General features: G+C 39.7%; 1 protein-coding gene across 3 annotated transcripts; it reads left to right on the top strand.

Moving 5' to 3' along the window:
* Positions 1-23,522: 23,522 nt before the first annotated feature.
* Positions 23,523-57,646, top strand: LOC131255592 (uncharacterized). Of its 3 annotated transcripts, none has more exons than XM_058256338.1 (7): positions 23,523-23,611; positions 25,690-25,838; positions 25,948-26,081; positions 28,212-28,416; positions 38,639-39,238; positions 45,390-45,572; positions 57,143-57,646. In XM_058256338.1, exons 1-7 carry the CDS (start codon positions 23,563-23,565, stop codon positions 57,317-57,319), a joined length of 1,497 nt encoding a protein of 498 aa, XP_058112321.1. In that variant the 5' UTR covers positions 23,523-23,562; the 3' UTR covers positions 57,320-57,646. The 3 variants fall into 3 exon arrangements, with proteins under 3 accessions (XP_058112321.1, XP_058112323.1, XP_058112322.1); XM_058256340.1 differs by lacking the exon at positions 57,143-57,646 and adding an exon at positions 55,910-56,357; XM_058256339.1 differs by lacking the exon at positions 23,523-23,611 and adding an exon at positions 24,186-24,272.
* Positions 57,647-72,089: the final 14,443 nt, after the last annotated feature.

Raw genomic sequence — 72,089 nt, 5'->3', positions numbered from 1 at the left:
TTTGGACCACCTGAGATTTGGATCTGCATCATTTTTGGGACACTGTCCTGAAATGATATTTCAAAAACGGATGGACGGTATGGCTGTAAGTAACATAAATCACGTTCGGCTCCGTACTCAAGGATCCTCCCAACATGGTTGGGCTCCATAAAGGAAGCACGTGCATGTTTTTTTATTCAATGATGTTCGACGCTTGTAAGTTAGAGTCCTGGCCGTGACGAGACGTATTATATCGATGCAGGTGTTCAAGAGGCCGTTTATCGTCCTTCTAGTTACTGTACGTGCGGCGACGTGAAAATTAAGCTGATTTTCTTGTGAAATGGGCCATGTCTAAGCATTGATGTGGATCGTTGAATAAACTCCTTGTATTTTTAGAAGAATGTGGCGGAACTGATGAGAAGACACAACCTTAGATCTGAGTCGAAGTACACAATCTGATGAACGACCCAGATCTATGCCACGAGGGTGCGTGCGCCCGATGCCACGAGTGAGTGGCCGTTGGGCCGCTTTGTTAGTTTTTTGTGTTTTCAGTCGTAGCCGAACGCGCGTTAGCTAGATCCTTGTGTCTTCCCTACCGTACACGTGGCAGTACATCGAATAATAACCACCCAAATAGTAGATCCATGTAAATGCTCATTGATCTTATAAATCAATCGGACTTTGAGTTCAGAACAGTCTCCAGCGGGCCCCACCATTTGTGTGGTACAGATTTGAAGTACAAATCAGGTGTACGGTAATGGCGGTCGCCTGTATCCACAGTGCATCCGGCTGCACTATAAGTCGACACACTTGATTGTTGTTGGGCAGTTGGGGTTAGCCCAACAAAGTAGTTAGTTGCACACAGCTACTGTACAAGTGTAAAGATACCTCAATCCAAACCGTCCAAATCCCAGGACCCACTATTGATAGACGGCAAAAGCAAATTTAAGTGAACAATTCTATCATCTGGTTGATATAAACTTATGGTTGAATTTTGACCGTTGGCTATTTGGCCGTCCACTCTATCATCACGAAATGAGCGGATCATAAGTTGAGTGTCATTACAGTGGGCCCCGTGATTTGAACGGCTTGCATTGAGGTACATGTATGAGTTCAGATACCGTGGCTTTATGCAAAGTGCATGTGATGTGCCGTACAAGTATTTTAAACTCAACCGTCGAAATTATGAGCGTATGATCAAGCAAGAATTAGTTGGTGGACATTTAATGAAGGGTTAGAAATGAAAAATATCCAATGGTGCTATTTCAACTAATAGGTGTGTACGAATCAACCGCTAGGATGTTTCAACTAATCTGATTATGTGACTTTTTGGATGAGCTACTGATAGGTTCAGCAGCGAGACTAGCTACTGAAGTGACGTCACCAAATACCGTGGGCCCACATAATTTACGTTTTGTATCCGTACCGTTCATATTTTTAGAGATCATATTAAGACGTGAGATAAGGAACCAGTCAGATATAACGTTAGAGTGGATCCCACCACAGACAAAGTGGTGAGAATGACGTCCACCATTAACGTATTAACAGTTTGGATCTCAGATAAACATCACGGTGGACATTCGGAAGGTTTCAACAGTAGGCATCACTCTTCCCACTGTTTTCCGTGGTGGGTCCACTCGAGCTTTATATCTGACCTATTCTTTGGCTCATGACTCAATATGATCTCTCCAAACGGATGGACGGTATGGATATAAAACATGAGCCGGATCCTCTGTCATCAGGTCAACAGAGAATTCCAATTACCCTAATGGTTTGGCGTCCGAAGCTGTTTTTTATTATTTTTATTTTTTTGGTGAGTGGTGACGTGGACCAATGAGAATTTGGGTATCAGGAATTCTCTGTTGACCTGATAACAGAAGATCCGGACTCAATAAAACATACATCATAGCGAGGCCCACAGAACTTGCTGTCGCCAATTTAGTAGCGTGTCTCACTGCTCGACCTGTCGGTAGCTAATTAGCGTCCGCAGAGCAGAGCGCTTTCTTTTGTTTTTTTTTTTTTTTTCCGGGTTAGCTTGTTAGTAGACACCCATGTCAGTACACACACTCCACGTTAGCCACCTGCATGGGATCGATACCAAGACTTCAAGGGCCTGTTTGGCCGGGTAGATCCCATGATATTAGGAGGGATGGGATCAATTTTAAGATAATGATGGTGGTGTCAGTGGATTGTCTTAAGATCCATGGGATTACTTATATCCCGGGACCTGTTCACTCGATCTGTTTGGCACGCCATGCATATCCTGGGATTTTACCTTCCAATCAATCCAACCAAGGGATAGGATCAATTTTAAGGTAATGATGGTGATGTCAGTGGATTCTCTTAAGATCCATGGGATTGCTCATATCCCGGGACAAGTTTACCGGATCTGTTTGGCTTGTCATGCCTATCCCAGGATCCCATCCCTCCTATACCGTGGGATCTGCCTGGCCAAACAGGCCCCAGAGGGTTGAAACTAGGTATCTCCACTCAGTCTGCCAGTTGCGTCTGCCAGTTGCGCTATGGCTCTGGGTGTTCCGCGGAGCAGAGCTTCTAACCGTATGGGAAGATGGTAATTCGCAACGTTATTTTCATGCGCTATAGGAAAACGCACCACATGTGCAAACTGGGCACACTTGTCTGGGATCAGGGACGTTCATCGCCGCACGTGTACACTGAATGAAAGTTGTAATTGTGGGTCCCATCCAAAAAGTCAGGCTAACATATGCATCATGTGAGCAGCACGTGTACACTGAATGTAAGTTGTAATTGTGGGCAATCGTTTTTAATATTTATGCCGTCTTACATCTGCGCCGATCATGTGATACATGTTTGCACCTGTCCATGTAATACTTGTTGTTTATACCTGTCCACCTGTCCCGATGATGTGCAGACTAATAAAATGCCGCCAATATTATATTCAGAGCATGTATGGTTTTACTCACACTTTAATTATATTTTCTCCACTTTAATCAACTTTAATATATCTAATTAGTGTAGGTATGTGATGTTTGACACAATAATTGTAATAAGCCCGTTGAAATGTATACTTTGTCCGAAAATAGTAAAATTCCAAATCTTGGATGAGCCACGAGCACAAAGTCACATTTGAGTGACTAACTAATAATTTTTAACCATTGATTTACATGGACAATGTTTGGACCACAGAGATCATCATATTAAAATAATTATAGTGATGCAATTGATAATCTAATTATTTTAGGTTATCATCAGTTGGCCATGTGCCTAATAGATTAATAGCTTAGTGACACACATGTTATACATGCAACACTGAGAATGATTTTAGATGTAATCCAAGCTTTCACTTTGGATTTCAAACCCCCTCTTTGAGGGGATTTGAAACCTCCTGGATTTGAAACTGGATTTGAAACCCCTAATTACTTTATGGTACCAAACATAACAGGGGATTTGAAATCACCTCAAATCCAAATAATAATAATAATAATAAATCAATAGCATCAAATGACCCCCTAAAAGATGCGATTAAAAAAAAAAATCAATAGCGTCAAACGACCCCCTAAAAGATGCGATGAAGAATTCAAGTCTAACTGACATACAATTCCATGATATTCAAGAATAAAATGTAGACCGGCAAAGAAACCCACCATGGTTGTCACCCTTCTCATTCTATATATGTAATGCCATGAATTTCGAGGGTCGAGTAATACCCGACTCCTAAATTTCTGGGTGCCACTTATGCTCTACGGAAGTGGGATTTTATAATTCGTTTCACCTGGCATTTGAGTAGTTCATAAAATTAAAATAGACTATGCGATGCACCTTAGAATAAACATGAATTTAATGTAAGTAAATCTACTACCAGTAAACATGCTCAGCCAGAGTATGAGACTACCGCTGAGCAAAATATACAGTCCAAAATTTACAAATGTGTCCACTCTAAGATTTCATCGACCACCCACGGGTGTCCTACATCGGCCCACTGAGCAACTGGATATACGAGGACCTCTCCTCTGAGTCCATGAATGCCTCGCTCAACGTGTCGGACTCTAGAGTACCTGCATATATGATAGGGTTTGGTTGGTATTTTAAAACACTGTCCCAGAATGGGAGTGAGTGATCAACTCAATGGTTCCATTAACTCTAAGTTACACATGTTATCATATCCACACACACAATTAATGAAAAAACAACTTAAGCATACAATCACTAAATACTTTTGTTAATACATATGCATGCTATTATGATATGATGCTTGCCCTCGCCATCTAACACTCTCTCAAGCGACTCCATCTATATATTCGCATATGACCAACACTTCCTCAATGCGACCTCGACTGCCGAGTTCTCAACCTAACTAATGCAATGCGACAATGATCATGTTAGCCGAATGTTTAGTTATGTCTGTCCGTCCAGCAAGATTGAGAAAACTGAGGCACTCTTATGAAATCAAGGCCTTAATCCGATCGCGAGGCCCAGGGCAGCCGTAGCGGCCTCGTGCTTGCAATCATTAATTCGTCTAGGTTCGTCACTCCCAACTGAACTCATACAGAAGGCGGGTTTATAAACTGGGTTACTCACGGTCACTACGGGGAAGCTCGTCACCCCAGTATAGGCTGACAGCTCGAGCATAGTATCTCATACCACTATGTCGAGCTCACGAGACTTATGGATCATATCATAGCGGTTGTAAGTGAGCGTTCCAGGGTCATGGGGTGTCTCAGGTTCAAACAGTCATGATCATACATGGTGAACACACATAATTGGGTAAACTAGTTGACTAATTCGGCTGACTCAGGTGAACTACGGTGCAACGGTCACTGGGTGCAAGCATCCCGTGTAGTCCAACAACTGTAGGTTGTCCCTCTTCGACCTGCATTAGTTGGATTAGCCCAGGGCAGCTGACCTAATAGGGCTGACCTTGTGAATTTTTTTGATTTGTTGGCCAACCCAATTGACCAATAGAATAAAATTTTATAGCATACCACATCAATTTTATTTAGGAATAGGCAACCAAACCCATCAGTATTTCAGGATATTCTAGCTAATATGGGCAAACAAATAGGCATGCAAGTGCATTATTCAATTATCGTGATATTTACAACAATAAGATAATTATGCGCACGTATCAGGGGAAATTGTGGAGCATATGGGCATAGAATTTTAGTGAATCCAGCCTATTCTAGCATGCAATCAATAATCGGCAGCCATTAACGGAATTTGCACTTCATGGAGGACAATAGGCCTAAGGATTAGTCACTAGTTAGCATGCAATTTACAATTTCATCACACAATCATTATTTACGACATAGGTTTGATAATTGGCAACTTAAAGGTAATGGTCCGCACCTAGAAGTGATTCGTCGATTTTCTAGCACCGCTCATAGGATACCGATCAAGAAATCGATGGATTTAACGCCTTGCGACGAATATGTTAGCTCGTAAGAGCGCATGCGATAGCCCGCAAGGCTCAATTTTTCAAAGGAGCTAGAGGATTACCTTCTTATTGTCGGTGGACTGTCCTCTACGGCGGGGCAAAGTTGTGGGCTCTGACGTGGGCAGCGGCAACAAGGAAAACTCCTAAAATAGATCCCTAAAGATCTCCCACCTTCTCTTCTCCCCTCTCCCTCACTACCTTTCAATTAGAAATTCGGATGGGAGTGAGAGAGTGAAATTTTTTGGCCTTAAATAGTCTGGATTTTATGTTTAAATGGCCCAGGGGCCCTTTTCCTAACATGCATGCCCCTAGTGGGCTGGATTTTGGCCCACATGGCTCCTTCAAGGGCCCGTTGGCTCATTCGCGCCATAGGGCATGTGTCTCATCATAAAATGAACGATCAGTCCAATTTTAGTGGAGATCGGATGCCTTGATCGATCGCAGGGACCTTACTTGCGATCAACGACTATCGGTGTTCGATCGAGACCACAATTATATGGATATGAGCAGGGAAATATCCCTGACTCATGGCTCGAGCTTAGTCGCAATCCGACGGTCGAAAAGCTACAACTTCACGAAAGAGCAGAGGTTCTATTTCACTTAAGTTTCACGCTTTAGTCTAGAGTATTTGTGCATTTCAAGCACTCGGCCTCTAGCCCAAGTTACACAGTTCTGGGTACTGTCTAGGTTCGCCGCCCACAATGGACATGAAGCCCAGTGAGACAGACATTATTCTATAATTTCAAAACTAGTAGCCCACTAACGAGCGATTTAAAGCTTGTTCAGATAATCGGGACATTTCTAGAATGAATTAGGTATCAAGATTTCTTATGCGTAATTATTAGGGTTTAGATTAACTATGTTCATAGTGTGGCTTATTTGTAATTAGTGAAAATGGTGATTTGGTCATGATTACTCTAGACCGTTGGTTCTTAGGCTAAATGAGTAACTAGGTTGATTTGATTTATTAATTAAGATCTGACCTATAGTTGTCTCAGCTTTAGGTAGGTCTTTATTTAGTTATAGTTGGCTCAATTGGTCAGTAATAGTTGGCTAGATTTGGGCCCTAAATAAACAAATCACGAGGCTATATTTGAGGTTTAAGTAATCGGACGGATTCGTTGGCTTTCTACAGTTGATTAATTGAATTTGTACAGTTTTATACTGGTACCACCCTACGTAAGGCTCACCTCGAGCTTCAAGGGTCAATAAGTGACGTAGGCTAGTTTTTATATATATATATATATATATATATATATATATATATATATATATATATATATATATATATATATATATATATATATATATATAATTTTTTTGATAGTGTGGGCCACCTGAGGACATTACAATATAAGGAGCGCCCGATGAAGAACTCAAGATAGTAATCGAGTCATCACACAATCTCTCTTACAACGCAATGTTATCTTGTCTTGGTTTTAGTTTAGTTCATCCACTTTTGTTCAGCCCTGTTGCAGAAAGTCTGGAGTTTAGCATAATTTAAATTGTTATTATATGGCATCATCATTGTAGTACGCCTAGAAGTAATGTAAATATCTACTACCTTCGTCGTTGGATACTTGATTAACCAAGTCCGTATTTGGAAGATCATACCGATGACATATTGCTGCCCATTTGCCTTAATTGTTTGTTTGTACAGATGATCACATGTAGTTTATCTTTTATTTCTCTTTGCTTATATTTATATTTTTGTTGATTGTATTGATCTTCATTATAAATCAATAAAATTAGCTATCTAACCTTTATTTTTAATCTTGTTTTTCTATTATTGCTTTATTAGGAAACCCAATCATTGTTGAAAGAAAAGTTCTTACCTCAAAAGAAAAAAGATCCCATTCAAAAAGACTAACCCCCTCCTTCTAAATTGTTGGATCACTGCACATTAATTGGTGGTTGGACAGTCAATTCAACATTCATGGGTCTAATCCTACAGTTGATTTGGCGCCTAAACTTTCAACCATTGGATCAAACTTGAATTGATAAAATCTCACTCATGCCTCGTGGATATCTTTTGCCCCATATCCTTTGGCGGCACATTACCCACCAAAAGAAAAATAGCTCATAGTTGTACACATGCTCACAGATAAAACACTACAGCGATGGTCACGTAACTCTCATTCTAGTGGCACCTGTAGTCAAAGCAACATGCTTAACAAACTTACAAAGACCCACTAAGATAGAAAGTCTATCTCAATTTAGATGCACTTGGCAAGGCTGTCTCACACAATCCTACCAAAATGGGAAATCTCTTTAAAGAAATTGCTACTTTCATGGTGATTACGAAGGTTCGAGAAGCCGATTCTTCAGAGAGAAATCAAAGAACATGAAGAGGAATATTAGTCTAACTAAGATATAGGATAATCCTATAACATTCGAGAATTTCTGTAGCCAAGCTGATAAGGATATTTGAAAACAATTTAATCCTATAATGTAACGCCCCGAATTTTCGAGAGTCGAGCAAATGCTCAACTCCTGAGATTCTGAGCATCACTTATGCTTTGCGGAAGTCGGTTTCTCAGTTAATTCCACATTAGGCAATTAAGCATGTATAGGATTTTACTAAACAGTATATCATACTCCAGAATAAACACGATTAAATCAAAAAATTAAATTGTAATGCATGTAGTATGATTATCCAAAGTATAGGTCTAGCTGGGTCCAATATACAATTCCAAAATCAACAAAAAATGTGAAAAAGTGGTGTCTAGCTAAGTCGATCACTCGACTCTCCATGTCGAGAAGTGCGCAGCCTATATCGGCCCATCAGAAAGCTAAAAGTAAGAGAACTCCTCCTCCTCATCCATGCCTGCCTGGTCCAATGCATCAGTCTTTGTAATGTCCCGGATTTTCGCTATTTTGAATTTCCAAAAAACCTTGAAAGTTTTCGATATGACTAGCCTACGTTGTCACTTATTGGCCCTTAATGCTCGAAGTGAGCTTATACACGGGTCATACCATTAAAGAACTGCACAAACCCGTTCAATTAACTGTAGGAAGCCAACGAATCTGCCTGATCACTTAAACATCGAGCTTAGCCTTGGGATTTGTTCACATAGGGTCCAAATCTAGTTGACCTATTACTGACTAATTGAAATAACCGTAACTAAATAAAGATTTACCTAAAGTCGAAACAAGTAGGGATCATATCTTAATTAACAAACCAAATCAATCCAGTTACCCCTTTAGCCTAAAAACCAACGGTTTAAGGTTATTCAGACCAAATCATCGTTTTCGCTAATTATAAATAGGCCACACTATGAACATAGTTAATCTAAACCATAATAATTACACACAAGAAATCTGGATACCTAATTCATTCAAAAAATGCCCCAATTTTTCAAACAAGCTTTAGACCGCTCGTTAGTAAGCCACTAGTTCCGAAACTATAGAATAATGTCCATCTCGCTGGGCTTGACGTCCATCGTGGGTGAAGAATGAAGATAATACCTAGAATTGCGCAACTTAGGCCAGAGGCCGAGTGCTTGAAATGCACAAATACTTTAGGCTAAAGCCTGAAACTTGAGTGAAGTAGACTTTCTGCTCTTTCGCGAAGTTGTGGCTTTCCGACCGTTAGATCGTAATTAAACTCGAGATATGAGTTAAGGATATTTCTCTGCTCATATCTGTATAGCCGGGCCCTGATCAATCATCGACGGCCGTCCATCGTAAGTGGGGCCCCCACGGTTGATCGAAGAGTCTAATTGCCGCCCGATTCTGACAAACCATAGATCTTATAGTGGGGCACTTTTCCCCTGACGTGGATGAGCAATGGGCCTCCGAAAAGACCCTATAAGTGGGAACAACCTCCCTTAGGGTTAATATAATGGATAAAGGGCTATTATGGCCATTTGCACCATTTCTAGCACTATATAAGGGCCTTGTTTGGGACCCCCTCCTCTCATACGAATTTCAACAAGAGAATAAAGGAGAAAGGGAGAAGAGAAAGAGGAGAAAGAAAGAAAGAGAGAGAGGGAGCTTGGAAGAGTGAGAGTTTATGCACATTCACTCTCTCATCCCTCTCTATAGCCACATTGCCACTCTCATATCCTTTATCGAGTTCTCTCGGCGGTGATTGGAGGTAAGAAATAGAATCTACTCTCTAATATAGTCTTTTGTGTTAGATTTTTTAGTCCTTACAATGGTTTGTGTGATTGTTTGGGCTTTGGTGGATTTTCTCTATAACCCTAATCCTAGGAGCGCTTTGGGTCAGACAAATCATTGCAAAGGTGCGGACCATTATTTCTAGGTTTTCATTTATCGACCCTTGAGGGTGTCAGTTAATGATGTCTTGTGTTGAATGAGTTATAATAGTTAGCATATTCATGTTTGATTGTATTATATGTTATTGGTTGGATATGGATGTTCACATGTTCGATGAAATGTCCAAGTAGTAGAATGTGTTGTTTTGTCGATGTTCACATGCTTGATTTATTGCCCAAGTAATTGTATTACTTTATGCATGCTCACATGTTTAATTTAATGCTTTAGTAAATGTAATATCCTATGGATGCTCATATGTTTGATGAAATGCCTAAGTGGTTGCGTAGTGAAATTTATGTTATAATTGTGTGATATAAAGTTTAATCCATAGAAACATTTAAGATTGCAAAGATGTTAGTTTAGCCGGTAAATCACTCAAATCAATGGGTGACTCAAGTTAAGGCGTCCACCCTAGGCTTGTTCGATTGACCCGAGTTAAACACGGACGACCGATAGTAGCCGGACTACATGGGCTGCTTGCACCTAATGCCGGTTATGTCGTGGTTCTCCCAGGTCAATTAAATTAGTCCACTAGCCGACTGATCATGTATGTTCACAATGTATGACATGACTAAATGAAATCTAGGATATCCCGTTCCCAATGGATGTGTCTATTCATAACCGTTAGTGCGATACGATCCCACCAAGACTCATTAGCCGGGCATAGTGGTACGGGATACCGTGTCCAAACTGTAAGCCTACGCTGGGGTGACAAGCCTCCCTGTAGTGACCAGTGAGCAACTAAGATCATGAGTCGGGCATGGTGGTATGGGACACCGTGTCCGAGCTGTCGGCCTATGCTGGGGTGACGAGCCTTCCTATAGTGACCAGTGAGCACTGATGGAGATGATAAACCATTATTTGAACGGCCCCTGTCAAATTATCCGGCCGATGGTTGCGTGCTAGAGTACCGTTCGAACAACTCAGGCCTGAATATAATTGGGTGACGAGCCATTTCCTTTGTATTGATTTGGTTTAATGTGATAAGTCCACACCTCTGTAACACCCCAGCCATTGTTCATTCGGGTTGTAGTCCGAGCGTGGGTTGTCATCCGGGTCCATGTGTGGGATCGGTCAGGCTTAAAAAATAGTGCTCAAGTCGGTCGGGGCAGCGCGTTGTGGCCCGTTACAACCTCGAAACTAAGTGATCATACTCGGTTTGGGTGACGACCCATACCGGGTGATCCTCATACATTTAGGTATCATACCATACCTTTGAAATTGTTGGTTTGTAAGATTAATGGGTGACACCTAAATTTGGATCAAGGGACACTGGTAAGGAGTCGCTACGTGCGGCAACGAGCCATGTGATTCGGATAAGGACTTGTGATATAACGTTGGTATCCTAGCTCACGAATATGTTGGATGAATGAAACTTAATAATTACTCAGATAATATATGCATCAATGACATTGCATTAGATAGGATGTTGCGACCTGGCGTTGGTGTCGCGTGATGATGGAGTGTTAGCATTTGCGAAATAGGTGTTGAAGTTGCGTGTGAGAGAGTGTTGTTTGGAAAGGGCATGTATCATGTCATATCTTCATATGCACATTTAACAAGAGTATTTAAGAATTATTTAATTTTTTATTTATCATTAACTGCGCTGATTGTGTTGATAACATATGTAACTTATAACTAATGGAATCATTGAGTTAGCTACTCACTCCCACCTGAGACAGTGTTTTAAAACATCAACCATGCATATCATTGATGTATGTACTAGTGAGACCTTAGACAGATAGACTTATATCGAGTTGTGCCAATACCATTACGTTTTGGAGAATTAGGCGTAAACTGAAAGCTTTACACTTTAACCGTCTTAGGTATGTATATTGTGGCTTGTATAATCTCATTTTGGATGATCATCACCATGAAAATTGTATTTTTTTACTATTAGCCTTATTATTCTGAATATTTTATTATCTCTGCAGCGCTTTGGATCCGCTAAGTGAATTGCGTTACTCTGATTATCCGTGTGCGGAATGAATTTGAATCTGAATGAGGACACATGTGCGTTTTCATTTGGTTAATACCTGAGAATTTGAGACCGGGGTTTATGTACTCGGGTGTCTATTTTCAGGGCATTACAGCCTCGGTGGTCCCTGCATCTATATCAGCATCTGGTTGGTGTTTTAAAACACTGTCCCAGAGTGAGAGTGAGTGATCAACTTAGTAGTTCTATAAAGCATGAGTTACACATATTATCAAGTCTAATAGTATATGAATGATAAAACAATACAAACAGTCACTTCGTTATTGCTTTTATTAGTGCGCGTAATGGGGTTTATGAAATGATGCATGCATTTACAATCTAACACTCCCTCAACACGCGACTCCGACCACTTGGTTCGCAAACGACAACCCTCTCTCAACACGAAACTTCAACTCCTGTTTTTGTCACATTCTATTCTAGTGCAATGCGCATAGCCGAGTGATTATTTAAGCCTATTCATCCAACAATTTGGGAGAGCTAGGGCACCTCCCTTTTAGTCATCGGTCTCAACTAAATCACTAGGCACAAGACTACCATAACGGTCATACGCCTATAATCTTTGATCCGCTTGGGTTCATCACTCCCAGCTGAATACATAGGAAAGACAAGTTATAAAAGTAATGCTCGCGGTCACTACAGGGAGGCTTGTCACCCTAGTGTAGGCCAACAACATAGACATAGTGTCCCATACCACTATGCCCGACTCACAAGTCTTGAGGGATCACGATGCTAATGGTTAATAATAAACATTTGCAAATGGTAAGGGAGGTGTTCCAAATTCAAGCAGTTGTGTTCGTACATGGTGAACATAATAAGGTTAGCTGGTTCTTTGGACAATTTCGGTTGATGCGAGTGAACACTGACGTAACATGTAAGACTCGTATCCTAGTCTATACTATTCCGTCAACTCACACGATCCTTCTCATCGAAGTCCGACAATCCGCGACGTATAATCGATGTTTACGCGTGACCCTAAGTCGTATCCCGTAGATTTGAGTTGGCTTAATCCGAGACTTGTACCATTACGACCGCACCGTCGACGCGGTTTCAACGCCGCGTCTTGCATATCGATCCGAAACCCTGACAGGGAGATGTGGGCCGACGTTTATTTCACAGAAAATAACGTGCGTTTGCAATCCCAAGAGAATCTCTACATCATGTCCCATCAATCAATTACTCAAATCAATCAATCAATCACCTCATGTCAAGTACAAGAACAACTCATACTTTCTTTCTCCACAAGTCAAGCAAACCCCAAAAGTCAACAAGTCTCTCACCTCACCAATCACTCACCTCACATCCATCACCCATCACTCTCTCCCTTACAACCCCTTCTCTCTCTCTCTTTCTCAACACAAAATTCCAAGCAACCAAAAGGAGTACACGTCCATGCATTTCTAAGGAGAGAAAGAGTTGTGTGTGGCCCACTTCCTCTCCCAAAAACCTTCATCCTAGCCATTCATTTTTCACCTTCTACCATCAAAGCGAGACACAAGGAGATCGAATTTCTATCGGACCAAGAAGATCGAACGGTGGTGCTTCTGTAGGCTAGATTCTTCATGTTTTGATAATGGGCCAAGTGAGGCCTACCGATTGATGGTATGGATCTCACTTTGGACCCTAGATGTGGCCGATGGCCCACCTTGATTCTCATGATCATTCCATGATGGGGCCATTCTCCATGGACCCCATAATGATGTTTATTTTCCTTGTATGAAAAGAGGTCATCTAGACCGTCCATTTTGGTGGAGAAGGAATCTCCACCATTAATCTTTGATTTGGTGGGCCCACATGTATTGGGACCAACTTGATGTATGATTGAATGCAAGGGAGGGCCCATAGTGTCGGGGTCCCTCCATCACACGTGTCTATTTCTCTCTCTCTCTCCCTCCCTTTCATATATTTTTTTTTGTTGTGATGATGTGGACATGTGGCCTACCTGGATGAACCCCATCTTGATGTACGTATTACCCACGCCATCCAACCCTTTTTTGGTGGCCCACGTCCATGGGTGGGGCCCACCTTAAATGTATGTGTTGAGCCCAAATCGTCCAGCGTCCAGGGACGCTGGACGTGAAATGGAAAATACAAATATTAGCTTGGTTCCACAAGCTATTTAGGTGGGCCGCTTGTGTAAGCCCCACCTTGATGTATAAATTCAATCCATGCTATCCATCCTTTTCCCTAGACCATTTTAGGTGTTGAGTCGAAAAATGGGGCCAATCCGACTTTCTGGCGGGCCATAGGATAATAAACAGTGGTTTTTACCGTTAAAAACCCACATGATATTTCCACGCCCCAAAATATATTGAATATTGGGCTTGTTTGACTTATCTTAAGCTATGGAAACCAATGGGCGAGGTGGATTCTTCCGATGCGGGCCCCACGCATGAAAAACTATGAAAAAATAAGATTTCAATATATATATATATAGGGAAAAGGTATTATGTGCTCGACCTCACGATAAGCTCCCGTGAGGTCGAGCTGTGTGGGTCCCACCGTGATGCGTGTCAACCATCAACACCGTGCATTTGATGGGTCCCCTCTAAATTATGGGATATCCCAAAAATCAGCCGTATACGGAACTCAAGTGGGCCATACCATCTACAATCATGTGAAGACACCGTTAAAACATATAAAAGCACTTGGTGGGGCCCACCTGAGTTTTGAATGCTGCTGAAACTTAGTCTGAACCCCCATCCAAGTGGGACACACATAATGGATGGGTTGGATTTGCAAACCACATCTCGGTGGGCCCAAAAAATGATTATGAATGTTTTAATGGTGCACGGCCCCTCCCCACTTCTGTATGTGGTGTGGCCCACACAAGTCACAGATTGACTTGATTTTTGAGACCTAGGCCCACGATGGAATGGTGCATTTGACTGATGGGGTAGATGTTCGAAACACATCACGATGGGGCCCACACAGCTCGACCTCATGGGACGGACTCGTGAGGTCGAGCGCATAGTATCTTTTCCCATACACACACACACACACACACACACACACATATATGTGCAGCAGACGCTGCTGCTGCCAGAGGGCGCGCAGGCAGCACCTACGGCGTATAGGCGAACGAACAGCAGGATCCACGGTCCCAGCCGTGGGCCCCACCATGATGTGTGTTTATCATCCACACCGTTCATTTGGTGGGCCCCTTCTTGAAGTGGGCCCTCTCCAAAAATCAGCCCTATCTGGAACTTAGGTGGCCCACATCACATGACATAGTGGGATTGAATGTCTGCCATTGAAACCCATTTAGGGTTTTCACAGAAGTTTTGGATTAATATGAAATTTGTTTTTCCCTTTCATCTAGGTCCGTGTGACCTTATCAACAGTTGGGTGTTAAATAAACATTATGGTGGGCCCCATGAGGGGCCCATTATGGTGTATGTGTTTTACCCACACCGTCCACACCATTGGACGGTGGGACTACTGACGTATGTGTTTTATCTATGCCGTCCAGCCAAAATGGCTGGGCTACTGGATGGCAAGGACCCCACCATGAGGTCCATGCTTTATCCATACAATCCATCCCTATGGGACCCACCATAATGCATGTGTTGCATCCAATCTGTCCAACCATTTTGAAAGCTTATTTTAGGGCTTGAGACTAAAAATAAGGCAGATTTAGGATTAGGTGGACCACACTATAGAAATCAGTGGGTTTGACCGTCCACCATTAAAACCCCTTTCAAGTCATTGTGACCTTATGATCAGATTGGAGGGGAAATGAATGTTATCGTGGGCCTTGGGAATTTTAATGGTGGAAATCATTATCACCACTTATCCTGGGTATGGCCCATTTGATATGCATAGGGCCCAATTGGTGTGGCCCATTTGATATGCATATGGCCCATGTGATGTGGCCCATTTGCCATTGATGCAGCCCATTGTGATGTATTCAAAGGCCCATGGGATATGACCCATCGCAATGTACATAAGGCCCATTGATGCGGCCCATTTGATGTATCTGAGGCCCATGGGTCGAGGCCCAAAGAGATGTATATAGGTCCATTGCAATGTGTGATTTCATCATGGTATATATAATGATATTTATGGTGGGTTGTGCCTTGGGAACAATGTTGGCTTGACGTCCACATTGTAAGAATAATGTTGGTTAAATGTCCGCATTATAACTCTCCATAGGGCCCATTGATAGGCCCGTGCTTGTTGTGTGTAGGCCATCTAGGCCCATCTTCATTGTAAGGACAGTTCATCACTGTATAATATGCTTAGTATAACTCCATGATTCATGCTCATACGTATCATATGTATGCTTGATATGAGGAATGTTTGATCATAGCATAAGCCGTTGGGCTGAGACATTTACGGTACTCCTTATGAGACGGAATGCCCCACATGATCACGTGGTACGTGCGAGATTGTTGCATGATTATACGGTGTGACTCATGCATCTCGCATATGTGTGACTTGATCATTGTACGCCCTAGCGACATCAAGGTCGTGGCTCTACAGGCACATCGTGGATGGCCGTATCGGATACCAAAAATACTTTGTTCTAGCACTATTGGCACTTAGGATGTCCTTGAGTGAAAATTTCAGAACCTTTTTGGTACCACGAGCTGCTTTAACATCTAGAACGAGTGGATACACGAGCACCCGAGTGCCGAATACTAGTAGGCCGTATTTCCTATTGTGTCATAGTCGGTTGGAAGGGGGTGTGGCCTTATCCGCCCGAGTGAGGGGGCTATAAGCTAGGCTGAGTTTGACCAGCTCGCAAATGAGTCTGCTATCGATGAGCCGAGTAGGTATTGACAGACTACTGGTCAGGCTGATAGTGAGGTTTATTTCGCTCGCTGAGTTGTGCGGCGAGGGAGGCGGCAGTCAGTGTGGAGTGTACTAGACCCTGGTAATATCTCATAGAGGAACTGTACTGATATGTGTACTTGATGAGTAGTGACATGCTTGCTTTCCATCTCACATATGACATTTGGCTACATAGGCCTCGCATCGCATGGCCTTGGTATGGCCGATAGCATTCATGTCTTGCATCACATATCTTTGTACGGCTGATAACATTCATGGACTTACCGCATATTTTCGCATTACTTTGATATTGTACACTTAGTGCTTGCCTTGCGCACATACTTACACCACCCTCTAAGCTTTTGTAAGCTTATGCATGACCGTTGCTTGCAGGTGGCCTTGTATCGTAGCAGCGCTGAGGCAGGAGCGCACATCAGATCATTTTGGAGTTTTTGATCACCCTGTATTTCTCTTTCCGCATTGTACTTAAAGTTTTTGATATAGTGGATATATGGTGATGTTGTTTTGTGACTTGGTTATGCTTGTGGTTATGCTCCATTATACAAAAAAAATCATACTGAAAATCCTCCTTGTAGTCCCCGGATCGGAATCTGGCGTATAAGCGCCGGGAGCCTAGAATGGGGCACTACGGAAGCTGTCAGTGCTGGATTCGGCGATCGAAAATTTTGTGAGCCCATTTTTCGAGTTTGGGGCGTGACATAACAGGCATGGGGTGTAAACACCTCGCGTGGCCTAGCCATAGTCGATCATCCATGTTTAACCTGGATCAATCGAACATTTCCGGGGTGGCCAACCTAATTTGGTTAATCCATATCCGAGAATTTGCTGACTAACCAAACTACTTTTGTAGTCTTGCTTCTTAATCTAATCAAGTCAACGAGCATTAATGATAATTGAATTCACATTTATCAAATTTAGTAATCTACTGATTCAGGAATTTCCTCAAACATGTAGGTATCGCTATACTACATTTTGCAACTCATTGGACAAAAATTGATATACACGTAAGTTATCATGCAAATCCTATATTATCAATTATAAATCATTAATTGAAATAGTAATATTGATAGACCGCAACCTAAGCACTTATGGTTAGCACCTTGTGACGTTTCGCCTAATTCAATGCGCTCTTAGGGTTAGAATTTTGAGAAAATCGTTAAAAGACCTAAGCAACATAAAAGCTTGTGAGATTTGGGACAAGCAAGTATTGAGACCCTAGATTATAAGCGGGATTCAACGCTTACCTCCAATCATTGTCGGGAAAGCTCCAACGACGGAGAGGTGGCTGGAGAGAGGATGAGAGGGTGGAGGTGCACCAACACTCACACCTCAAGCTCACTCTCTTCTCCTTTTTCCTCTTTCTCTTCTCCCTTTCCCCCCTTTTCTTTTGCTCTAGGGTATGAAATTCGCATGGGAATGAGGAGGGTGATAAATGGGGCTATTTATAATGCTAGAAGTGTGCACAATAGCTCGGGTTCTCATTTTCCTATTAAACTTGCCATGAGGGAGGTTGATTTCAATTTTCGGGGGCCCATTGGCTCATCCGTGTCAGGCGAAAGGTGTCTCACTATAAGATCTATGGTTTATTAGAATCGGGTGTCAATCAGACACTTCGATCAACCGTGGGGACTCCACTTATAATTGATGGTCGTCAGTGCTCGATCAGGGCCGTGGCTATACGGATATGAGAATGGAAATATCTTTAACTCGTATCTCGAATTTGGTTGCAATCTAACAGCCGAAAATTCATAACTTTGCGAAAACAGTGATAGGTCTATTTCACTTAAGTTTTCAGATTTCAGCTTAGGGGATTCGCGCGTTACAAGCACTTGGACTTTGACCCAAGTTGAGCAGTTTTGGGCACTTTCTTGCTTCGCCACCAGCGATGAGCGTCAAGCCCAGTGAGACAGACATTATTCTAAAGTTTTAGAACTAGTGACCCACTAACGAGCGGTCTAGAGCTCGTTTAGATAATCAAGGCATTTTCGGAATGAATTAAGTATCAAGATTTCTTGTGCGCAATGATTGTGGTTTGGATTAGCGAAGTTCATAATGTGACCTATTCACAACTAGCGGAAATGACGATTCATTCATAATCACCCTAAACCATCGGTCCTTATGCTAGTCGAGTAATTGAGTCAATTTGGTTCATAAATTAATATTTAACCCCTAATCATCCCAACTTTAAGTAGATCTTTATTTAATTATGTATGTCTTGATTAGTCAGTGATATGTCAGTTAGATTTATCTCCTAGATGAAGAAATCACGAGGCTATAATTGAGGTTTAGGTAATCAAGCGTATTTGTTGGCTTTCTATGGTTGATTTATCAAATTTGTGCGGTTATTTACCGGTACCACCCATGTATATGCTCACCTCAAGTATTAAGGTTCAGTTAGTGACCACATCAGCTAACTATAACGAAAAAATTTCAAGGGTTTTTTTTTTTTTTTTGGGAATCCAAAATAGTGAAAATCTGGAACGTTACACATAATATTTAAGGATCCCGAACCAATAAGAAAACCCAACAAGTGTTGCCACCTCTCAAGCTATATAAAGAGCACACGATAAAGAATTAAAAGCCCATGCTAAGCATAATTTTTCTACATAGCACAACGTTGGTTATCTTATTAATTTTAGATTCCTCCACTTTTGTCTAGCCTCGCTACAAAATGTTCGGAGTTTATGATAGTTTAGATTGGTGTTGTCTGGCGATTTCGCTATAGTACACAAAAGAATAGTAGTATAAATATCGACAACCTACCATCATTGGATCCCTAATTAATCGAGTCTTTATATGGAAGATTACATCTTAGTCATATTTTGTTGACCATCTATCTTGTTTGTTTGTCCATATGGGTGATCGCATATATTTATCTTTTTATTTGTTTATTTTATTTTCCATAATAATTGTACTAAGTTTCAATTATAAATTAATAAAATCAACAATTTCGCTTTTAGTTTTTAATTATTCACATTCATTACTACATTATTGAGAAACATATAACCTGCAATTATTGTTGAAAGAAAAAGTTCTTAACTTAAAAAAAAATAAAATAAATCTATTCAAAGGGCCTAACCCTCCCCTTCTAAATCGCCAAATTGCTATGACATTAGTAGCTAGACACTTGAATCAACCTTCACAGGTCCGATTCTACGATGATTTGATGCTTAATTGGGATCGCAAGCATTCAATTGAACTCGGGTTGATTTTAGCACACTCGCACAATCTACACACATTTGACTAAACACGTGCAATTTGTTAACACATGCAACGTTGTGTTTGTTGAATAACAAACAAATAGATAAACATAACTATATCCATTGACAATCTTCCTAATTCAGCTTACCTTACAAATGGCTTAGATAGTCTGATTATGTGATGAGAGGAAGGGTTGTATGGAAAAGTTACTAACAACCGTCTATAAACATATTTGCAGACGCGAATTGCCGTTGTCCCTCCAGTACATACATGGTCTAGGAATGGGCTCTGTAGGGCCACCGTGATGTATGTGTTTTATCCCTAACCTCCATCCATTTGGATAGATCATTTTAAAATACCAGACAAAAATGAAGATGATCCAAAGCTCAAGCAGACCACACAATGGGGATTGAATGACCATAGTTAAAAACTTGTTTAGAGCCACAAAAGGTATGGATCAAGTTGATATTTGTGTTTCCCTTCATGCAGGTCCACAAGACCTTATGAACAGGTTCGATGGCAAATAAATATTACTGTCGGCCCTATGATGGTTTTGATGGTGGCATTATTATCACCATTACTTCATGTGATGGTGGTCCAATTGAGTCTTATATTTGTCTTATTTTTAGGCCCACATCCTAGAATGATCTGTCAAAATATACGGACGACATTGATAAAACAGATACATCACGGTGGGTTTATGGAGCTTTGGCCGCATCGTGCCGGAAGTAGGGCTGTACACGAGTCAAGCTAGCTCCAAAAGCTCGCTCGACTCGGCTCGTGTCAACTCGGATTGACTCAGCTTGAATGGCCAACTCAGGTCAAGTCAAGCTAAATTTTTGAAGCTCGAGTTGAGTTCGAGCAGGGTGCATTTCAACTCGACTCGAAGCTCAAACTAGCCGAGTAAAATTTTTAATATTACACACACACACACACTTAAAAGTTAAAAGAAAAAAACAAACCCTACCCGACCGCAACCATACCCCCTTCCCTCCCTCCCTCTCTCTCTCTCTCTCTCTCTCTCTCTCTCTCTCTCTCTCTCTCTTTTCCCCCAAACCCAACCCAGCCGTTGCCTGCCCGCCGATTGCCGCCGGCCTGCCCTCTACTCTCTCTTTCTCTCATTCTTTGACTCGGCCCGCTTAACAATCAGCCCATTCGGCCATCGTCCAAGCATCCAGAAACAAATGTAGGTTTATATTTTATTTAATACAATAATTATATAATTTTAGTTGTATTTTTTTAAAATTTTTATTTTTAAATAATAATCAGATTGGGTCGAGTTGCCTAGTTAGGCAATGGGTGATGGGTTGGGTCGGGTTGGAGGGGGGGACTGGTTTGGGTCGGGTTAGGGGGCGCTAGATATGAACAGGCTCGAGGTAAATTGGACTCAACTCGAACCACTAGCTCGACTCCAACTCGACTCGACAGCTTTAACAAACAAGCAAAGCTTTAATGCTGAGCTCGAGGGCGAGCTCAAGCTCAAGCTCATGGATGAGTCGACCCAAGCTTAGCCCACCTCAACTCGGCTGGATGTACAACCCTACCTGGAAGTGGATTGGGTGGTGTATCTCACACCAGCTATATAGCTGGTGTATTCATGTCAGCAAGTTCCGTGGGGTCTGATCATGTGGTATGTGTTATATCCAAACCGTCCATCCATTTGGCGAGATCTTCTTAAGGCTTGCGACGAAAAATAAGACAAATCTAATTATCAAATGGACCACACTGCAAAAAGCAGTGGGGGATTGAACGTTTACCATTGAAACCCTTTTTGGGGTCACATAAGTTTTAGATCAATATGAATTTTTTTTTTCCTCTTCATCCAGGTCTTTGTGACCTTATGAACAGATTGGATGGAAAATAAGCATTATGGTGGGCCCTACAAATTGTTTAACGGTGAAAATCATTATCTACGCTGCTATTTATGGTGTGGTCAAGATGATCTTTGGATATAATTCTATTTTTTTGGTTAATGGTCTAAAATGATCTTTAAAAATAGATGAGCGGTGTAGATATAATAAATACATCACTGTGGGGCCATGTAACTTTGATCTACTTTGAACCGTTCGTACGACTCGGAGCTCGAGGAGCGTCAGTGCTCGTCTTCGCATGACACGTAGGGCTGTACACGAACCGGGCTAGCCTGGTTGACTCGTTCGACTCGGCCTGACCCGGAACTAAGTTCGGGTTGTGACGGGCCATTTTCTTCGGCCCAAAACTGAGTTCGGGCCAAGTTCGGATAGGTCCTAGTTCAGCCCGACTTGGCCCGAAACCCGACTCGACCTGGTCCAACTCGGCTCGACTCGATCAAGTAGTCTGTGTGTGTGTGTGTGTGTGTGTGTGTGTGTGTATTTCAAAACCCTATCCGTCCCTTTCACCTTTACCCTTCTGGGATAGTTCACCGCCTATCTTTGAAGTGCCAGTGACTCATCTACCTCACATATGTATAACTTGACTGGCCTAGATTCATCCAAATACAAAAATGAATTATAATGTCCCGACTAGTTAGATTTTTTGTGGAGCCTATAGTTCAACAATTTAAACCGTTGATCGAGAGCTTTATAATGAGATTCGAATTACCTGCCAAAGCCCTTCCCATGAACTTGTTGTAAGGTCCGAAATTGGCCTGAACTCGCCCAATTGCTGATCGGGCTGAGTTCGGGCTGGACATGTTGGCCCAGTGACCGGGCCAGGCCGAGTTTAAGCTGGGTTTGGCTGGTGACCGGGTCGGGCTGGGTTGAGCCCAGATGGACTCGGATGGACTCGTGTACACCCCTGAATTGACACGTACCTACTGATGTGTGGTAGACCAGCCAATCAGCTTCCCGTCGTGCCACAGGCAATCCGCTTCCTTCGACGTCCGCATATGATACTCTGATACTCTGGCTACGTATTATGCTTGATACGCAGGCAATCACTGATTGTACACGTGGCATATAGGAACATAAAATAAACCAACTAAGTTGTGGAACAGACTATAAATAAGTAACAGACCGAAAATAAGATCTGTGTAACAACTCTAACAACTCTAACCTCTGATTTGTTAACAATTGTTTGCTGAACATTTTCATTTCAACCGTCCAATAAATGTCCTTCAATCCGATACTCGTACAATCCAACAGGCTTTTGTATGATACTTCCAGACTGGCACAGATAATTCAGGGTGTAGTTCAATCTGAATACTTGTATGCTACGTGTACAGTGCCTGAGTATCATCCCTAACACCGCCAGAGTATCAGAGTTTTCCTTGTGAGATAAAAACGGATTCGGATTCGTTAGTGACCCCTCCAGTACCGCGATCTCGGTACTGGTTGGTGCTGGAAAAGCTCTCTGGGCCCTACCATGATGCATATGATCATTTATCCACGCCGTCAATCCACTTTTTCATATCATTTTAGTGCACGCTACCAACAATGAGGTAGATCCAAATCTCAGGTGGACCACACCACGGGAAAACAGTGGTGATTGAAGCGCCATCATTAAAAACTTCCGAGGGTCCACTGTAATTATTATTTTCCATCCAAACCGTTGAATAGGTCAAAAATATATGGGTGAAAGGAAATAAAAAACAAATATCAGCTTGATCCAAAACTTTTGTGGCACTCAAGAAGTTTTAACGGTGGGTGTTCAGTCACTACTCTTTCCTTTCCTATGGCGTGGTCTACTTGACATTTGGATTTGACTCAATTTTTGGGGTAATTTCATAATATTATCTAAAAAAATGAATGGACGGAATGGATAAAAAACATGCATCATGGTGGGGTCCACATAGATTTTCCAGCACCGACCAGTACCGAGGTGGGTACTGGAGCTGTCACTATGGAGTCCGATAAAAGCCCTCTTTTCCTCGCTTCATTTCAAATTTCAATTCCCGGCAAAAAAACCCTCGAAAGCCATGGAAGAAGAAGAAGATGATCTTCCCTTCGACAGCAACGCATCTCAAGGTACAAAAGTCTTCCCTTATCAGACACTATTCTCATCATTTAGGGCGCGTTTGGGTGCACTATCAAACCAAATCGTGATTCACTTCCAGCATTCGTACCGACGGTTTTGGCTCCAAATTGCAATTGGACTTGAAACGGCACTTCCTTCATTATGAATGCTAGGGAAGCATCATTAGCTTTTTTACATTTGATTAAACCGGATGTTTGCAATCCAATCCACTTGCAAATCCAAACGCAGCCTTAAAGAAAGATTTCAACACATTTCCTTTTTTTCTTTCCTTCCTTATTTTGTAATTTGAGGATGCATCTTGAGTCTTCTTGGGCTTGTAATCTGTAGTCTCGCTTCATTTAAAAAATGGCGGTGATTCTTCGAATGCACAGATTCATAGTTGTACGGCAATCTAGATCGTTTAAATCGCTGACCCAACTGTGGATGGAGCATAATTGGAAAATGGCACCGAGAAGATAATAGTAACCATCTGATTTTTTCCCTTTGATTTTGGACCCTTCACTATTTTAACTTGAACTATCCGTTTGATAGCCATTGGCTTGATGGTTAGGAGTGCTTGATCTGTGTGGTTTTAGATATATGATCCACACACAACGAGAATCACAATTTGGATGGTCTGCGTAGCTGCATACTGGTTCTACATTGAGGAGGGTGAGTCAAATGGTGCAAAACTGAGTCTAGCCTTTAATTTATTACATTTCGGCCGGCATTAATTGACACGACAATCGTTGGATCCTGATTGACTGTTCAGAGGTGGTGGGCCCCACATCTGACAATGTCTATTCATTGACTTGGTTTGTATGCAAATTCAATATGATTGGCTCATGTTGGCTAGCTCCTCCATTAATTATTGCCCATCATACTCAGTTGAGCCGGTCGTTCATATCTGGGCCGTTAAGTAGCCGTGCCCCACTGTGAGCATGCTCTGGGACAAAAACTAGGCAGGTCCATTCATCTAGTGAGCTTCACATGTATGAGAGGAGAAATTATAATCGATTAAAGATCCATTCTCGATGTGCACATATGGCCCATGGTACACCTGCCTGATTTTCAGACCAGGGCACATACACCGTGGGACTTGTTTGATGAATGACTCAGAGATCGTAATCATGTGGAATTGACTCATCTGCAAATTCAACGTGGTTGGCTCATGTTCATTTATTCCTTCATTAATTATTGTCCTGCATTCCTACCTAAGCTGATGTGTGATATCCGTGCAATTTGTTAGGTGTGTCCCACTGGGAACATGCTCTGGCCCAAAAGTGAGGCAGGTCACTCATCAATTGAGCCTCATGTATATGATAACAGAAAGAATATATTTGACTGAAGATCCTTTGTCAATCTTCACGTGGCCAATGGTGGGCCTGCCCAATTTTTGGATCAGGGCACATACACGGTGGGGCCCATTCGGTGAATGACTCAGGTTTTGCACTCGTGTTCTCATTGGCACTTGTGCTCATGAGTGGTCTGTGGAAGTATCCTATGCAGTCTGTACTACTCTCTTTAGTCAAGTTTCTCATGGTTTAGGGGGAAGAAAATCTACAACAGTACATATATGAGAATTGATCAGATGTAGGCAATGTATGTAAACTTTCATGCACAGCTCCATCTTTCCTGCCAGCATGTCATGACTGTAGGACATCTGAGCTATGCAATAGGTGGGCCACACCATGAAGATCACCATGGGCAATAATCGGGCTGGTCCACTCATTGGTCAGGAAAATCTTACTCACATATGCATGTAATCACCCTTTAGTTCATAAAAACACATGTTCCCTTCTCCACTAGCAGCGAATACATGAATGAAAACATTCTTAATGGCCGTTAAAACATTTGCACTACCAATATAATGGGCCTTTTGGGATTTTCCATGTATAATCATGGTTATTAACTTATTATTACTATTTTGAATCATCCATTATCATAACTTTTGCACTTTGCTGTTCCACAATGGCCACCATATTTGCATAACTCCTAATATTTTGAACTTTAGGTTTCTACAAAGCAGAAGCAAGAATACTTTGTTTCTGTTGAAGCTTATCCCTTGTACATTTTCTTGATATTTTAGTGATAAAAAGATTTCCTCTTCGGGGCATGGAATCTGTCATTGCTACAGTCAGCGGCTACCATGGATTAGAGAAGTTTAAACTCATCAAGCTCATCACTCAGACCGGTGCTAGTTATGTCGGGACAATGTCTAAATCGACGACACATTTGGTGAGTTTTGAAATGAAGGAATCAATTATAGATTATGATTTCATTTTACTTCTTGTTCTTATGATAATTGCTGACTGGCTTTCAAATGTTCTGTTTGCATGGTCCTTAGGTATGTTGGCAGTTTGAAGGAAGGAAATATAGTTTGGCTAAGGATTTGGGAACAAATATAGTTAACCATCTTTGGTTTGAGAATTGCATGAAGGAAGGGAAACGCCTTCCAGAGGGTCCATATACCATGCAGAGGTATTATTGCTATTCCTTGTGCTGCTTAAATAGAAAAGCCAGAACTGCATTTTAATAGTTATATTTTTCTTTTTTTGTTTTTGGGCTGTGAATTGTATGGTTTTCATTCCAATCATCATATAACCTTCTCTATCTCCTTCAACACCCCCAAACATCCCCCCCCCCCCCTTTCCCAAAGTTTTTGCTTGTATGCTATTCTTTTTCAGTGTTGAATTTCCCATTAGGGTGACTTTTCTGTCGTAGTTAAAATAAATAAATTATATGAATATGGTGAAGACTGGTCCCACTGGCACCACAATACCATTTGACTGTTGATCTAATTAGATTTATCATTAGACTATAGATTGGGTCTAGATCATCAATCAAGACAATTTGAGTGGTTGGATTTATCAAATCTTTGGTTGACCATCTTGTATAGCCATTTGGTTGCATTATTCTTGTATTTCTCATTTTCCTTTTTTTTAAAAAAATTTGCCTATGATATTTTCACATTTTTTTTGTAAAAAAGAAAGAAAATGCCACTATGCTTTGATACTGGTCCAATATGCATTGCACACATTGTTTTTCAGCTTGGTCAATACCTCTGTGATATTAGTATTGAGAACTTGTATAACGTATGGTTCTCTTAACTAGTGTTTTGAATAGCGCCTATAGCGTAGCGACGACGCTACGTAGCATTAACAAATAGCGTAAATCCCCTGTAAGGGTCATAGCATATGCTTAGTGTACACCTAGCGTATGTAGTGCCATAGCATATGCGTAGCATATGTAGCGACCGATACTTTTCTTTTAATGAAAGATAATCATATTTTGTATTTTTTACTTAATAGTCTCAACCTTTGGGATTTTAATTTCTTTTCATAAATGTGACTCGTGGTTTCAATTAAACATTATTAATGAAAGTGGTTTGCTTAGAAAGTTTTTGATATGAATCACGTGATAATGATTTGATTTGGTTTATATATGTCTATTGACTTTTGACAAATGATAATTAATAGCTTGTTTGAACATACTTATACTTGAAAAAATGAATCATCTTTTAGGCACACACACACACACACACATATATTTTTCTTACTATTTATTATATTTTTAATTAAAAAATAGAATTATCGTGTAGCTTACACTACATGCTACGGAGGACTGAATGTTACGCAACACGCTACTGCTATATAAAACATTGCTCTTAACATTCTATTTGTATGCCACAAATGGATATGCATATGTTGCAATTGTCCTATGAAGGAGTTCTTTTGGGCATGGGCCATCCACGGTGTAATACAATAATCTTTGATTAAAGAAGCATGGGCATCGCTTGTCAGAATTGAAAACTGGTGGAAATGATAGTTTTAAAACTTGACCTAATTGACTAGTCTCAATTGGATCTTGAGCTGACTCAACAAAAAAATTGATTCCTGTGAGTTTCAGTTGGACATCTTTGGAGAATTTTCAAGTTCTCCATACTTTTTTTTTTTTTTTTGGGTGGTTTAAACTTTTTCCTATATTTTGTAGGGTTTTATATGTTTCTAGGTTTTTAATAGATTTTTGGGTTTTTCTTTTTTCCTTTTATATTTTTATTAATTTGGATATTTAATAATAAGTTGTTTTTTTTTTATTTTTTAAATTTAAGACTGATAATATCTACATTGGCGTGTATCAACCATGGCGTGTATTGCTCAAAGCTTTTGTTATGTGTCCTAAGATTTTCTGCAAACATTACATGTTTCATATGCATCTTAGAAGTTCATTTACGTTTTTTCCTTGTCTCTTGGTTCATTTCTTCTAATTGATTAAGCTACATGAAGAGTAGTAAGTTTTCAACTTTTTGCCTTTTGTGTTATGTTTTGTTTCTACTTCTCATGCTAATCAAGAAGTAGATTTTCTGCAAACAATACATGTTTCAAATGCATCTTAAAAGTTCATTTACATTTTTTCCTTATATCTAGGTTCATTTCTTCTAATTGATTAAGCTACATGAAGAGTAGTAAGTTTTCAACTTTTTGCCTTTTTGTGTTATGTTTTGTTTCTACTTCTCATGCTAATCAAGCAGTAGATTTCTAATCATACTTTAAGTAATGGGTAGATATTCATTGTTGTATTTTTATTTTGTATTCTCTTGATTCTTTGCAGTGGGAAGCAAGTGGGCCCCTTGTTGTGGAAAGCGACAACTGTGGTACATGCTCCTGGTAAGAAAGGGCGCCTTTTGATTGGAAAGGAAAAGAGAGTGTTGACTGATCGGTCCAATGCATTGGATGATACTAATACCCGAGAGATTGATACAAGGTATTTAGATGTTGGATGCTCGGCTTGGGTTGATTCTCACTTGCTAAGACAGGTAATTTCAGCAATCTAAGGGCATACTCAATCAGCTATTTAAATAGCTCATTTTACTAAAAAGAGAGAAATTCTAAAGTGATACATGCGAGGAGATATTGAATAGGTGAATTGCGGCACACATGCTAGTGTGCACACTCTGATACATGTGTGACAAATCTGGGCCATGTGACATCCGCTCTATGTGAATATGCCCTTTGCCAAAGAACAGGATGGTCCACTAGTCAGGTATGTTGAATATGATGTCAATTAAAGTCTTTCTAATTGTCCATTTTCTCTTGTAGGAGTGTGGTCCAACTGATGATTGCAACGGCCCAAGTTATGGGCCAAGTAATGGTCACAAACTGTTCCATGTAATGATTCACCCAATCTTGGACACATGCTACTTTGGCATTTATTTTGTGATTCATCTCTTCAATCTCTCCTTTTGTGAATCGCCATAGCATTCCTCAAGGAGATAAATATTGTTGTAGCATTTGAAGAAGATTGAGCATGTTGTGTTTTAGGTTGCGACTTTAGCATAGTTCTTTTTAAGTACCTACTGATGTGTCTGTAAGTGTTATATTTACATGGTCATTGGCTGAAATGGCCATTGTGCTTGATATGGCTCTTTGCTATGTGTATCTCTTTTGCTACTCAGTGAATGTTTGGACTTTCTTCATTCTGCTGTGCTTCATGTTCACTGTAAACTCAAGAATCTGGGTAATGTTTTTCTATATTTCTTCAACCCAAAGGTGGGTTTAAATAACCACTCTACAAGACTATACAAGGAAGCTTATTTAGAGCTTCTTTATACATGGTATATTACAACTAATAATCCGCACATAATATTCTCACCCCCCCTCAAACTGATGTGGGATAATAAACCAACATCAGTTTGCCACGAAGAAACCTATGACGGGATGAGGTCATAGTTTTGGTGAATAAATCAGTAAGTTGTAGCTTTGATGTCATATAAGAAAGAGAAATGATTTTAGCTGTGTATTTTTCTCTTACAAAGTGGCAGTCAACTTTAATGTGTTTAATGCTCTCGTGAAATACTGGATTGGAAGCCAACTGAATTGCACTGACATTGTCAGCATATAATGGAGTCGACAAAGACAAATGAATCTTAAGATTTGTCAACAATCCTCGGAACTCAGTAATTTCACTACATGCCTCTGCCATTGCACGGTATTCGGCTTCTGTGCTAGATCTAGATACCGTGGTTTGCTTCTTACACTTCCAGTTAACCAATGATTGTCCCAAGAAAACACAATAGACAGTGGTGGACCGTCGTGAAATGGGACAACTTGCCTAGTCTGCATCAGAGTAAACAGATAATTGTAGGTCATGTGATGATGGAAAGAGAAGCGCCTGATTGAGGGTACTGTGAAGGTATCGAATAATGCAATGAACTGCCGTCATATGCAATTTGTAAGGTGCCTCGATAAACTGGTTAACAACATGAACTACATATGAGATATCAGGACGAGACAGTGAGATAGACTAATCTCTCCACTAGCTGTCTATAGGATGTAACATTTGAGAGAAGGTTTCCATCATCTTTCCCATACTCGACATTTAATTTCAGAGGAGTCTCATGAGTCTTGTTATCTGTAAGGTTTGCTAGCTTGATCAAATCACAGGTATACTTCTATTGACTCATGTGATAACTTTGAGTATTACGAGAGATTTCAAGGCCGAAAAAATATGTTAACGGCCCCTTATCTTTCGTATGAAATGAGGATATGAAGCTTTAGAGTGCTTGTTTGAGTCATATAAAGCTTTAGATAGCTTGCAAACTAAGCGCGGATCCTTGGACTTATAACCGGGAGGTTGTTTCAAGTAAACTTCTTCTTTGAGATTCCCATGGAGGAAAGCATTCTTGACATCGAGTTGATTGAGTTGCCAACCTTTAGAAGAACTTATGGCGATCAAGGAACGGACTGTTTTCATTTTTTCCACTGGAGCAAATGTCTCATCATAATCAACTCCATACTGTTGTTTATAGCCATGGGCCGCTAGTTGAGCTTTGTATCGATCTAAGCTCCCATTAAATTTTAATTTTATAGTATATGCCCATTTGTTACCGATCACTTGCTTCCCCTTAGGTAACGGAACCAACGTACAAGTAGCATTCTCCTCGAATGCCTGAATCTCATCATCCAGGGCCTTTACCCAAAACGGTTGTGTATATGCCTGAGAATAAGAAGTAGGTACAACCAAAGAATCTAATCCAGAAAACAAAGCATGATGAGAGACAAAGATTTAATCGATAGGGAGGAATAGACGGATGACTGGAACGACATAATTGGATCGTAGTGGAAAGTGGGACAGTTACCTGCGCTGTAGGAGAAGAGGACACCTGATCGAAAGCAGGAGTAGCTGAGGGAGAGGACCCAAGAGAGATAGGCTTCACACGGCGTTGGTAGACCTACAAAGGAGGAGTGAGAGAAGGAGGCAGAGAATGATTTTCTTCAAATGATGACATGTGAGAAATGGAAGATGGAACAACGGTAACTGAAGGAGATGCATGGACAACTTTATAGTATAGTAAATTTTCAAAAAATGTGACATGTCTAGACACAGGAACACGATAAGCACATGGATCATAACAACGATACCCTTTCTGATGCTCCTCATATCCAAGAAATACACATTTAGTTGCCCTAGGACTGAGTTTATCCCGTTCTCATTCTAGAAGATGAACAAAAGCAATGCATCCAAACACTTTTAACCGACTATAATCTGGATCTTTATCATGAAGGAAGAACGTGGGAGTTTTCCTGTTGGCCAATACACTGGAAGGTAATCGATTGATCAGATAGATAGCTATTGATTTTGCTTCAGCCCAAATAAATTTTGGAACACGTGCATATTCCATCATGGTGGTTGCTACCTCAGTAGTGTGTCGATTCGTTTTGCTACTCCAATCTGCTCCGGTGTGTCAGGACACGTTCGTTGATGTATAACACCATTTGAACTTAGAAAAGTCTCAAACTCAAAAGACATATATTCTCCTCCAGAGTCAGACCGTAGAATTTTAATTTTCTTTGCAAATTGGGTCTTCATATATGCGGAAAATTGTTTGTAACATGAGAATGCTTCAGACTTGTGCTTCATGAAATAAATCCAAGTATGCCTTGAAAAGTCATCCACAAAGATGATGTAATACAACGAACCACCAGGAGCCATGATGGGAGATGGACCCCAAACATCAGTATGAACGAGATCAAATAGATTCTGAGTACGAGAGTTACTTAATGGAAATGGCAATGCAGTAGATTTACACACTTTGCAACTAACACAGTTCATATCAATGGAAATGAGACTAATATTGATTTCATCATTTAAAAGACCAGATCTAAATAAGAAAAAACATATTTTTAGAATTTGGATGCCCTAAATGACCATGCCAAAGTTTCCAGCATTTATTAGCAAAAGAAATATCATGAGAAGATGGAAGAAAGAAATAACGCGATGAGACAACTCCGGGATCGAACTCCAAAGTAAATAACCTTCCTCTCTTAGTGCCCTTCCCAATCAGCTTCCCAGTTTCCAGATCCTGTATGAAACAACCAGATCGAGAAAACAAAACCAAACAGTTATTTTCTACTAGTTGAGCAACCGAAATCAAGTTAGCAGATAATTTAGTAACATAAAACACTTTGCGAATGAAAAAATTGTGAGATGATGAAGGTGAGACTTTTAAGGACCCGATATGAGAGATATGTAAATAGTTCCCATCCGCAGTGTAGATGGAACCCATTCCTTTATAGGGGACATAATTAGTTAGACAAGAAGGGTCACCAGTCATATGATTAGATGCCCCTGAGTCAATATACCAAAGATTTATAGGATCAATGTTACCTATCGAACTTGAAGAACCCATCGCTTGAAGGATTTGCTGAATTTGTTTTGGGGAAAGTAGAGTAGGTTGCACTGATGGGGCCATAGATGAAGAGTCAGGTTTCTCAGCAAAGGGAGCTAGAAATGTACGTCCACGTCGCTGGTAGTGAGGAGATAGGGGAGGGCAAGTCAGACAATTGGCTATATCATGCCCTTCTTGTTTGTAGTAGCGACAAAACAAAGTACTTGGTTCAAAAGGTCTCATATTTGCTTTCTTGTTGGGACAACGAATAGCTACATGACCAAATCCATTACATTCAAAACATTTAACTTTCGACATGTCTTGTGACTTTCTTGAATAATTGCGAGTAATGAAGGCAGCATCAAGAATAACCTCTCTCATAAAAGCAATGGTTTTCAAATGTCTCTTCTGCCATCAAATTAGATAGAGCTGCCTCAAGAGATGGAAGTTGAGGCCGGTTCATCAGAGCGACTCAGGTTGGTTCAAACTTCGGACGGAGTTTATACAGAAATTGTATCAATTTACTTGTGTCGCGAAGTATCTTTACTGTTTTTACCGCCGCAGCGGGAATAACTGGATCCATAAGTTGAATCTCATGCCAAAGGGAAGTAAGTTTAGAATAGAAATCTTGTATACTCAGAGTTCCTTGTTCTAATTTTGACAGCTCATACCGTACTTGATAGCGACGGGCATGAGTTGATTGTTGATAACACATTTTCAAGTAAGCCCATATTTCGGATGCAGTCTCGAATGACGTGAGCTTAATTACAATGTTGCTCTCAACACTGTTAATGATCCAAGTGACCACTTTCGAATTATTTGTGGTCCAAGATAGGTGTTCCTTTTCATCTTTTGGTTTGCCTATAGAACCATCTACATAGCCGTAGAGGCTCTTTCCTGCTAAAAAATGCTTGAATTGAAATTGCCACAGGGAAAATTTTTTCCCATCCAACCGAAAATGGATAGTTTCGATCTTATCGGAGGGATTCATAGATGCCATAAGAAAGAAAAACCATGAAGAAGAAATGTACAACTGATTTTTGGGTGAGTGGGATTGGATTTGACGAGCAGAGGTAGAGCCGCTGTCGTCGATGGAAAATAATCAACTTGATGGGTTCAACAGATCTCAGATCAATGGATCTAGATGTGAAGATAGAGGTAGCAAGCCAGAGATGGGTTTCAATGGATCTGAGAAATTGGGAGCTGTTGCTGAATCTGCTGCAATGGATCTGGGGGGGCCGTTGAAATCGATGGAGGCCGCTGGAATCTCGATGGGGGCTGCCGAAATCGATGGGGGTCGCTGAAATCTCGATGGGGGTTGCCGGAATCGATGGGGGCCGCCGGAATCTCGATGTGGGAGCGCCGGAATCGATGATGGGCTGCAGGAATCAATGGAGGAGCGCCGGTCGTGCGACAGATTCAGAAACCTCACTCTGATACCATATAAACTCAAGAATCTCGAGAATGTTTTTCTATATTTCTTCAACCCAAAGGTGGGTTTAAATAACCACTCTACAAGACTATACAAGGTAGCTTATTTAGAGCTTCTCTATACATAGTATATTACAACTAATAACCCAGACACAATCCCATATACACAGTATTCTCACACTCACCAATCTAAACCAATTTCACAAGTTAAGTCTGTGCAACTTAAGTCAGGTTCAATGGGTGTTAGTGCACTTTTCCACTCCAAACAGAACCTAAAAGCCAGTGAAATTTTCAAGAGGTCTATGTCCTCTAAAAGGTTAGTTTTGCTTAGTTTACAGTTAATTTTGAGGTATTTCCATAAGGTTCTATAACTCCAAAGTATGAGTGTTAAAAAATGATTTGTTCTTGGAAAGGAATTTATGATTGCAATACATCCTGTGACTGGAAAAGGAAGCGCTACAAAATAACTGGAGTCAAGCTGCTGTTAAAGTGGGAGTGTATATGATATTGCAGAAGTTTTCTCCAATCAAGTTTGAAGATGCAGGGCCTCTTTCCATTAGACAAATGCCTTTTCATGCCGTTGCTTTCTGAGTCAGCTACCATTGAATTAACCTTTTGATATTTTATTGAAAACATGCTGCTGATGCAGTAAATGAGCGTGCCAAAAGTATAATGAATATGATTAGTTCAATTTACATGATCATGGATGATGCTTAAGAACTTCAGACTTGACTGCAACTCAAAGAGGGCTCGAGTCCAAGTTGACTTGAGAGTTGAGAGTTGTTTTTTTTTTTTTTTTTAATTTGATTATTTTTTTTTGAAAAAGTCAACCACATAAAGCGAAATTCTGAAGGACTACTGCATCGTCAATAGAGTGAAAGCTGCAATTTTGTCTTAACTTAATAATTCATGATAAGAGTGATGCTAATTCCTTATGCATGTACATACCCCTATGTAACTGGCACATGTGTGGAATTTCTTAGTTGTTCATCAGTTGGGCACCACCCTGCAGATGCACCAGTGCAGAAATCAGGTCGCTTCATTCATCAAGTGGGCAACTGCATGCAGAACAAGTGAAATGCTAAAAGACCAGGCCAAATTCTCTTATTGGTCCATTTTTTCTTACTCTGACTGGCTTGGCTTTTGGGCTAGGACATTGCATTTTGGGGCCACCTGCTGGACAACTTGGATGTCATTTTTGTGCCATTGTCACATGTGGCAATGTGTAGATGGATTACGTTCTACACATGTCTATTTAGTTAGCCTTTGCATGATGGTAATATACCTGAATGTTAGAAGAGTTTGATGCTTCAACTGCCTTGTTTTTTAATATGATGTTAACTCATTGCATTAAGGGTCTGTTTGGTAGTAAGGTACAACATATTGTTGTAGGAACACTGATTGAGAGGTTGTAATCATTAAAAGCTTTCTGAATCAAACATTAAGGCCCGGTTTGGTAGATGCCTAAAACTGAGTTCATCCCATTTTAGTTAACAGCAATTATGTATTAGAAACCTTCACTACAAATTGAGGTTTGTATTAGAGGTTTCAAATACATAATTGCTGTTAACTAAAATGAGATGAACTCATTTTTAGGCGTCTGCCAAACAGGGTCTAATACTTATAAATTAACAATTCATGAAGTTTTTCTCTATGACAATTTTGCTGTTTTTAACATTAATAGTAAAGTGAAGGGAAAAGGTATAATGTTTATAACTTATATATATATAGAGTCATTCTCCCCTGCGCACCTACGCACGTGCGCACCTTTGCACACGTGCCATGGGTGTCTAATCTGAACGGTCCATGTGATGCGGAATCCCATAAAACCCCATGTGACAAATTTTCACCCGATATAATATTCTGGTGGGCCATAGTAAAGAGAAATGCAAATCAAGGGAGGAAACTGTTTTCATTTTTCACGGCCCATCAAAGTTTTAGATCAAAGTAAAACTTAGGCCTGGGGGGTTTCAGGAGGTGCTGCTTCACATGAACGGTTCAGATTTTGGATCCACGTCACCTATGATGGGTTCTCAAAAAAGTTCGTACATAGTACGTACGAACTGGTTCGCAGGTGAGCGTTTCCGTATATATATATATATATGTCCTGGTAACAAATAGACCCTTATGCTTTGACAAAAGTCACACAAAATATGCCTTAAACACTGTAATACTTTTCAAATCACAGCAAGTAAGCTGAAGAATCATTATTCTTACGTAGTTATCTGCTGTCACAAGAAGCACAGGTGATAAGTCGATTTACGATACATACCACAATGAATTTAATAGATTAGCGTATACATTTATTGTTTGTCTTTCACTAGGCACAAGGTGCAAATGATGGTTTAAAAAAAAATGAAGCCTCCAGTTCTTATCTCAATATGAATTTAAGGGGAAAACACTAGCCCACTCAATGCTGATTATGTTTTTTTTGAAAGGTATTGTAATTTTATTCAAAGAAATCGCCAAAGGCGAAAAGGAGAGCTACGACCTGAACAAGGAAAACAAATTACATTCATCAAGGGCCTTTAAGCAATTGGTCCACATCACTAAATCTATCTTAGCCTAATTGAAAACATCCATCACCGATCTACTCGTTCTGAAAACACCAACTGTTCCTTTCCCCCTAGATAGCCCCTAAAACAACCATCAAGACAAGCCACCACACCGTCCTACCTTCTTTCCCAACCGCGCCATTGTGCTAGGCCAAAAGCAACTCTTCGATTGACCCCCCGATATCACCCACGAAACTGAAAGAAAATAGAAAAATCTATCCCACATGCTTTGAGCAAAAGGGGGCAATGAAAGAGCAAGTGATGAACTAATTTCGTGTCTTTCACGCACATCACGCAAATGTTTGGGAGCACCATCGACCTTTTTTGAAGATTATCGATTGTGAGGATCCTCTTTCTACCCACCAACCAAACGAATGCTGCAACTTTTGGAGGGGCACCATGGAACCAGACATTAGAGGTGTGGCCACATCCTGCTCCCGCCGTTGATCTCCAAAGCAACTTGTAGAAAGATTGAACAGAGAAACAGCCCGACTTATCCAATCTCCACACCAGCATGTCCCTCTTGCCTGTAGATGAGTATAAAAACGAAGGCGTTCCAACAACCTGATAAAATCATCCGCTTCCTCATCTGATAAATTTCTATGTCATGAGGAAGACAATACCATTGCATCACCACAAATAGAGAAGTACCAAGCAATATGGATGTTCTTTACCAGCGACAACTAAGCTAATCTAGAAACTTGATTAGGAGTGATTTGTCCTCGACCCACACATCCTCCCAAAAGTAGATCCCATTGCCATTGCCAAGAGAAAAACTGATCCACTCAAATTTAACCACCAATTTCTTAGTATCCTTTCACACATCTGAAGCCTTGTACGAAGAAGATTCCCTTACCCACCTCCCCCCTTCTTGAGTCGCTCGCAACCGCTTCTCTCCACAAACTCCCATCCTCCGTGGTAAGCCTCCACAACTGTTTACTTAACAATATGAGGTTCATCATCCCCAGACCCTAATGAGACTAGCTGATTGACCTTTGTCCAATATTTTACTTAGCACCTTAGTAACCACCACAGGTAGGAAGGGGGAGAAGGGATCGCCCTACTGAAGACCCCTCGATGCCTTGAAGAAGTCTTTATGGGCCCCATTCATCAGCATTAAAAAACTTGGCTGACTGGACGCATTATTGGATCCACCTTTTCCACTTTTGTCCACATCCCAACCGCTACAACATGTAGTCGAGGAACCCCCAGTTGTCGTGGTCACTTTCTTGATGTCTAACTTGCACATGAGACCCTTATGTTTTCTGTGAATATATTACATAATTAAAATTGCAGAAAATGACATGTAACTAATGAATAAGGAAATCATATTGGCTAGTGGGCAAATTTCTGGAAAGGTAAACATCATAATCATGATAAAAAGGGAAGGGCTGATTATAACAGGACTACTGTAAAATCTGTTGCAGTTTACTCTGACATCTCCAATGTCTTGAATCTTGATCTTTATTGTGGTTTTCTAATTTTGGAAATATGGGATGCTCAATGCAAGAAACAATGTGTTTTGTTTGATCTAGAATGGCACAGATGGGGGTCGCATTTTTGCAACCTCTATTGCTAATCTTGTGGGGTCCATCTTGGGAATTGGTATGCACATATACATTCCCTATTTAGTGATGCTAGCCATTTGATCAAGGCATTCCATATCTGCAATGGTAGCCGTAACAGCCACTGCCTTTATTGTTACGATATGAGCCATAATGGCCTTTACAATTTTTTTTTTTTTGAAAATATATTTTGGCCACGTAATGGACCATTATGGCTGTTACAAGACTGTTATGGAGCCATTACGGGCTGTTATGGGTCAATTTTTCTGCAACGGCCATTTCAACCCCGTAATGCATAACGGTTACCACCGTTACCTTTATGTAACTGTTTTGGAAAACCTTGCATTTGATTGTGGCTTCCAATTGGAATATTACAACCAATGGTCGATATTGTATAGGAATCCACAGGGAGGCTTGTGGGTATCTTCCAACCACGACAGCCCTACCATATGAATCACTTCGATCCTTGGGCCTACATTTACAGTTTATTGGCCACGTAGATTCCTCGGTTGAACATTATACATTTCCTCCTTTTAATTTCTGCAGGATATAAATGTTCTTCATTTCTTATAACTGGTCATTTTTTTTTTTCCTTCAACTGTTGCTACTTTCAGGCTTTTTGAGACTTCTGGATCCTTTTATAGTTTTCTCTTTCTTCTTCATACAGTGAGTTATTCTCATGATGTGGTTTGATTGAATTTTCTTATAAATTTTACTGTTCCCATTATTTTTCTTCTGTTTTTTTTTTCATGAAAATAATCTCAGCCCAACAATCTTAAGTACTAGTTTTCTGATTTCAAGAATTCTATTACTAAACAGCCCGATGAATCTAGTTCCTACACTCTGCTTTCTTCAAGACACAAAAGGAATGTGCTTACTTCTGGTGGAAGCTCTACTTCAGCTGAACCTGTCTCTAGAAGACGCCGGCCTGTGAAAAAGAATGCATTCAACGAACTCTTGGATTCTTCTGTACTTTACTGTGAGCAAGAGCCTTCTGAAATTGACATCAGCAACAGACTTCATAACGTCAGTGGTGCATTGAATGATTCAAGTAATGGGAATGCATTGCCACCCAATATAACAACATCGGGAAATAGTTCCAATAATTTTGAAGAAAACAGGAGCACAAGCCCGGAAGAAGTTGAAGACATAGGAGATCTTCCACATAACTTGGGAAATGGTAATAATAACGCTGTTCCTCCCCGGGAAACGACTTCCCAGAATGGGGTTTGTGATGCTGACGAGAATAAGGATGGAAAGATGAAAGGAGATAATGACTTGGCAGAGGGAATTGGTTTTCCTATGGCAATGGAATTATCATGTGTTATATGCTGGACTGATTTTAGTTCAACAAGGGGTGTTTTACCATGTGGGCACCGTTTCTGTTATTCATGCATACAAAGCTGGGCTGATCAAATGGTATGTCCTCTTCCACCCAGCATAGTCCACCTCTTTTTTCAGCTTTGTTTTGTTACTTTGTACAAACTTTGTGCTCGTAGACAATGTTGTCAAAATCGTTATCATATCATAAATCGTAATAGGGGTTGAATCGCAAATCGTAAGTTTTTTTTAAAAAAAAACAAAAAAATTTATTTTCATATATTTTTTTAATGATTTTCTAAAAAATATAAATCAGAAAAAATTAAATACTTTAACACTATCATCACATGGTGTTACTTAAAGATTAAATGATTCTTATCTTTCCTTATTTTTGTCTTTCAAGAAATTTTCCTTAAAAAAATATACTAGGATCCTTAACAATTTATGTTCTTGTTACCTTTGTTGAATGATATTTTGATTTCTAACCAACATTCGACAATACTAGGATCCTTTGATTTCTAAATATAGTGGATTCATAGGGATTCAAATCGTTTTTCTAAAAATTCTACTCAAATTCTAAATCGTAAATTGTAAATTGAAGTTTTTTGACAACACTTCTTGTAGACTTTAACATTTGTGGCAATTGACAAGGAATGGTTTTGTTATTGTAGAACAAAGAAATCTATATGCTGAAGTAATGCTTGTAGACCATATCTGACATATTGTGAGATTCGACCCAGAGACCAAGGTATTAAAAAATGGTTATGTGACGGCCATTACATAACCATGGTTTTGAATATCGGTATTAGGAGGTGCATCGGCTCGGCCAATGATACGATATGGGCGTCGTGAATCATCAGTTTGTATCGTTCATTTTTTTACGCCAAAGAATTAAGGAAAATATCGGGAAAAAAAGAGAAAATTGACATATTAATTTTTTTTAAATTAAAATATAAATTTAATAATAATAATATTATTATTTAATTATTTTTTTGTATTTTGTATTTTGGATATGCATATAATGGTGTATCAAACCATTGCTTTATAAGAATGTTGTCTATCAGTTCGACCAGTTGAAAGTCAACTGAATGGGCTCTAATTGAACACAATTAAGCATGATTTGGTGAAGTAGTGCTTATTACATTGAAATACAACAAAAAGAAGATGGAAACATAGGAAAGAAAGTGAAGGCTTATCATTCTTTCCGATTTTTTCCATAATGATCAACTTCACTTTGATTTGTCGAATCCCACTCAAATAATCTATTTTGATATGAAAATAGGTATAAATCTAGCCTAAAATGACTTTCTAAGCTTGCTCCATGATTTAAATGAAAAAAAGAATAAGAAACATGATTGAAAATTTGAAAAATAGTAATTCAAAATTGGGACTTTATGGGCGCATCACCTTTTATCGGCCAATACAACTTGATACAGGGCAATACAGATACGATAAGGCTGTATCAGTCAATATGATACTAATATTGAAAACTATGTACGTAAATGTAATGGTGGGAACCGTTACATGTTACGGGGCTGTAAGGCTATTATAGAAAGAATGGCCCATAACGGCCATTATAGGCCGGTACTTTGTTTTTTAATTAAGGCCATTAGTGCTTGTATTGTAACGTTAATGGTGGTGGCTGTTGTGGCCATCGATACCGTTTGTGAATTCCTTGATTGAGACTAGCTACGTTAGCGCTAACTGCTAAGCTTTTTTTAAGGAGAAACCTAAAAAGTTAAAGCCAAATATTTTCCATCTACCATTTTTCATGGTTTTCTCAGGTTAAATGATAATGTTGATAGGGGGACTCGGGCCCACATCTCAGAATATGTCAGTACCATACGATTAAAACCTTTTAGTCTCGTCGTCGTCGTCATCATCATCATCATCATCATCTAAGCCTTATCCCAACTAATTAGGATAGGCAACTCATTGATTGTAATCGACTTATTTAATGTAATAGACTATTAGATAGCACTTGATTGTAATCGACCTATGTAATAGTTGATTACATTGCCCTTGTGGGAGTTTTATGCTCTCATTGCTGGTTCCCAGCCCGGATAAAGGAGGGCTGCATCAAGTTGGCAGCCAACATCAAACTTATGCCATAACCTCTTAGTCTGTAAATGCGAAACTACTAGGCCATTAAATCTAGTGTCATGACTTGCTTTGTGATCATGAATGCTAATTGTAAATGTACAAATCCTCATTCTAGATAAGTTTCCATTGAGAAATGCGGTACTAGATTAGGATTGATCATTTGCAGTTGATAACATTATTGGTCAAGCCCTTCAAAGAAAAGACAGAAAAAAACAGAACATTATTGATCAAGGCCTAAAAATTATGTCTCTGTGTTGATTGTAGCCACATAATTGGATTGAAAGTGTTTGTTTTACTCAGATCAAGTTGTCAGTAACATGTCTGGTAAGATATTCGACCATGTATGGTGGGGCCTGTAGGGTGAATGATTTGAATCTTGTACATGCCCGCCATTCCATTTGATGAAGTGGTTTGCGCATGCAATATGCAAAATGTAAATGCTTTCCCATTGTACATGAGCCCTATACAATGTGCCTGAATATTTTCTTTCTGAGTGGCCAGAGGTTTTTATTTATTTATTTATAAATATTCAGTGTTAGGTTCTTCATATGAAATTGTGAATACTTGCTTCCGGCATTACTGGATTTGTCAAGGGATGTCTTTGTGGTCTCCACCCTTTTATGTTCTCCTTGACAATTTTATTTTTACCCATTATTTAGGAATGTAAATGGTTGGATTTATGGTTTTGAAGATCGGTATCAGCAATGAAAACAAGATGAGATGGGCTTTATGTATCGGTATCGATCATGGTTGTAGATAGCCATTATCATATGGCCATATTGACTGTATTGTAACCAGTGTTTGAAGTATCGGTATCATTATAGGTTTCGCTGGCGGAGGATATGGAAACAATATCGATATCACCGATAATTGGAAATGTAGGGAGCCATTGGGTAAACATGGAAAAACGGTGGAAATTTTCAATGGAACTTCAGGAGATACTAAAATACACATATTTGCATATGTAGGAATAAAAAATTTGCAAAAAGAATGCATACATGATAAGTTTTCGTTTAATGGGGGGCTTAAAAGCATATGTTGTTGTAAGAAATCAGTCTAACCATCCCATCAATCCCATATATCCGTCCAACCATCCTACCTTCAATCCAAACATCCATCAACATTTCAGAATATCGATAACATACGATATTTCGTCGAGAAATCGTCGACAACTAAAAAGGAGACGAACGAATGTGGTCTCGATATTGCCCATGTTACGTTAATGATAATATTGTCAACAATTTGATCATTGCATACAACCATGTGCCCATTAAAAAAAAAGATTTTTGGTGGTATCAACACATTGATGATATTATCGAAATATCACAAATACACCGGTGATACAAGTGACACCTAGAATTTACAGAATAAAAAATATTGGCGATATAATACAGGGGCATTTTCACATCGGGCTCGAGTGGGGTAGCCCGTGGGATGTGGGGACACACTAGGGGTGGGTGACCCATGTGACCCACGGGGAAGGTCTTGTTGAAGTGATAACGTCCCTTGATATACATTGATACACCATACTCTGACAGCTTAAGCTTTTGGAGTAAATGGTTGTTTGACATGGTATCAGAGAGGAAGGTCCTATGTTTGAATCTCGAGAGCAGCAAATATGCCTCGCTAATATATTATTCTCCCACGGGGGGTCAGGAAAATCAGGTCCAGTCAAGTTCGGCCTATTTATGGTGTGAGTTCCCACCCCGCGCGTGCGGGGGGTGTTGAAGTTATGAAGTCCCTTGATATACATTGATACACCATACTCTGACAGCTTAAGCTTTTGGAGTAAATGGTTGTTTGACAGGTCTCGTGTTCGAGACTCCTCACTGGGGGTAATTAATGCTCATTTCACACCGGGCTCGAGTGGGGTAACCTGTGGGATGCGGGGACACACTTGGGGTGGGTGGCCCGTGTGAGGTGGTACCCATGTGAATTGGGGACCACGAGGGGGGTTCGGCCGAGGTCCTAACCCATGCGATGTGGGGTCTGGGCTATGAGATAAAGGGATTAATTCGCCATAATCTAACAGTTTGAGCTTTTAGAGCAAGTGGTTAATTGTCCTGCATCAAATTGGTATCAAAGCGGGAGGTCTCGTGTTCGAGACTCCTCACTGGGGGTGATTAATGCAAGGGTATTTTCACACCGGGCTCGAGTGGGGTAACTTGTGGGATGCGGGGACACACTCGGGGTGGGTGGCCCATGTGAGGCGGTACCCATGTGAATTGGGGCCCACGAGGGGGGTTCGGCCGAGGTCCTAACCCATGCGATGTGGGGCTTGGGCTATGAGATAAAGGGATTAATTTGCCATACTCTAACAGTTCGAGCTTTTAGAGCAAGTGGTTAATTGTCCTGCATCACGATACATTGGAGATATTGATACATTGGTGATATAAGCAACACCTGGAATTTGCACAGTTGAAAATATTTGTGATACAATGGCGACACTTAGCGATACATCCAATATCTAGAATTTTTGATACTAACAGTGGTATCGGTATCGCTACTAGTGTCATCGATATCACTGAGCTGGAGATAGAGATAATATCTGGGTACTCCGAACAATGATCGTAACTATATCAACCACCCCTGTTACACTTTAGGGGGATGAACCGGTCTCTTAAGAAAAATTGGGCCGTTTAGGCTGATACGCCCTGTATTGGCATCGATACAGGGACGTTACGACAATACAGGTCCCATTTGATTTTTTTTTTTGGTCATTTTCTTCTTCCTTCTTCATTTCAACTGTGAAGAAGGCTTATAGACTAATTCTAGATTAGTGCGAGGGCAATTTTGAGTATCAGAAAACAAGGTTTGAGTGGGATTTGAGGAATCGAAGCAATGGACCATTTTGGGAAATGTTAGAAGAAGAGGCAAACCACCACTTGTCTTTTTTTTTTTTTTTTTTGTTCCCTTTCTCCTTTCCATCTTTTTATTGTATTCATAGGTAGTGGGCCTTAATCCACCATATCATGATTGATTTGCGTTCAATTAGGGCCTATTTGATTGACTTTTGGTAGGTCAAGCTGATAGATAGTATTCTTATTGAAGAATGGTCTAATGCACCATTGAATACATGTTAAACACACACACACACACGCAAATATAGATTTTGATGTCTTACATTTTCCCTTATTTTTCCAATATATATATATATATATATATATATATATATATATATATATATATATATATATATATATATATATATATATATATATATATATATATTTTGTGTAAAAAAGAAAAAAGGAAAAAAAGAAGCCGATATGGGCCCTTATTGTCTGATTCAGGTTTGATATGGTACAATAAGCCCCTTATCATATGGTTTTGGACCTGGTCAATATGCTTACTGATATCATTGTTCAAGACCTGGTATTGGTCCAATAGGTTTTATTTATTTTTAAGCAAAAAACATACAGAAAAATATGAAGGGAAAAAGAATTTATCCTTTTTTTTTTTTTTTTTTTTTTTTTTGTGTGCCTTGGACATGTATTTAATGGTGTATCAAACTGTTCTTTGATAAGAATGCTATCCATCGGGTTGATCTGTTCACTGTTATAACCTGTAGGCTGTGTTGCCAGGTCTTTAACCTGTAACAAAACTGATGGACATGTAGATGTCTGAAACACTTCATGGTGGGCCTATTCTACTTGACACTGGGAAGCTCCCATAGTGTCAATTGCATGCGAACATCCCTCTCTCTCTCTCTCTCTCTCTCTCTCTCTCCACACACACACACAAAAGACAGGTGATTACTAGACACTCTGAACTTCCAACTTTCAAAAAGTGGCAATTCGCTGCTCAACGGCCCATCCTACTTTATATGCTTAGCATCCTGGTCCAGGCCTGGTCGATAACACTAGCCAAGCCTCAACTTGATGATGTTAAATTAGTTGGCCTGCTATTTCCTATCAGATGTTTTTGCATAGCCAGGTTCAGGTCCTATTGGGCCTTAAAACTCATGCAATGGCCCATTCCACAGCCCTCTAACTTAGCCTAATGCCACATTATAAAGCAGGCTGGGTCTGGGTGTTGATGTGAATGAATTTGAAGTTTGACTTGTCTATTAAGGGTCCCTTCTAGCTTTTGTAGTCCTTGGAACAAGCTTCACTTTGTCCTCATGGTAAGATGGTGTCATTTGTAGGCTTCAAGGAGAAAGGTCTCAACATGCCCTTTGTGCAAGGCTTCTTTTGTGAGCATCACTAAGGTGGAAGGTGCTGCATGTTCTGATCAGAAAATATACTCACAGACTCTGCCATGCACCACTTCAAGTACAGACATACTCATGCTTGCTGATAGAGAATTCTGCAACTCTGATGGCTTTCAGGTAAATATCTATATTACCCTGTGTTCAAAAAGATCAAAATGCACTGTATCTGGAATGTATCACAATAGATTCTCCTTGCAACGAAATACCAAGTATTGAATGAATGAATTTTCATAATCTTATTACTTTTTTATAATCCTTAGCTCGTATCATGCATCATGTTTTGTATTTCAATGAAGACAACAATACAATAAAATTGATCATGCATGTTAGGAGGCTGTAAAAGGGAAAGGGGAACCGGAAATGATGTGGGTGGATGTTGTAAGAAAAGACTTAATGACCCATGGTGTAACTGACGCTATGGCCCTTAATAGAGTGGAGTGTTGGAAAAGGATTTATGGAGCCGATCCCATTCAGTTGGGATAATGCTTAGATGATGATGTAAGGAGGTTTCCTATACCCACATGCACCTCTGCACACACTTCAGAATGAGTCACATTTTCCAATGCACAGATGGAGCTGGGTCCCACTTGTAGACGAGATGGCCCAAAAGGGGCGGTCTGCTTATAAGGTGGGCCACAAGTGTACATTCACTGTGGAACATTGCTCAAAATGTGTAGTCCACATGCTGACTTAATTGCCTTAATTTGTGACAGGCAAGTGCCATGGTAGAGCCCACCAAATGCACTTCTTGAATTTCCGAAATGTTTGGCATGCATAGCTACATATGGAGTGGAGTGCATGCTGAGGTTCTTGTGGGCTTGAATTCGAACAGAGTATTGAATGCATAATTTATAGTGGGTTGGCGCAAAAGATTGATACAATTTGTTCCAAAACTATATTGCATTTTGATTTTATTGTTTTACATGCGGCTTACAAAGCCTCACCAGCATTTCAAGGAACATATATGGTCGTACCAATATTAGAATGAAGAAACTTCATCTTATGTGACAAATTACCATGATTTTACCTCCCAATTGCTATTATTAACTGTACGTGTGTCCACCTAATTTTTTTGTTGTTGTTTATTATTATAGTTGTGATGTTTAAACAATTGATGAGTATCAAAAAATTCATAGACCTAGCTATAATGGATTTAGATTTGTATCTATTTAATTGTTAACCAATGTTGTCAACATCATGCAATATATGATTCAAATCGTATTGTACCAATGTACAATATGAATCCTATTCATGAATTACAATTTGGAAATAATTGTACAATTCAAATCTGAATCGTATGATTTTATCGTGAATTGTACGATTCGATAACGAGCATAATTCACCTGGAAAATTCTAGTGAAAAGTCAATTTTTTATTTTTCTGTTTTTTGCAATTGTTTTTTAGGACTTTTGTTTTTAAAACCCTTGTAGGGCCCACCCACATTAGAAAATCACTTTATTTGGTTCTTGTGAGAAAGAGTGGAGAGTTTTGGAGATTGTGGAGCCAAAAAAAATTTAGAGAAAGAAATTCTTATATCAGTTTGTCGGTTAACAGAATCAAACTTCGATTGTTTCATTGGATTTCTATATCAAAATAATTACAAATAAATATAAAATACCTCTTTAATCGTTTCTTTTTTCATTTCTTTCTTTTTTAGGGTAAAATATACATTATTGTCTATTTCCTTTGTTTTTCATTTATTTCAAAATTCTTGTCATTTTATTAATGATTTATAATTTTATATGTTTATTTTAGTCCAAATAGTCGTTTTTTCTTAATAAGTAGGGTTGGATGTTGGCTCTTGTTGAAGTTTTAAAGATGGGAAAGAAATTGAAGTCCATGGATAATGACCCTACATGGGATTATTGTTTGAAGGTGGATGAAAACAACCTTTACCTAAAATGTAGTTTTTGTGGGAAGACTTATTGGGGAGGTGTGTTTTGAATGAAACATCACATTCCATGAACTAAGAAGAATACAGTGGCATGTTCCCAAGTGGGTGATAATGTTGCGGAAAAATTCAAGTAGTCGTTGGATAATAATGTGACTGAAAAGAAGCAATAAGAAAAATGGGAATGTGATGTTGGAAGAGTTCCAATAATTGTTAATGTGGAGGAATTGGGTGGAGGGAAAGGAAAAAGGATTATGGATGAATTTGTTGGAAGAAAGGGTGGGCCGAAAGAAAAACAACAAGCCATTTTAAATAAAATTTGGAAGAAAGGATATAGAAATAGTGTATGCCCTTTTATTTCTCACTTCTTGTACATGACCGCTCTACATTTTAATCTTATGAAAAGCCCCCTCTTCACACTTATGATGAAAGCAGTTGTTGCATGACTGTTATGTAAAACGGAGGCGTAACGACTATTGGCTGATTATGGGGCCATAACAACTATTAGCCCTGTAACGATAAGCTCGTAAAGGTTAAAAAAACATTTTCAACCCATTTTTTACTAGGGAAGATAGGGAGGAAAAAACCCCTAAATAATGGGATGGCCGGATGGGACTCGTGTCCTCCTTCTCTCTCCTCCTCCTCTTCTTTCATTGGTGCTACGGTTGGCTGCTTCTCCTCTTTCATTTCCTTGTCCTTCTCCCGTGGGCTGGTGCAACATCCATCTCTCTCTCTCTCTCTCTCTCTCTCTCTCTCGTGTCTTTTCGAAGGAAACCAACTATAGTTTTAAAAGGTTGCTTTTTTATACTCTAGCGGTGCATGGCATTTATACACTTGCACTTAGAAAATTGAACACATGGCATATAGTAACTCAAAGCAAACCAATTAAATTATGGGATCAGTTGTTGCCAAGTCAGTCTCAAAATCAAATTGTTTGAATGATCCTAACCACTGGTTTGTAGACACTTGTTTGTTGAAATAAGACCAGTTGATCTTTTTCATTCTTCACATCCAATAAATGTCTACCGATCTCATGCTTTAAAAAAATAAATGTCTATCGATCCGACAATCTGATAATGAAATAACATCAGGCTGATTGCATTAGTAGGATGAGTGCCATAGATTGCATTTTGGGGCCAAAATAGTGCATTGAGTGGTCTCTCAAATCGACGATACCATTCATCCTAATTTATTTTCAATTTTTTCTTAAAAGTTTTAGAGAGAATGATGTCAAATTCTTAAGGGTACACATTAGTGGGTTGAGTGTCATGGAATGCATGATTTGGAATTGATTTTGCCGCATCTAAGTGGTATCCCAAATCGGTCACATTATTAATTTGAATTGAATTTTAATATTCTTATTATTACTTTTTTTTTGGGGGGGGGGGGTGGGCGTTAATTTCGAATTCTTAGGGATATAAGTGGGATGAGTGTCATTGATTGCATGAATTTTGTGCCATTTTAGGGGCATTCGAGTGGTCTCCAAATTAGTGACATTATTCATTTTAATTCTTAAAATTTCTTGGGAGAACAATGGTAAATACTTAGAGATGTGCATTAGTAGGATGAGTTCCATAGCTTGCATGAATTTCAGGCCAATTTGGTCTTAATCTAAGCTTTTTAAATTAATAAAATAATTAGACATGCCAAGACATCATTCTTACCAAGGAGTGGACCGTTACACCATCATAAACATGTTCAAATTCACAAAAGAATACATATTTGAAATCCTCTCAATATTTTGGATTTTTTCTGACATATTTTTGGATTTTTTTTTCTTTTAAAAAATTGACTGTTGTGAGGCTTTAACGGTTGTTATGCCCCTTGTAACAGCCGTTATGCGTAACGGTATTAGTGGGGATCATTATGTCCAACGAATACCATTAACTTTGCTTGTGTCCCAACCACAAGTCCCTACCAATTTCATCTTCGAAATGTTATCAGGTAGTATCTTGACAAAAGTACGACTTAAATCTAGGGTTTGTAAATTATATAGGCTGCTTATGGTAGATAGTAGTGTTTTCAATAGACAAAGCTTAAGACATAGGTGCCTTAAGTAGATTAGACACCCAATTTCATTTGGTAGACTAGAGATTGTTACACCCCGGGGATCCATCATTGTAAGCAATTTGAAACTTTGAGAAATTTCAACAGCTCTTTTCTTAGCATTTCTTCCTTTTGACTTCTAAGTGAAGCACATAAAGAACAAAGGTGAAGAGTGGAGTGGTCAAGAGAGATTTACTTGTATTTCTAAAACTCGGTGACTTGACTCAGACTCAGTCAAGTCAACTTGATGAGATTTTGAGCCAAGTCACCGTGAAATTCGTTGGGGAGCTCTACTTAGTTGAGACTTGGCTAGACTCGTCAAGTTGGCTCGTTGACTTTGTCGACTCGACATGACTTGAACCAAGTCACTTGCTCAGTTATTGCTTTTCATAATAGAAAATATGTGCAAGGTCTGAGATTCAAATCCGTCTCTTTTTCTAGAGTGCCAAGCAAATCCGCCAACATGCTATGCACATCGCTTGAGATAATTTTTGTCAATTTTTATATTTATAGACAATGTTGTTATAATTGTTATCTATCATAAATCGTAATCGGGTATGGTTCGTATCATATAATTTGTATCATAAATCTTAAGATTTTTTTCCTTCCGATTTTCAAAAAAATGTCATAAAAAATACAAAACAATTGTAAATAAATCAGAAAAATTAAAATACATATCGACCATCCATTTTCTCATGAATATGCAAAAAAAAAATAAAATCTAACCATGATATTAATCTTGTGATCAACCATATACCATGTATAAATGTGTCATTGCGTTGTGTCATGTCATAACCAATTTTTAAAAAATAACCCTTTGCCTATCCCTTGTAAACGTAATTTTTCTGCATCATTAAAAAATAACCTTTCCCCATCCCCATTTACATGTATAATGTATTCAATCGTTTTTATAAATAAAAAAGAAAATAGAAGTCTAAATAAATCTATTCTTGGTCGGCTACGGCACCATCATCATCAATGAAAGGCGTGATGAAGAGAAGAAGGAATAAAGGAAGGTGTGTAGGGATAGAGCAAGAGGGTGTGGCTGCCGACTTAAGCTCAAACCGAACCGAGTCAAGGATAAGTCAGGTGGCTTGCAACCTGACTCCCGGTCGAGTTCAGCTCAAGTTGAGTCTCGGTTCGGCCCTACTGTCGCTGGCCAGAGGGAGAGAGTGAAAGGAAAAAAAGAGAAAATGAGAGTGAGGGGTGCGCCTGTGCTGCACCCGACTCACTGTCGAGTCATGGCTCAAGTTGGGCCTAGTTCGGCCATTACGGGATGCTTCCAGCTGCAGGAAGGAGTAAAAGAAAGAAAAGAAAAAGAATGAGAAGAAGATAAAGAAAACCAGCAAAAGAAGAGAAGGAAGAAGGAGAGAGGAGATGGAGTCAACTCGATTTCAAACCGAGTCGACTCACCGAGTTGACAGGGTGAGTCTATATTTTCTCTCCAGATTTAGATTACTTTAATTATCATTGTTAACATCATTTAGGATTTTTAAGTTAGATGTGATTAACCATTAGTAATTGTCCATACTTATATTAAGTGATATACGTACATATATATAAATTGTTATTATCATTAAAATATTAGTATTTTATTCGTCATCCTTAAGACCTTATTATTGACATTAGAGCACACTATTTCTATCCATCACAATGATTATCGGGGCCACGTTAACTGATATTAAGTACATTATTAATGCTAATAATTATTTGAAAATTATAAGTATCATTATTCATCGTAGGCATCGTTAGGTAAATTGATATAATATTAGCCATTGTCTTATTCCTAAAATTAATAACTAATTCATTTTATAAATTTTATTTATCAATATTCCCATTAACAATTTCATTAATGGCCATGCAAATTAGAGTTCGAACCCTAAATCTAGCCTAGAACTAAGTAATCTAAAACGTAAGCTATGATCCTAACCGTTAGTAGGTTGTCCATGCTAGTAGTTGTTAGTACAAATAAAAATCACTATTACTAATACTAGTACCTTATTTATCAATCTTACATACAATCATTGATATTAGAATTTATAAAAATGATATCAGAATTTGATGCCAAAAATAGACTCCTCTTCCTTGTCTTCTCCCACTTCAACTTTCTCTCTTCCTTTACTTCTAATTGCAAGATTTTCAGGATCTACAAAATAGTTTATGAATTATGCTTATTAATTTAGCATAACTAGATGAAAATGAAACTATTAATTATAATTATAAGACTAGAAGACTAGACAACAAGTCTATAAGATGTAAACATACCACGTCACCTATTTGGTCCTGAAGTAGTGCTGCCTACCTCTTGCACATCCTCTAATCTATCGATAAAGCATTCACCCATGTCCATCTAGGTATTTTTAGGAAGGGTGGGATCCTCATTCTCGTTTATCCACTCATCATCGGATTCATATCTGCTAAGAAAATAGGATCAAGCCCTTGGTCTCTCTCTCTCTCTCTCTCTCTCTCTCTCTCTCTTTGCATGTCGGACTTTGAGCTAGAGATCATATTTTACGAAAACGATTGTATTCAATCTCTGTTGCTCGAGTTTATTATCTTTTTCAAATGTCTTTGCAATGAACGTATAATTCCATAGGGACCAATAACACTACATGTGAATATATAAGGCAAGTAATGAATTCAATAATTTCTCACCTGCTCAAAAGTACTCTAGTTGTGCTCATAACCAGTAGCATTAAATGTCAGACTCAAAATACGGATAGGTAGCTTTTGTAATTTTGGACACTCGTCTCTGTAACTCTCCTACCATAAACCCATGAATCAATTATATAAATAATATAAAGATTAAATAATACATTAAATAATACACAACAAACTAAATAATCTAAAAACAACCAAAAACCAAAAATACACCTATGATTTAACTACTTAAAGAAGTCAAACAAGCAAAATAAATGAAAAATTACCTGATTGATTCATTGTTCTTATTAATTTTACCCAATTCCTCCTCATAATCAATTATTAGAATATTCTCGTTGTTTTTGTTGCTTCTTTTTAGTCATGATCATTATTTGACAATTTCTTGAATTTATCCCCGACATCCTCATTCTCTTGGGAACACGCTGCTGCATTCTTCTTAGTTCGTGTAAGGTGATGTTTCATTCAAACACCTCCCCAATAAGCCTTAAAAAAATTACATTTTAGGCAAGGTGTTCCGTATCCGTTACGATACGCCCATAAAGGTCGATACGTATAGGTAACGGCCATGATCGTTACGTGATACTGGGGTGAAAAGGGGTGGTTGGTTTTTTAAGACCGTATTAGCCGTTATGGTGGCCGTAAGGGCCGTTACAGGGCATAACAACCGTTACTCCCGTAACGGTCGGAAAATGATCACCTCTTTTTTTTTTTTTTTTCAATTTAAATTCATTTTTCTCCTCTTTTTTCACTTTTCTCATTCTAAAAATTCTCCTATATTATTTTACAGCAGATTTCGACCACTCTTACTATAGCTTTTAAGATTAAAAATGTGGATTGAAGTGATTTGAGCGAATATTATATCCGAGGGCCTTTTGTTCAAAAAATTGAAAAAGCAGTATTTATGCCTTTTTCTGATTTCTAGTTCTAACGCTTGTTTGTGATGTGTAAACATTAGAGACATAATCATATTAAGCAATTCATTAGATAACCCAATACAACAATCTCACCAAAGAGTGGACTGTTAAATTACCATAAACCTGTTCAAAACAAAAAATGAATGCATATTTGAAATATTTACGTTATTCTTGATTTTCTAGATATTTTTTTAGAATTTTTTGGGCAAAAGAAAAATTTCAACCGTTATGGGCGTTGTAACGGTTGTTACGCCCTCATATCGGCCGTTATGGCCGATACCCGTATTGGTAATGGTGGTGACCGTTATGGCCACCGTTACCGATACAGAATACCTTGATTTTAGGTGAAGGTTATTGTTGTCATCCACCTTCGAAAAATAATCCCATGTAGAGTCATTATCCATGGAATTTGACTTTTTTCCCATCTTCAAGACTTCAATAAGTATCAACACGTCGAAATATTGGACGTATCAAAGGAAAAAAAAAACTTACTACTTGGATTATTAACCAAAATGTTTATAATAGACCGATTCAGTCTACTGATCCACCCATCCGACGTTATCGTGCATCTAGTCTTGATCCATCCTTCTTGTAAACTTTAATGGGCTTCTCTATAGACTCAACTTTCAACTTCAAAATTTTGTTCCCTCATGGTATGATGGAAGCATCAACCCTGGCTCAAATGCTGCAACTGCTTCCATCATTGGTGCAAAGAAGGAGCTCTTTACAAGATTAAAAGGTAAATCATTTGCGTACAATAAGAGAAAAATAGAAAGACATATATTATCTTTATCTCATTTCTTTTAAATTTTGTTTAGACTGGCTTGTTGCTTTTCTTTCGGCCCAATCTTTTTTCCGACAAATTCATTCATAGACATTTTTCCTTTTCTTTTACCAATTCCTCCCCATAATCAATTTTCGAACTCTTCAAACATCGTATTACCGTTGTTTTTGTTGCTTCTTTTTAGTCACTTTATTATCTAACAATTTTGTGAATTTATTTGCGACATCATTGCCCACTTGGGAACACACCTCTACATTCTTCTTGGTTCGTGCAAGGTGATGTTTCATTCGAAGCACCTCCCCAATGAGCCTTAAAAAATTACATTTTAGGTGAAGGTTATTGTTGTCATCCACCTTTGAACAATAATCCCATGTATGGTCATTATCCATGGAATTCAACTTCTTTTCTATTTTCAAGACTTAAAAAAGTATCAATTCTGAACCCCACATCTTAAGAAAAGTAATTATTTAGGCTAAAATAAACATATAAAATTATAAATCATTAAGAAAATGATAAAAATCTTGCAATAAATGAAAAACAAATGAAAAAGACAAAACAATGTATATTTTACCCTAAAAACGGAAGAAAAGATCAAAGAATTATTTTATATTTTTTGTAGCCATTTTGATTAGAAATCCAATGAATCAAGCGGCAGTCGATTCGATTCTATTCACCGATGAAAAGATATGAGAACTTCTTTCTCTAAGCTTTTTAGGCCCTACAATCTCTGAAACTCATTGCTCTCTCATAGTAGAGCCAAATAAAGTGATTTAGAAAAGGGTTTTGAAAACCAAAGTCCTAAAGAACAATTGCAAGAAACAGGGAAAAAAAAAAAAGATTTTTCACTGGAATTTTCTGGTGAATTACACTCGTTATTGATTTGTACAATTCAATATGAATCATACGATTCACGATAAAATCTTACGATTCAGATTTGAATTGTATGATTATTTTCAAACTGTTGTTCATGTATGGGATTCATATCGTACAATGGTACAATATGACGAATACTGTACAATTTTGACAATATTGTTCATAGCTATTAAGTATGTATTCTTACTTAATTGATCATATTAATTTAATAATTAAAAATTGAGTCAACTTGAGTCTTCGAGTTGACCCGACCTGCGTGGACATTAGTTGAGTTTTCAGGTTTTTAAACTATGGATTTACTTACCGATGCAATTGTGAGTAACAGCAAATCAACGTGCCATAGACAGTGCTATAGGCTCTATGTTCCCATACACCAGGAAATCTATCTTCCTCGGTTTCTGAAATTAGAGGTCACATAGAAGGTCATACATACAACATGTTTTAATTGCTCCATTTGCCATCCCTTTTGAAACTTTTGAATCATACTCCTATCGACGAGTTCCTCTAGGTAATCCTCTGGAATGTACTCCGTTTCTCATCCTCTTTGTTGGATGAATCCCTTTGCAATCCACAACCTAGTCAATGTTTAGGGGAAAACACCAAAAGGAAAGAAATCATGATTTCAAGTAATAGGGGAAATCATAGTTCTTGAGGGTCAATATGGTCCTCAGCTTTTAAGCACTCTAGCCCACTCTTTTGGTGACTTTTCACTTGACAGGAGGCCTCATAATACGGCGACTTCTGGAGGTAAACCTCCACATTTTGCAACAATCTCTCTTCCTAACATCTCTAGATTTGAAGGGCATGCAGGACAAATATTTTCCTGGAAATGTTTTCTTACATAACAATGCCCAGCTCCCCCATGCAATTAGAAAACACATTTCATGTGGCGTGCTCTGTGCGTCTGCATACAAAGCTGTCTTTCTTGCGAGTCGCAAGCACTATCCTGTTCCCCTTCATCCCATTTTGAAATGCAGTAACCAAACCGTCCGAAGATTCTCTAGTCCATATATCATCCAGTACCTAGAGAGTTTCTGCTGCAACTCTTCCTCAGGCATCATCTCCATTTCATCTCATAAGAGCATTGTAAAGCATTTCATGAAAGCTTCTGCACCCGATATTCTTGAGGCATAAACCCACTCAGTAAAAATTGCCTATTTGATGTTATTGTAAACTTTCTTTGCAAGAGTAGTCTTACCTATTGCTCCCATACTTGTGATCGAAATGACAGCAGGTCATGCCTCTCTTTTAGTCATTTTACTAATGTCTTTGTTTCGTCTTCAAGGCCCACCAAATCCAATTCGTCAACAATGGGAACCCTCCATCCATTTCCTCACCAGCATCCGATTGCTGAGATCTTGTAGAGCCTTCTTTTGATGTCTTCGACCTTCCTTCCTGCACTGTGGAAACTTGTTACTTCTTTGATGCAAACAACACTGTTCTGTAGGGATCTCACAAATCCAACGCGTCTCTGTTGTTACTACTGCTGGACCTTATGGATGGTGTCGATAACATCCTCAGCATCAGAGGCTGTTTCTCTTTTTTCGGCCATCCAAAGCTTAGCTCTTTCATTACTTTGCGCATGCATCAACATCCTTGGGGAAGGAACATATCCATTCAAGTTTGGTTCGAAGTGATCTTACCTGGTCATCTACTTGGAGAAGGAGATTTGCTTCTTGTGTTAAAATGTTCACAAGATTCTTGAATGAAGAATGAAACTGCTCTCTCTCTCTCTCTCTCTCTCTCACACACACACACACACACACACACACACACACACACACACACATGCAATTTCAGCTATAGCTTCTAGAATTAATTTGCAATAGTTATATTAAAGGATGATATGGTACGGCGATTTGGGGTGTTGAATGTAGGCCATTGAAAACTTCAGTCTAACAATGTACAAGCAACTATTCATGTGTTGGCCTTAATTAAGCATTTTGAAATTTAGCTCATCAATGGTGGCACGCATAAGAATAAAATCTATGGTTTTGATGATCTGACCATTTCTTCAAGCTGGCCACATGTGGAGATGGATGCTATAAGAAAGAGTCGTGAGATACGTGAAAGCAATGCCGGCGGTTAAAAAAGTACCGAACCATTTTGGATGCTTTTCCTCAAAGTCATCCATCAACAATTAGATAATGATTTGTTGACTTCATTTGACGAGTCATTTGTTTTGGAAATATACTAATCCATGTGTTCAAGACATAACATCTAAATGCCAACACATGCCAGCATGGCATCCAGTTTCAATATCCATGCCATCCATTTTGAAGGTCACGATGTTAGAGTCAGGTAGATGGCTTAGAAAATTTCATCAAGTTTTTCTTTAATGCCATGTGCATAGTCCTAGAAATTCGGTGATTCGACTCGAAATTCAGCCTTGTAAACACCACAAGCTTCTCTCCTTTTATTTTTTATTTTTATTTTTAATTTTTAAATTGGGTTGGCCATCAAAGGAAAATGTCAGTCTAATTTATCTTTTTTTTTTTTTTCCCTTGTGCTTCTTCAGCCCCCACCATCGGTTTGTTATGAATGCCGAAATCGAGAACCAGAAGATCTTCTGCTAAGCTGCCTTGTATGCAGGAATCAGTGGGTGCACTCTTACTGTTTGGACCCACCTCTGTTCCCGTGGACATGCATTCACTGCAGGGATCATCGGACGCTGTATCAACGCTTCCGATTGTAGCCTATTCCTGCTGCTGCTACTACTACCACTCTTGTGATGTGCTATAGGGCGACGACCTACAAATGTGAGGATTCCTTCAACTGCACTTCATAATCAATTCCTTGACCCTCATTCTGAAAAGTGGCCCATGGTTTGGTGATCCGGAATGCTGATTTATTGGGTTACAGTATGGATGATCATTTGGGGGATCCTAGCTGTCAAGTCTTCGGACTTTCTCAGTTGAATGTGTACTGTTGCTTAAATTTCTTTTTAAACCTTAATCTGTTTATTTGCAAGCTGCTAACTAGAGGGGTTAGGATTGTCCCATTGTGGAGATACTTGGCGCACTTGGCCCATCAGATTAATGATCTGGATCACTTAACTAGGGACCCCACATATTTGAACCGAGGGCCGGATGTTGCTGCCTGTCGTGTGGGCTGAGCAGTTTGTATTTGATAATCAGGTCATGATGTCTTCAGTTGCATGTGGATGTAGTAACACTAACACGCAAGAACTTTGGTACGTAAGTGCCGCCCATTGGTGGGGCCTATGGCAGTTGCTTTCTTGTGTAATTCTCACAGCTTTATGTTGGTTGCATAAACCTAAGGGGTACCGGTGCTACCATAAGATACGGTGGCACCAGGCAGATGTGGGGCCCGTGTGATGTATTCATGACATCCAACCTTTTCATAAGATGTGTTGCCTGCGTCCGCATTTCCTCCAAAAAACTCTAGTTGTATAATGTTGTGATTTTCGATGGAATCATTGAAGAGACATTCTCACATGACAAAAGAAACCTTGAAAATGTATTGATAGGTGAATTCATTGATTATTTTGCCTTGATCGGATTGAGATGTTGATTGCATTAGATGTGATAGGATTATATTACCGGTTCATTCATTTTTCTCCCAGGTTATGGGTTAGTTTAAGGCATTACTCATATGATACTAACTTCAGTTTAGGGATGGATGCCTTAGGGCATATTTTAACTCGCTGACATTAGATCCCAATAATAAAGTGATTGTTCCTTACTCTTAAACTGAAAGGAACTTGATGCACATTGTGCATTAGATGAGGCTACACATGGGATGTCTCAGTCAGTGGGAGGTGTAAAAAAACGCAAAAATCACCTTGGTCTAAGAGCTCATGCTACAGGTCCTCTGGATCAAATAGATCTTGATATGACTCTATATCTACTGTGTGGATGTGCTATTTCTCATCTATTGTAGTTTCTTAGATATCAGATATTGCTTGTCACTCGGTAATATTGTCTTGTTCAACATGAAAAAGGCAAATCAATTCCATGATGATATAGATGTGCAGGAAGCATAGTTGTACTCTCTTTGGTGGATCATGGGGTTCTTAGTTTAATTGGAAGAAGTTGAATGATGAGTATATGATTCAAAAGAATTTTAAATGCATGTCAATTGTTAAGTTGATGTTTTAGCATGGTCTTATACTATGATTGGACTACGCATGGTAGATAGAGATTTGACCATGATTGGTTTTATTGTAAGAGGAAGATTGTTCGAGTTGTGCCCTAGAAAACCAATGTGAATTTTATCTATGTATGATATGAATGTGACATGGATGATCTTATTAATAGATATGATGATCATGGGTCTAAGATGGATAAAGTTGCAATTTCATAGTTAATATGTGAGAGTATTTTACAAAATATATGAACATGAGTTAAAGGAGAGATTGTTTTTATTGTTTTTGTTCTCTTTGGAATTGGACATGATTTTCACTTCCCCTTGGGATTGGGCACGATTATTGTTGGCCAAGGGAGATTTGTGGGCCATTGATCTTAATACTCTGTTGCTCCATGACCACTCAACAAGTTATAGGACATGTCATTACGATCATTATTATGCAGGCATCCTATGTGAGGGACCTGATGATGATTCTCGATGAAAAATCTCCACTATAGGGTATGATGATGAGTTAGTGTGCATTACCCTATCCTTCTTATGTGTGTGTATGTGAGAAATATTGCTTTAGGACTTATTGGACACTTGCATTGGTAGATCAAGTTCACGTCTTCGGATTAGGATGCTTATCATGCCTGAACAATGATCGATCTGAGGACGTACTAATTTGATTACATGTGATTTGGCTTGCTTTATGAAGTTATCATGTGGTTAACAAAAGAGAGTAGCTGGATGCTTATTGGTTTTATAGTAACTATCTTAATGCTTAGCCTAAAAGGATATAGGCTGGGTTCGGTCAGCCTTAGGCCTATGTGTTTCGGCCAATCATATGCTTGTCCGGGCTTAGGCCTAGATTTTATTATGGGCTGGGATTGGAAAGGCCGCCCTGTTGAAATGTTAGATTGTTTCTTTCTTCCCTCCAAGCGTTCGGGTGGCGCATGAAATTTGCTATCGTATCTTCATCTTTCCATTTTGTACATATTCATTGAACTAGATTGTTCGTCAGTGTCAAACCTGGATTGGACCACTGCTCAAAACGATCGTGGATTTACATGACCACTGCTCAAAATGATCGTGGATTTAAATGATTCTGGCCACCGATCATGGGCTAATTACAATTGAATGTGGGTGGGTGGATCCTCCCTCTATTTCTCTTCAAACAATCTATTTAAATAAGATTGTCACTTCAAGGAGAAGTTTATGACATGGTACATTGGGTGGGCATATCTCACACTATTGGTCTGGATTATTGAACCATGTACTTGGGTTGGGCCGGCTATTGATTGGAGCATGAAGCGCTCACTTCGGTCGTAACCTCACCTGTGTGAATATAGTGGCCATTTTTTTTTTCCTAATAAAACACATGGGCGTGAGATCAAATCCATTCATCACAGTGTCCCACAATGTCCATGCACTGGTCCATTTTCTGCATAAAAATTTTGTTTGGTGCATTTAACATTGAATATGAAATATTCTTCATATTCAATGTTAGAAGAATCCAGACCAAGGTACCTGAAACGACAGGCTTTGGATGGGCAATTAGAGCAGGACATGGAGTTGGGTTGAACCGAGTTAGGGCTGACTCGACTCGATCCGGTTTGAAATGGGCCTGACCCGAACTCGATCTGACTCGATACCGAGTCCAGCATGCCTGACTTGATCCGAGTCCGGTCTGGCCTGGACTGATTTGGACCAAGTCTGATCTGGTCAGAAGTACTGACTCGGGTCAAGTTGGCACTGAGTCAGATTGAGAGATGAGGAAGTGAGAGACCAAGGGAGTGGAGAGGAGAGAGAGGAGGAGGAGGGTGATGGTGGTGGGTGGTTGCCGGGCTTGGAAGATGAGGAGGATGAGGGAGGGAGAGAGAGGCCGGGCTTGGAAGATGAGGAGGATGAGGGAGGGAGAGAGATTTTGGGATCAGGTCGGGGCAGGGTGCGGCGGGTAGGGTTAGAGAGTCGGCTTTCGAATCGAATCGGGTTTCGGATCGAGTCGGGTCTAACTGGATCAAGTTTCGGGTTGAGTCGGGTCGAGTTACTAGGTAACTCGAACTTGACTCGGTTTGAGTTGGGATTAGGCGAAGCCTACTCGGTTCAGACCGACTCACCCATTCGGTTTGGGTCAAGTCAAATCTGAACAAGTCGGATGAATCAAATTAGCCAGATTGAGTCGTCCGGTGCCCACCTCTATGGGCAATCTTTCAAGAATTTCTCTCTTCTTCTTGAGACCTAAAAATAAACAAATAAATAGAAAAAAAAAATCTAAAGCTTAGAAAATCATGGACCTATCATGCTGTGCTGGTCGCTAATAACCTAACCATTAGGCTAACTAATACATTAAGAGCCTCAGGATTGATGGAACATGTAGTAAAGGTAGCTTATCGAACCTTTAGGATTGTAACAATGGCACATGTATGTCATGTATTTGTTTGTTTGTTTTTTTTTTTTTTTGTTTTTTTTGTTTTTTTTTTTGTTTTTCAGCCTTGTCTATCATTTAAACGGTTTGGGTCATTGAAAACAATAAAAATCCAATATAATAAATTCCAGATGTATCGTATTGCAACAGGTATGGATGTAATCTAGCAAACCTTGTTGAAAGTTTTACCATCGATGATGATCCTGAATCCAATAGGAGAGTACTAGGTATTACCCTTACCGTGTGGGGCTCATATGGAATAATGTGTTTTTTTCAGCTCATTTTAGGATGTTATTGGATTAGGCGTTACCCTTACCTAATGTGTTTTTTAAACTCATTTTAGGACAATATTTGAAAACTTAAAGAAGATCCAAATCTCCACTGGACCACACCACTGGAAAAAGTGGTGACTGACCATTAAAAACTATTTGCAGACACAAAAGTTTTAGATCAAGCCGATCTTTGTATTTTCCCTTCATCCTGGGAAATTTTCAACGGTAGATGTTCAATCACCACTGTTTCCTGTGATTTTTGGCACCACGTCCTAAAATTGGCTGGGGACGGCGTGGATATACAATATACATCGAGGTGGGCCCCACGGTCCCGACTCCAACTGCTTTACTCCAGTATAATGAGATAGAAATATTATTTCACAGGTGGCCTCCAACAAATAAAATAATAAAAATAAAAATAATGAATAAAAAATAAGAAATAAATAATTCAGGGCGGTCCATTCTTCATGTCGCCTGTGATGTTTGGTATCTAGCTACTATATAAAAGTATATTTTATAATTTTCTACACGAAAACGCTTGCGTGACTTGCGGTAATTGCACGGTGACGCAGGGAGGATGTGTAGAGGTCGAGCACCTTCTTCCTCAAGGACAACTACTCCGAGTCCACGGAGCTTCTCTAGACTCCTCACAAAGACTTCTCGAATCCACTAAAGTAGCTCCTTCTACCCCAAAATCATATATGATATGCTCGATAGCTCATTCCAGTTTGCGAGATAGGTCCGTTTTAAGTTTTGATGGTCTGGATCACTTCTGTCATTGACCGGGCCTTTTCTAATCCATCTTGGACATGACATTGTCCACAACTTGCTCTACATTAGTCCCCTCCAGTTTAAAAGAACTCGTCCTTGAGTTCTCGCCTTGCTTTGGTTCGTGATACTCAGTAAGGTCTATGACATTGAAAGTCCATGAGATCTCCAAGTCGTCCGAAAGATCAACAATGTAAGCGTTGTCGTTGATCTTTCAGAGGATCTTAGCCATGTAACTTGTGTTGCACCTCAGCATAAATGCCTATGATCCTGTCTACCATATGTTCTGTTGTAACGCTCATACCTGGGAGCTTGGGCAAAGGGACCAAGTCAAGTGTGTGGCGAGGTACTTGACCATAAATAACCTGGAACGGGGACTTCCCTCGGTTCACCATGTTTTTGAATCCAAACTCCACTTGAGACAAGGCTAAATCCCACTGCTTCGACTTTTCTCCTGAAATGCATCAAAGGAGGTTCCTTAACGTGTGATTTATAAGTTCAGTTTGCTCGTCGGTCTGTGGGTGGTAGGCATTGCTGAACTAAAGTCGTGTACCAAATGGGTTCCACAAAGTTCGTTAGAAGTGGCTAATGAACTTCGTATCACGATCAGAAATGATAGTCTTGAGGACCCTATGTAGCCGTATGACCTCTCCAAAGAATAAATTCACTAAGTGTGTCACGTCGATGGTCTTCTTGCATGGGATGAAGTATGTCATCTTAGAGAAACGATCTACCACTATGGACAACGAATCCATGTTACGCTGTGTTTGTGGGAGACCTGACATGAAATCCATTGATAGGTCCTCCTAAGGGCTGTCAAGCACAGATAACGGGGTGTAGAAGCCCGTATTTTGAGACTGACCCTTAAAGACCTGACAATGCTGCACCGCTCTACCCACGTTACGTACTAACTGTGGCCAGTAGTATCATTCTTTAATAAGAGCTCTCGTCTTGTCCCGTCTTAAGTGTCCACTAAGGCCACCTCTATATAGCTCTTAGATGATCTACTCCCTCAGCGAGTTTTTAGGAATGCACAATCGATTCCCTTTGAAAAGAAACTCGTCTTGCATATGTAGGTCAGTGGGGTGACTTTCTTGGCATCTAACCCATGCATCTTTGAAGTTGTTGGCAACGGCATACATACATACATATATATATATATATATGTACACACACACACACACTTGAGGTGCTCGAACCCGACAACCTTATTGCTAATAGTGACTAACAAAGTTGCATGACAACTCAGTGTATCGGCTACTTTGTTTTGCTTTTCAGACTTATATTTCAGTACAAACGTGAATTCCTGTAAAAACGAAATCTATCTAGCATGCACGCGATTCACGTTAGCTTGACTATCAATGAATTTGAGAGCTTGATAGTCTGTGTAAAGAATGAACTCCCTTTGAATCAAGTAATGTCGCCAATGTCGCAGTACCTGGACTATTGCGTGCAATTCGATCTCATATGTAGACCACTTTTTGCGTGCATCGCTAATCTTCTCACTATAGAAGGCTACATGCTGACCTTCTTGAGATAGGACTCTCCCAATCCCGACATATGAAGCATCACATTCAACTTCAAATAGTTTGTCGAAGTTGAGAAGTACAAGAATCGCGGTTGTGGACAACTTATGTTTAATTTCAGTAAAGCTCTTGTCGGCTTCATCAGTCCATAGAATTGTCTATTCTTCATGCAGTCTGTAATTGGAGATACAATGGTGCTAAAATTCTTCACGAGTCGAAGATAAAATGTCGCCAATATGTGAAAACTTCGTACATCATGAATGTTTGTTGGGACCGGCTATTCCCTGGTGGCCTTCACCTTTTCCTCGTTCACTTGAATGCCCGTGAATGTCACTACAAAGCCCAAAAATAATAGGCTATCGGTCAAAAAGCTGCACTTTTTAAAATTAAGATACAACTTGCCTTTAGTGAGCACTTAAAGTACTAGCTTGAGGTGCTCCATATGGCTTGCTTTGTCCTGACTGTATATAAAGATATCATCGAAGTAAACCACAATGAACTGCCCAATGAATGGTTTCAAAACGTAGTTCATTAACCTCATGAACGTGATAGGCGTGTTCGAAAGACTGAAGGGCATGACCATCCATTCATAAAACCCCTCAGTCTTAAAATTCATTTTCTACTCATCACCCTGCCATATTTGAATATGATGGTAGCCGCTCCTTAGATCCAATTTAGAAAATAATTTTGCGCCCTCAAGCATGTTCAACATATTGTTCAACCGTGGTATGTGAAACCTATATTTTATGGTGATTTTGTTGATGACTCGGTTGTCGACACACATATGCAAACTCCCATATTTCTCAGGAGTTAATAGAGCAGGTACGACACATGGGCTCATGCTTTCTTGGATAAGACCCTTACGGATCAATTCCTCCACTTGCCCTTGCAGAATTTCGCATTCCTTTGGACTTATCTAATGATGAGGACGATTGGGTAAGCTATACCCAGGGACAAGTCAATATGGTGTTGGTATCTAGCGTGGGAGGTAATCCATTGGAAAGGTCATCAGGCCAAATTTCTTTGAACTCATGTGGTAAGGGTTTTAGTTCCTCAGAGATGTTGGTGGGATCAAGTTCTTTCTATTTTAGAATTAATGCATAGGCCTATCTTGTTTCTTTGGATTCCTCCATGAAGTCCCGTATAGTTAAGAGAAAACGACTATATACTTTAGAAGTTTTAATTGGTCCATCTGGATCCATAGGGGCCAATATGATTTTTCGACCGTCCTTGATGAAAATATATACATTATCTCGTCCTTTATGAGTGGCTTCATAGTCGGATTGCCATGGTCGACCAAGTAGTATGTGACATGTCTCCATGTCAACTACATCGCATACTATTTCGTCTTTATAATGTCTGCCAATTGAAAAAGATATGGTGCACTATTCAATTACCTTTGTTTTGCTAACCTTTTTAATCCAACTAATTGTATATGAGGAGGGATGACGCTCCATTTTCAATTACAATTTTTCGACCATTGTCCTAGAGATGATATTCTTGCTGCTCCTACTGTCGATGATCACATCGTAGACTTTTCGATTTACTGTACACCTTGTTCGGAAGATGTTATATCATTGTAGGTGTACCTCTTTCCGTGACGCATACAGTAGTCGCCTTACGACGAACGACTCGCCATGATCCTATTGAACTAAACTTGTTTCATTCGCCTTGTCTTCTGTGGCGTGCTCCTGTTCCTCAGTATCTGGATCTTCATCGGCGTTTTCAGCACTACCATCATTAGTAGCAAGGTTCACCACCTATCGCTGGGGACAAGTATTTGATATATGACCTGGTTGGCCACAACGAAAGCAATTGTTGGGTCTTTGGCCGGGCATAGGGGTTCGGGATCCTGCTTGGAGCAGTAGCAGCCGATACACCCCTTTGAGGCTTAGCTTGCCCGCTTTCCCGATCTCGGTTCATGGGTGTAGGAGTTTGAGTGCATGCTTCTACGGACTCCTTCCCTCTTGGTCGTGAAGCTCCCTGGGGCGGACCTGCCACGACGACCCTAGTGGTAGGATAGGTCCGTGTGTTGGGACGTTCAAGCTGCACTTCCACATGGGTAGCCAACTGGATTGCATCATTCATCGTCTAAAAAGAATGCATCTAGACACGATCCTAGATTGCCATACACAATCCACTATTGAATCAGGTGACTTACTGCAATTCAGTCTCGACTAAATCGTTATGCGCCACTAAGCGGTATAATTCTTCTGCATAATCTTTCACTGACCGACTACCCTGGCGACAATTCTGATATTGTTGGAATAATACCTGATCGTAGTCGTTAGGGAGAAATAAGGCGAGTAGTAGTTGCTTTATTTGCTACTATGTGCAGATTAGTGCTTTCGTCTGCTTGGTCCGTGCGAGTCGCAGTTGCTCCCACCAAGATGAAGCTCCGCCCTTCAACTTGTAGGCCACGAGCTTTACATTTTTTGCTTCATGGATGTCCATATAGTTGAAGAATCGCTCAACTTTAGAAAGCCAATCGAGAAAATCCTCAATGTGTAGTTGATCATTAAAGCTAGGAATATCGACCACCATCTTGAACTCTCGATCTATTTGATCTACTCGATCGTCACCTTGTTTGGGATATTGAAGGACCATGCCGCCAACCTCCTTGTCGCTGGATCCCCCTTCCTCAGGAATGATCCTTTGGTGCACTGTTGGCATCATCCTGCGATTAGGTTGATTATGAGTTCTAGCAATTGTGGCAGATTACCACCAGGAACACAGAATTGCCCCATGGCCTTCGTCATGCAATCGATGAGAGCCTGCAGCCCTTGCATGACTTGTCGATTCTCTCGCCGTGTTGCTTCGAAAGCTGTCGCTGTTAAAGGTAAATTTCTTGGAGCACTGTCCATGAGATTGTTGCTCGACCCGTAGTTAGAAGCCATCGATCCAACTGACGCAGGGAAGACGTGTAGAGGTTGAGCACCGTCTTCCTCAAGGATAGGTACTCCGATTCCACGGAGCTTTTCTGGACTCATCACAGAGACTTCTTGAATCCACGAGGAAAAAAGTAAGAAAAATAGAAATAAATTCTATAAAATTCATAATTTAATTGATTTCTGAATAAATGAGTTTACACCCCTTTAAATAGGGATACTAAGCAATGGAAGAAGTTTCAGAATTAAAATACAACTAAAACTCCAAGAATTCGCAACTTACTATTTATAGACGGTCATGATTCCTACTAGTCCGCATGGTTTTTTACCAAAAGTAGTAAGTGTCCTATTTGGCTTCACCAAGCTATTCTCCTAATTATTCTAAGCACTTTTCATGTGGGGCGGAACTGGATGAAGAGTTATACTTAAACTAAAACTTATTATAAATAGTAAAAACGAAATTAAAATAGGGATTGGATTGTCGATCTTGTGGTATTTTGCAAATTCGGTGTGGAGAACCCAGCATAGTGGGGTTGGATGGCTAAAGTAGCTCGTCCTACCCCAAAATCATATATGGTATGTCCGGTAGCTCATTCCGGTTTGCAAGATACATCCATTTTAAGTTTTAAGTTCCGGTGGTCCAATCACTTCTGTCGTTGACCGGGCCTTTTCTTATCCATCTTAGCCATGAAACTGTCTGCGATCCGCTCTACATCACACGGTGCCTGACTTTCGGTGACATGGATGTAACAAGTTCATGTGTACAAAAATCGTAGATATTGTGTGTGGGGTCCACCATATTCTTTCAATGCCACCCAATCTATTCATTGAGGCGCACCAATGGAGCGAAGGGACGCCCTGAAAATCAGGACATTCCAAAACTCTGAATTTAGTGATTTTCGATATGATTTTACACCAATTCTTATGGTGTGGTCCACCTTGGTCTTGAATTGGGTTGATTTTTCTGATCCACAATGAAAATGTGGTGGTGCACCTGATGGACGGGGTAGATCTGATGATTCCTGCAATTTGTCATGGGCTAATCACAGTTTAACGTGGGTGGGTGCTTGCTCCATTTCTCTTCCAACCATTTGTTTGCATAAGATTGACACTTCAAGGAGAAGTCTAGGACATGGCTCCATTGAACCATGTTAAGCTTGTTCTCTTTGGTTGAGGATCATTCAACCTCATTTAATGCCATTTGGTAGGCATGCTGAGAATGAAGTCGGATAGAACCTAGAGCCTGGAGCAGGGCTTGAACGTCAACCTGAGTTGCGGTCGGATTGGGTTATGAGGGAGCTGTTCGCTTTTTGAATCAAAGTAGTAGGGCTTCGTAGCGAATTTCATTTTAAAGGAAACCGAAGAAGGCGAACATTCACTCAAACCCACACACGCCCTAGTGGGATTTCACCACTTATCGGTATCAAACCCTAGATCTCGTGTTGAAACTCCTCAGAGTCTACCACTGAGGTAAGGACTCGAACCCAAGTTGAGTTAGGTTAGGTTGGGGAATAATCACATGTATTAGGGTTAGGTTGGCTCCAGTCAGGTCGAGTATAGAGGGCTTCAGGTTGGATTTTGGGTTGCTGGTTGGCTCATCTTGAGGCAACCCAACTAGCCGGAGTTGCACCACTATCCTGGGGAACTGGTAATCCCACCTGTGTGAATATAGGTGCCTAGCAGCATTCCACATTTTCTAAATATGGGTGTGATATATATCCATTCCATTCATCATATGGGTCTCACAGTCATCCCTATTTCATGCGTATGCCTTTATATCAAGGAAATTGAGACACTAAATAATCAGATATCTGGGATTGCATGTCACAGAAACTCACAATGGAAAAAATTCAAAAATAAAAAATAAAAATTATAACTTAAAATCTTGATCATGGTGATGCTATAGGTCTGAGTAATCAGATGGGTAGGTTAGAAATTGATGGTCCACTTCCATTAAAGCTAAAAAATTTCTCAAAACTGTATAAAATTGATAAGAATAGACATCAATAGCTCAAAACCTTATAAAATTGATAAGAACAGACATCAATAGTGCTGCTAATAGGATGAGAAATATGAGCTAGCATAGTTTAAACTGCCAAAGAAAAATTCTAATGACTAGTTATTCTTGTCCATGGATGGCTCATAATCAATATGGAGGACCATCTAGTAGAAGTCCTAGGAGATTAACCATGGGTTTGAAACCACATTAACTGTAGAAGCTACAAAGCAACAAGATGAATTTGGATATGGAGTAATGGCCTCCTCACATAGCCTGCAAGGCGAATTTGTATAACAGTAATTAGTCTCTTCGCATCTCGAGCTCATGATCAACTCCATTCTGCTATCACTAATATGGTAGGCCAGAATCTTTTCTTGTGGTGTCACAAAGAGTACGCAATTGCCATCGAAGCCACAGGGATGCAATTGTAGAAGATGATTGGACTCCACATCACAATCTGCAATCAATGCTGGCGTCAACGACACATCATGCAACAAGAACCAATCTGTCGATCCAATCCATAAGTAGTACTCCCTTCTCCATATGCGGATTTGTCCCAATCGATGCTGTATAAGATAGACATGCCCATAGATATGCCCATTACATTGGGCTAGCAAATTACAGTATCCTTTTGTTATGCTACAAGCAACATCAACCATCCTGAAAGTTTGATTCAAAACATTATATTGAAGTATGATACCACCATTACAAAGCCAATATAAATTTCCATTGAAATAAATCCCATGGCCTTGATAAATCTGAAGGTCCCGAAGTGGAGGAATGTATTTCTTCTGAGTCCATGATCTTGTCTCTGAAGAATATGTGAAGAACTCATATTGAATTGTGGGAATGGGATATATTAAGACGACTCTGAAGTGAGGAAACTTACAATTAGCCAATCCAACCAACATGTTGGATTCAAGGCGAATGGGGTTGATTGGATCTTCAATGTGCAGATATTCACCAGTCGTTGGGTTTCGCACGTAGAATCGTAGGTTGAAACCTTGTCTTTGTGTAAACAATATATGTTCGTTTGAGGATGCCATAATTACAGCACGTCGATGGGAAGATGGAGCGGCGCTGGGTTTTCCTAAGGCGAAGAAACCCCCGTAGGGATCGTAGAAGCCAGAGATCTTGTGGCCGTCCTGCAGAATTTTATAGTCAAAAATCAAATTGCACCATCTCTTTGACACGCACCTGAAACGACATAGGCTTTGGATTGGCAACCTTGAAAGAATTTGGGCTAGTATATCTAATCCAAAGTCGTTCATTTTAAAAATAATTCTCTTTCTATTCTTCGTAAAAGCAGCAATAGCTTGAAAAAAAGAAAAACGTGAAAAAGCTTTAACCAGATATATATGGAGTCCGGTGCGTTGCACAGAGCTATTTGGAGCCATGTGAAATCAACTCCATATAAATTACGTGAAATACGTTTGAACCCTAGTGGGACACGAATTACCTGAGCCACCGCAAACACAGGAAGTTCCTTCCATTGGAAGCTATTTGGGACCACAGAGATGCCTATGATAATCCACTCCGTTCATCAGTTTATCAAGCTCACAATAGGATATGATTCCAAAATTTAGGTGGGCCACACGACAGGAAACAGTGAGAATTGAAACATCTACCAGTGAAACCTTCCTAGAGCCGAACATGATGTTTATATGTCATCCAAATCGTTCATAAGGATAAGGTTGTTGCCACTGGGATAAACTGTAGTCACAAAATCTAAAACTTCTGCGGGCCCTACAAAGTTTTTCAATTGTGGGCATTCAGTCCAGAAGCGGATTGCGTACTGAGTAAACTCTGTGGGGTCCACCGTGATTTACATATTTTATTTACTCCGCCCATCCATTTTAAAAGATAATTTTATAGCCTGAGCCCAAAAATTAAATATATCAAAATCTCAAGTGGACCTCACCACTGGAAACAATGTGAATTGAAATTCTACCATTGGAAATTTTTTGGGGCCTACAGAAGTTTTGGATCAAGCTGATATTTGTGTTTTCCCTTCATCCATGTCTGTATGATCTTATGAACAGGTTTGATGACAAATAAACATCACTGTGGGACCTAGAAAGGTTTCAACGGTGGAAGTCATTATTCCCACCGTTTCCTGTGGTGTGGTCCACTTGAGCTTTGGGAATACTTATGTTTTTTACTCAACTACTTAAAATGATCTGGAAAAACGGATGGACGGCGTGGATAACCTACATACATTCACAGTAGGCCCAACTGAGTTTACGCAATCCGATTTCATTCAGTCCCATTGTTTCATGTTTCCAAATAGAATGTAAAATCTACACGGTCCATCAGGTAATATCCTTAGATTCTAGGAGAAGGGGTATAAGTAGCGAGATAAAGAACCCAGGTGGGCTATGCCACAGGGAACAATGGGGATGGGATTAAAAAATAGGTTTGTACTTGGGGAATCACCATACATATACCTTCCGTAAAATCCGTTGCAGTCCTAATGATGAAGTGAAAATATAAAAAAAAATCAGCTTGATCTAAAAATCAGGGGGCCCACCGTGTGTGAAATTAGAGCTTTTAGGAGTAGTTTACAAACTTTCCCATCCATAAGCAATTCTATGTAGCTGATATTCTTGATTTACTTGGAGAAATAGTTGTTCTAACCTGATGGATGGAGTAGATTTAAATGTAAACCATGGTGGCCTCACAAAGCTGGGTGTTTTACGTGCCTGCGTCAGACAGGAGTTGTATACAGGTCCTTAACCTCTATTTCCAATAGGAAATCGGATTGCCTACTGAGTTACTCAATGCGTTCTTATCGTATTGAGTAAGCATTTGGTTTATCCCGCCATCCATCCATTTTTCCGGATCATTTTATGGGTTGAGCTCGGACGCGGATTTCGTCTACCCCCGCCCCGGGGTAAGGCCGTCCGGGCAGTGCTCTGTGGGGCCCACCGTGATGTAAGTGTTTTATCCACGCCGTTCATAATTTTTCTTAGATCATTTTAAGGAATAATTTAAAACATGTGGCAGTTTTAGGGCTCCAGTGGACCACACCAAAGGAAGCTGCAGTGATAACGACACCCACCGTTGAAACATTTCTAATGGCCAATGTGATGTTTTTTTACCATCCAACCTATTAATAAGGTCATGTAGACGTGGATGAAGTGAAAAAACAAATATCAGCCTGATCCGAAACTTCTCCAGCTCCCAAGAAGTTTTTAATGGTGGACGTTCAATCCCCATCTTGTGGTCCACTTAATCCCTGGACCTGCCTCATTTTTTAGTTCATAACTTAAAATAATCCTAAAAAACAGATGAACGGCGTGGATAAAACACTTACATTACAGTAGCCCCACAGAACTCTGCCCGCCCGGACGGGTAGGACGCAATCCGCGTCCGTTGAGCTCCAAATTGGAGCATATCCAAAGTTCAAATGACCCATGCTACTGCTACTGGAAACAGTGGAAGTATTGATTTCCACCGTTGAAACCATGGGAAGCCCTCCAGTGATGTTTATTT

The sequence above is a fragment of the Magnolia sinica genome, chromosome 9, assembly GCF_029962835.1.
Source record: "Magnolia sinica isolate HGM2019 chromosome 9, MsV1, whole genome shotgun sequence".
NCBI classification, from domain to species: Eukaryota; Viridiplantae; Streptophyta; class Magnoliopsida; order Magnoliales; family Magnoliaceae; genus Magnolia; species Magnolia sinica.
The sequence above is the reverse complement of the archived record's forward strand: the minus strand, read 5'-3'. Positions and strand labels throughout refer to the sequence as shown.

Excerpts from the sequence above, each read along its gene's own strand:
- LOC131255592 (XM_058256338.1), top strand. The coding sequence starts at position 23,563 with ATGGAAGAAGAAGAAGATGATCTTCCCTTCGACAGCAACGCATCTCAA. Across the intron at positions 23,612-25,689 it reads CGACAGCAACGCATCTCAAG|TGATAAAAAGATTTCCTCTT; the intron begins GTACAAAAGTCT and ends TTGATATTTTAG. Across the intron at positions 28,417-38,638 it reads ATTCTCACTTGCTAAGACAG|CCCGATGAATCTAGTTCCTA; the intron begins GTAATTTCAGCA and ends ATTACTAAACAG.